This window comes from Carya illinoinensis, chromosome 10 (genome assembly GCF_018687715.1).
Source record: "Carya illinoinensis cultivar Pawnee chromosome 10, C.illinoinensisPawnee_v1, whole genome shotgun sequence".
NCBI lineage: Eukaryota > Viridiplantae > Streptophyta > Magnoliopsida > Fagales > Juglandaceae > Carya > Carya illinoinensis.
The window spans coordinates 6,430,346-6,500,881 of record NC_056761.1 but is presented as its reverse complement, the minus strand read 5'-3'; the positions used below and the strand labels follow the sequence as shown (position 1 = coordinate 6,500,881).

General features: G+C 37.2%; 4 protein-coding genes across 8 annotated transcripts; 2 read left to right on the top strand and 2 right to left on the bottom strand.

The window, feature by feature from the left end:
• Nucleotides 1-9,822: 9,822 nt before the first annotated feature.
• On the top strand, nt 9,823-14,298 carry LOC122279892 (GDSL esterase/lipase At5g45920). The gene is made up of 5 exons (XM_043090787.1): nt 9,823-10,120; nt 10,236-10,463; nt 12,917-12,984; nt 13,127-13,291; nt 13,981-14,298. Exons 1-5 carry the CDS (start codon nt 10,022-10,024, stop codon nt 14,138-14,140), a joined length of 720 nt encoding a protein of 239 aa, XP_042946721.1. The 5' UTR covers nt 9,823-10,021; the 3' UTR covers nt 14,141-14,298.
• A 30,219-nt stretch (nt 14,299-44,517) lies between these two features.
• On the bottom strand, nt 44,518-51,787 carry LOC122279672 (uncharacterized protein At4g18490). 5 transcript variants are annotated; one of them, XM_043090442.1, is made up of 15 exons: nt 51,635-51,787; nt 50,245-50,337; nt 49,662-49,788; nt 49,082-49,267; nt 48,126-48,935; nt 47,594-47,773; nt 47,386-47,523; nt 47,087-47,224; nt 46,385-46,558; nt 45,959-46,133; nt 45,662-45,729; nt 45,508-45,547; nt 45,250-45,426; nt 44,861-44,971; nt 44,518-44,767 (listed from the first exon to the last, which is right to left on the bottom strand). In XM_043090442.1, exons 2-15 carry the CDS (start codon nt 50,303-50,305, stop codon nt 44,711-44,713), a joined length of 2,442 nt encoding a protein of 813 aa, XP_042946376.1. In that variant the 5' UTR covers nt 50,306-50,337; nt 51,635-51,787; the 3' UTR covers nt 44,518-44,710. The 5 variants fall into 5 exon arrangements, with proteins under 5 accessions (XP_042946376.1, XP_042946374.1, XP_042946375.1 ...); XM_043090440.1 differs by having other exon boundaries at nt 44,518-44,971; XM_043090441.1 differs by having other exon boundaries at nt 44,518-44,971; nt 50,245-50,305; nt 51,635-51,762.
• A 10,598-nt stretch (nt 51,788-62,385) lies between these two features.
• LOC122279600 (magnesium-chelatase subunit ChlI, chloroplastic) lies at nt 62,386-64,481 on the top strand. The gene is made up of 3 exons (XM_043090313.1): nt 62,386-62,608; nt 62,843-62,958; nt 63,292-64,481. Exons 1-3 carry the CDS (start codon nt 62,506-62,508, stop codon nt 64,342-64,344), a joined length of 1,272 nt encoding a protein of 423 aa, XP_042946247.1. The 5' UTR covers nt 62,386-62,505; the 3' UTR covers nt 64,345-64,481.
• Nucleotides 64,482-65,183: 702 nt separating this feature from the next.
• On the bottom strand, nt 65,184-66,481 carry LOC122279601 (nudix hydrolase 15, mitochondrial). The gene is made up of 4 exons (XM_043090315.1): nt 66,177-66,481; nt 65,940-66,082; nt 65,651-65,770; nt 65,184-65,553 (listed from the first exon to the last, which is right to left on the bottom strand). Exons 1-4 carry the CDS (start codon nt 66,403-66,405, stop codon nt 65,338-65,340), a joined length of 708 nt encoding a protein of 235 aa, XP_042946249.1. The 5' UTR covers nt 66,406-66,481; the 3' UTR covers nt 65,184-65,337.
• Nucleotides 66,482-70,536: the final 4,055 nt, after the last annotated feature.

The window sequence follows — 70,536 nt, the reverse complement described above, 5'->3', positions numbered from 1 at the left end:
AGGTAGCCCACTTGCACGCTCTCTATCGATTGGGCTACTTTATTGAGATTTTTATAACATGCGTGTGTGGGAATTAGAGAAACTAACACAGTGGGTAATTGCAGTCATTTGGACCAACCATGTCATTCCCGCCACCAACTATTCCGGTTGAGTTGAGACGAGGCGACGATACAACCCAGGTATCCCACTTGACTCTCTCTATCACTTTTTTATTTTTTTGGTATTTTTATAACATGCATGCGTGGGAATCAAAATCTTGATCACAGTGGGTAATTGCAATCATTTGGACCAACCATGCCATTTCCCATGCATACTAATCCAGTTGAGTTCAGACGAGGCGATAATACAACACAGGTAGCCCACTTGACTCTCTCTATCAATTGGGCTACTTTATTGAGATTTTTATAACATGCGTGCATGGGAATCAGGAAAACTAACACAGTGGGTAATTGTAATCGTTTGGACCAACCATGCCATCCTCGCCGCATACTAATCCAGTTGAGTTTAGACTCGGCGACGATACAACCCAGGTAGCCCACTTGTGAAACTTTTTATGGTTCTTTGTTGTACCTCCGTATTTTCCTTACTGAATAACACAGTAAGGAAAATACAGCTCTAAGCAATGCCACCATGCGGACCAACTACGCCCTACCCACATTGCACAAGTGAGAAGAATGTTGGAGGTACAGGGGATACATATGTCTTAACATGTTAACATCATATGTATATAATATATTTGATGATCCTAACCTTTAACCCGTTCTTGTTAGAAACTTCACATGCTGACAGTTTATCCACAGATGCGGATGAGATAAATGAAGTATCAGATCATGATAATAAGGTTGACCCTCCAAAAGCTAGTATGACATTTTGTACTGATAAAGAGGTTTTGGTATATTACAAACAATATGCCAAACAAGAGGGTTTTGGTGTTATCATAAAAAGGACGAAGAGAGATGTAGATGGGAATCCCAAGTATGTCACGATTGGTTGTGCACGTGGTGGTAGGTATTATCCTAGCTACAGTAATTTATCAAAGCCACAACCAACCACAAAAACGGATTGTAAGGCTAAGATAAATGCTCGCTTTGTGAATGGTGAATGGGTGGTGACTAGTGTTGATCTGCTTCACAATCACAGTACTGTCAGCCCACAAAAATCAAGATTTTTTAGATCTCACAAATATTTGGATGAATACAGTCAGAGGATGCTAGATTTGAATGACAGAGCGCGTATTCAGATGAATAAAAATTTTCATGCACTTGTTACTGAAGCTGGGGGGTTCGAGAATTTAGAATTCCAAGAGAAGGATTGTAGGAATTATATTGACAGAGCTAGACATTTAAGAATGGGCAAAGGAGGTGGTGAAACACTGAATGACTACTTTAAGAGAATGAGGAAAATGAACAATGGCTTTGTGTTTTTCATGGATGTGGATGATGAGTTTAGAGTTAGAAATGTGTTTTGGGCTGACGCTCGGAGTCGAGGGGCATATGAGTTTTTTGGAGATGTTGTCATGTTCGATACAACGTACCTAACAAATAGGTACGGAATGCCGTTTGCTCCCTTTGTAGGTGTCAACCATCATTGCCAGTCCATACTCTTGGGGGCTGGCTTGATCTCAAGCGAGGATACCACTACGTTCGTTTGGTTGTTTGAAGTTTGGTTAGAATGCATGAATGGACGAGCACCCCAAGCAATCATCACGGACCAAAATCGGGCAATGAAGAATGTCATTGCCCTAGTATTTCCGGATACACAGCATAGATATTGTCTCTGCCATAGTATGCGTAAACTGCCGGAAAAATTGAGATCCAACTCAGAGTACGGCGTAGGGTTAAAGGCTGCTATTCAGAATGCAATCTATGATACACAAAGTACTGAAGAATTTGAGGAGAAGTGGGGGCAGCTAATTAATAGGTATGACCTTACTGAGAATGCATGGTTGCAAGGGTTGTACACAAAGAGGTCATTTTGGGTACCAGTTTACTTGAAAGATGTATTCTGGACTGTTATGAGCACTACCCAGCGATCTGAAAACATGAATGCCTTTTTCGATGGTTTTGTGCATTCCGGAATTTGTCGACCAATTTGACAATACTTTGAGGAAGAAAACCGAGACAGAGACGGCATCTGATTTCCAATCGTGTAACCAAACGATCCCATGTGTATCCCCATTCAAAATTGAGAGCCAGTTTTAATCATTGTACACAAATGTAAAATTTAAAGAGGTACAATCAGAAGTTTGGGGGATGCTTTTATGTAACCCATCACTTGTTAGCACACAGGGTAGCATTTCCACTTTCGATGTTTTCGAAAAAAATTTCACCCTTGATGGACGAACCAAAATTGTGAAATACATAGTTTACTTGAATGAGAAGGAATTCGAAGTTAAATGCACTTGTGCCCTTTTTAAGATGAGGGGGATTATCTATAGGCATGCCTTTAAAGTGTGTCAGATGAAGTACATTCATCAGCTGCCAGATAAAGGTGTTGGATAGATGGAGGAAAGACGTAAAGAGATCTTACACAGTGGTTAAGAGTAACTATGATGATTGTCGGGTCCATTCGAACACACGTCTGCATGACCTTGTTGTTAAGAGATTAATGAGATTTGCGACACGTGTACCATGGAATGATAATTATGTGAATTCATTCTTTCATGTTTTGGCTGAGTTTGAGCAGAAGACAGTAGGATTACAGCTTGAGTCCAGCCATACAAACTTGAAAGAGAATGTGGATGCCGAGAGGGGTAAGAAAATATTAAGTCCACACGTTGTGAGGGGGAAAGGGAGACCGCCAACTCGAAGAAAGGTACCGATGGTCGAAAAGGCTGCAAGGAAGCGAAAGAAGAAGCAAGTATTATATTACGGTTTGCTGAATTTATTCTGTACATATTGGATTATACATCCAATTAAATTTTACTAATATATGTTATTTGATATTTTCCAATGAAGACCTGTAGAAAAATATTTGACGAGGAATCAGAAAATGTTGACCCTAAACCAGTGTTAGAAATTGTACCTACTATTGAAGAGGTTGTTATCCTAACCCAGTGTAGTAATCTAACACAAGGTAACGACTCTTGCCAATTATCAGGTACAAATGGTGATATCCACAATCTTTCGTCATTAAGTTAAATATTTGTTCCCTGCAATACAAGAATTCCTAATAATAATTATAGTAATTATTGATCATGGGGCATATTTTTCAGGCTGACCCAAGGTTGACACATGGATTTTTGCATAGTTATTAAGTCCCCGAGCAGTTAATGTGTTAATGGCCTGCTGATAATTATTTTGGATAACTCAGCATTTTGATAAAGAGCTTGTGGTTGGAGAAGTCAACATTTTGTGAACCATTTTGACATTGTTTTGGTTACTATTTTCAGCTAACTTGCAGTATCCATGTTGCTACAAAAGGTATGTTTTTAATTTGTAGAAAAAGCGGGAGAAAGTAAGACAATCCAATAATCAAGTTTTTCTGTCATCTGAGTCCATTCCAAGGCTGATAATTTATAATTTCTGTAGAATAACACCATTATCACACTTTATGATGAAAATGTGTTTATATGTTGGGTGGTAGATTTTATTTTTGTTATTCAGCAGAGGTTTTAGGGACTAGCTGACTTATTCTACCATTGTTTTATTCTAGGTCTTACTATGCCATTCAGCAGAACTTGGGCGAATAATCCTTTGTTTAAAACGTCATTCGTGTGATAATACATGCACTTGTGCCCTTTTCTATGAATAACATATTGTGCACAAATGGTGTAATTTTGGGTGGGTAAGGAAAATAGGTGATATGATAAAGTGTTATTTCATTTGTTATATGTGTATATATATATTTAATCCAGGTGGTCTCTGGAATTTCCAGGAACTGCATTGGACATGGATCAGAATTTTCCATGAATTTTAATATCTTTCTGGTTGTGCAGTATCCGTTTTGTATGGGGGGAGAATGTGGATCACTTACAAGCTTAGTTCTACCATTGGATTGTGGGGAGTGTAACCATATTATCTCAACGTCCGACCCATATGAAGTGAAACATAACATACCAATGAGATTACAATGTTCTATTTAGAGGGGATTTAGAAGCTTGCGTTCGCATCCACAATGCTTTCTAATTATGCTAAAAGTCTACATATTTCTTAAATTTTATTATATATGTGTAGGAAGTTTATAAATGGTATTGGCTTTGCATTTAATTGGTATTGTTGTTCATCTTGCAGTGGGCAAATCGGTGCTTTTTGAACCGGATGCTGATCAGCACTTTGGATATTTGTGAATATGCTTCTTGGCCAAATTTATTTTGTAAAGGGATATCAATTCTACCACTGTAATGCATTACTCAGAGAACAATCTTGGTAAATTTGTAATTAAGTTGAATTGTATAAGGAATTGATATTTCTTGTCAGAATTGTATAGGGGGTGGGTAATTTTGTTGTAAATATTTGTGGTTAATGGAACATAGTTGATTTGAATGAATTTATGTCACATGAGGTACAAATTTTTGAATTTTAGTCCACACGTATTGCATTGTGGATATATATGAAGATGTCATTCTCAGTCACATGATGGATTTTATGCCATTATGCTAAAGACATTACATATTCTTTGTCATTTTTATGTCCAGAGTTTTTGTATGACCCATATGCATATGTGCAAGGTATCCCATCTAAGGAGGGGAGAATATGTTGTAAAAATGCCCGGTTGATGCCAATTGAGAACATGTATCGATAATGATCTTGCTACCAATGAGAGTCATTAAGTTGTATGTTTATAATATAGTACCCAGTTATTGGTACTATATATATTAGGACGCATAAGTCGTGGGTATTAAACGTACCACCCAGTTTTTTGCTTCCTTATATGTGTTAGAAATGAGCACTATGAACTAATTGTTTTATTTTTGTTCAACCCCCAACGTCAGAAAAAGAAAGTGGTCTATAAGGACGTGTTTTATTGACTTTTAATGAGCTGATGGAAGCAAGATTGTTAGTGGGACAACTAAATCTTACAAGGGCAGGAACTAGCCTAGGACATTTTCAAGTTGTTGTTAAGAGATTGTAAGTTGGTCTTTTGTGTTTGTTTTGGCTAAACTCTCTCTGGGCTGGTACCTATATGCGTGATGACTTGGGTAATTGCAGTTTTAATATGTCCGACTATGGCCAAGGTAAGACTAGTTCAATCTTTCGTATCTATTTAGAGGGGTTGGATCCATGTATCCCATAGCTGTCCATGACTTTTTTCCAAACCAAAAAATTAAAGGCCAATGCCCAAAATCAGACCAGTGTCAGTACAACAACATGTGCTGAAAATATCACATGCTTATCCACAATAAGCATATAAGATAAAACAGTGGTTAGAGACTATATCATATATGTTTGTCTACGAGTTAAGAGTTATTTACACATGCTGGCCATGCATGAAACGTAGGCATTCAGAACCAACCAAGAAATCTTACAAGAGATACAAACCAACAAATGCACAACACAAAACGTACAATCCTATTCTCTACTATCCTTCTTTCCAGGTCATCTTCTTGCTTGTTAAGCATATTCTCTCTCTCTATTAGTTTGTCCTTCTCCCAAACTTAGACTAATACAAGATATGAACCCAAAATAAATACATACGGGACGAGCTCAATAAACCAAGTTGGGATTAATAAGCATCTAAAATCTTCTAACCAAACATAGAATTTCCAAACCACTTTCAACAACAAGTTTCAAATTATTGTACAAAAACAATAACCCAAATAAATATCAGATCATTTTGTATACAATTAGGTTAATAACCCAAGAACAAAAATTGCTAAATATTACAAAATACTATTCGGTGTAGACTTTAAAAAAACGTACCTTTCACCTTGAATCCTGCAGCGGCTCACGGTTGTAAGAGATAACGGGTGAGAGACAGAAAATGGGTGAGAGAGAAGTGGTTCGAGCAAACAAAATTTGACAAAATCCAAGTAATCCAGAATTAGAAAAATTAAAAACCTACCTTTGAGGAGGAATCGCTCCAACGGCTTGGTTAGACTTTGAGTTCGAAAGGTAGAAGATCGTCGATACTGAAAGGCCTAATTTCTAGGGTTCGGGACTTTGGGGTGGGGGGTTTGGCGTTGGCGTGGGAGTGGCCCGAGCCGTCCAGGTGGAGACGATTTTCTAACAAGGGGCTGATTTCTAGGGTTCGAGACTCGGGGAGGGGGGGTTTGGCGTTAGCGTCCGAGTGGAACGACGTGTCCAGGTGGAGACGATGATTTCCTAACAAGGAGTTGATTTCTAGGGTTCCGGCCTGGAGGGGTGGTTTTGGCGTCCGCGTGAGATTCGAACAACGCCTCGAAGTGAGAAACAAGCTTCGACTGACTCTGACGCAGGTAGTTGAAATAATGAGAGGTAGAATCGTAACGCACCTGAATGAAGGTAGTCGAGAGGTCTTCGTCGAGTGAGGGAGAGGTCTTCGACTGTGAGAACTCTTGAAGAGGGAGACTGAAGCGGGAGAATGAATTGGAAAGTGAAGTATAAATTTATTTTTTAAAATTTTTATTATATTTTTTAAAGTTAAAATTAAAATTAATTTTTTTTATCATGATAAAGATACTATTTAATTGATTTAATATTAGATGTAGATAGAGATTTTATAATATTTATTATTATTTGTATAGAATTATTGGACATATTTAATATCATATTTCTTACTGATATAAATAATTAAATTTATTGGTTTTTATTGGCTTAAATTTTTAGTATCAGTAACAATTTTCACATAATACTTAAACATAAATCTTGAATTCAAATATTAATTTTACACTTTATCCCATTACCTAAACATTCACTGTTTCATCGAATTTAATAAAAAAGAAAATAAATTAATTGGCATTGCTACTCCCAACATATAAGTGTAATATTCTTATAATGAATAATCATTGTTGACGATATGTTTCGTACGCTAAAGGGCCGGACTCTCAATAGTTTGGATTTTCGCTCTTGGTGGTCTGCAATCATAGAAAAGAGATTGGCAGAGGGAGGCTCTAGGGTGGCTGGGGAAGCTTTCGATGTCTAAATTATCAACAGTCATGAGATAATATTGAAAAACAATAATTTAGCAAGCGAGTTCTCCGTAATGAATCCCCCATCTACTTGATGGCTAGGGCTCCATTTATACCATACCTTAAGGGTCAGGTGGTCATGCCCTACAGCCTGTATTGAGGGGTGTCCTCCTGGTATCCTTCCATCATGCTTTCTTTAATGCAGTGTGCCCTTTTGTGTGAAGTAATTAATGCAACGTGATTTTCTGGTAATTGTATTTAATGCAGGTGATCCCCTGTGTTGCTTAGAGTCCAGTTCCCTCCATCTAACATGCTTACTTCCTCCTTTTGCTGGTGTAGCTACTTGTACTCATTGCATAGCGTCCCATCTTCTGATTCATATCTTCATGACTGACTTACACGGGTTGCAGACCCTAACCAGGTTGCTAAGGGGCTTTACAGGCTTGACCTTGGCTTTTTGGGCCTTTTGGGGTGTGGGGACCCACTGACGTCTGATCTGGGTCGATCCTCTTGGGCCTTAGGTCTTGGGAAAAATTCTCAACAATGATATTCATCATCTTTTAGTTTATTATCCTTTTATCATTTGGCTTCAAATGTTTGGTATACTAGTCAAATGTTTATAACGATAAAAAAAAAAAAAATGCTTAATGCAATGAAATACAGTTCATTATAGTTTATATAATTTGATTTATAATATTCACATTTTAAAATTTATCTTTTATATTAAATCATTGCATATGAATGATGTAAAGAGTGTATTTTGCCCTCTTGTACATCCTTTTTATTATATCCTTGAAAGCTAAATTTAATGAGTAATATTATTTTTTTTATTTCTTCTTCTTCTTCTTCTTCTTCTTCTTCTTCTTTTTTTTTTTTTTTTTTTTTTTTTTTTTTTTTTTTTTATAATAAAAAAACTTAAGTTTGTTTGTAATATAGATGTTAATGTTGTGTTTCGAATGCCTTTGGGCTAGGCTCCTCAGCAGCTTGGGGTCTTAAATCTTGGGCTTGCATATACAAAGAAAATAACTCGAGATGGTGGTCGTGTTGGTGGTCGGGAAGTCTCGAATTCTAAAGTCATTATATCCTTAAAGGAGTGTTTAAGTAAGTAGAGAGAGTTCACAGAGTTTAACCCTTATCCCGATACTTGGGAATCATTTTTATACCTGGTCACTGGGGTTAGATGCCCATGCTCCGTGGTAGGGGGAGGAGGTGTCCTCCCATAGCCCATTCCATCGTGCTTATTTAATGTGATGTGATTTTCTGGAGGAGATACTTTTAATGCGGCGTAGTTTTTTGGGGAATGTATTTAATGCAATGTGACCCCTACCTTGTCCTGCTAGAGGATGCGTGTCGTCTGGTTCTTCTTTTTTCTTCCATTAGAAAATTGAGTATTTTCCATGATTTGTGCTTTCTTATCCACTTAAAGTTATCTGAGACTTAGTTCTTTTGATGTGGTGTGTTCCACCATTCTTTGCTCTAGGATGATTTTTTCACATTTTTTAAGTGGCAACCCGCTAAGGGTTAGGAACCCTTTAACTAGGTCGATGGATCGCTTAGTTGGTCTGGGCCTAACGATATTGGGCTCGAGCTCTAGGCCTCGGAGAAAAATCTCATAAAAATAGAATTCTTTGGTCATAAGTAAAACTTATTAATAAAATTAGAGTATTTTTTATTTTTATTTTTGAAATGACTAATATTATATTTATATTAATTATTATTATCCTTAATTATACTTAATAATAAGATACATTTTAAGTATATGAGATTAAAATAATTGTTAAAAAAGAATCACTTAAAATATAGTAAATTAGCTTATATAATGAATATTATTAGGTATAAATTTTCAATAGATAAATTTAAATCCGATTTAAAAAGAAATTATAGTGGAGTTTATTTTTTTATAAAAATAAAAAAATGAAAACTATATATTATCATGTAAACTTCAAAGAGTGAATTTTATTATTAAAAAATTAATTTTTTAATTATAAATTTCGATTATTTTTTTAAAAAAAATTACGCGATGACGGTTGGATGTAATTGGAAGCATCATTTCTTGAGAAGGACGTGATTTTGAAAGAAGCAGCATGGCTCGAAAGTTATTGTTTCAAAATTGTCCTGGTTTCGTTGGATGACCCATCGTAAAGCATGACTGGCCCACCATCTTCATAATGAAATGCCATTAGGGTATTAAAAATCTTAGGTAAAACAAACCACTCGAGCGAGAAAAGGACGACGACTCGATCGAGATAGGTAGCCTGCTTGTCTCTCTACGGCATGGGGCTATGCGACGAGAGAACTGACGTCTGTGTGACTCTTCTGAGATCTGAGGTATCCCCATGGGCTTGGCCCCCCTCCAGGTCCCTCCTCTACCGAATACCGACGTAGTACTCAGACCACACCATCGCAGATAATTTAATGTAAAAGTGAGAAGCAGAGCAGGTCATGTCAGCAACTTTCAGTGTTCGGCAATGGCAGGCCTGTCATTATGAGATACTATAAAGGCTGGTTTCGTTCTTAGGATGGATGGAATGGATGGATGGTTACCTCTGTAGTGTAGTGGGTGGCGCAACCTGTAGATCGGCCATAAAAATCTAATGCAAACCACGATGGGCTCCTCCAAGATGATGAAACCAGAGGACCATAAAGAACCAAACCTGCACCACATAAATAAAAGACTTTTAGGAACAAAAGTGGGAAACCCACAAACACATTACCCTCCTCGGTGGCCTCTCTGTTAGGATACCAGCCCTTTTCGGGTGCATTTAATTGGGTGGCGTATTTAAAAGAGGCATGCTTTATTATTTTCGCCCTTTATTTAAATACCGCAATAAACTAGAGCTCTAAAAGAGTTTCAGTTTTGGAGATTTCATATTGCATGCCACGTGAAGGTTGAGAAGTGGTAGTTCCGAAAATAATATAAAAGAAAAGTTGACTCGATCGATCGAGCAAATCCCGTGTTGAGATCTGTGAAAGATGAGGCCGAAGATTTATCTTTTCGGTGACTCGATCACTGAGGAGTCCTTTGGGGATGGAGGTTGGGGTGCATCTCTTGCCAACCATTTCTCTCGCTCGGTATAGTCTTTCATAGCCTCTATTAATAAGAGCACGAGTCTTCTAATAATGGTTAGTAGGTTGGTATGGCTTTGATTGAAGACTTTTGACAGTTTGTTCCGGTTCTGATGATCAGGTTGATGTGGTGCTAAGAGGGTACAGTGGATACAACACGAGGTGGGCCGTGAAGGTGCTGGACAAGGTTTTTCCTGCGGTGGAAGGCGGTGACGGTGGCGACCCATTAGCTGTGACGGTGTTCTTTGGCGCAAACGACGCTTGCCTGCCAGACAGATGCTCAGCCTTCCAACACGTGCCTCTCGAAGAATATAATCACAACCTCATCTCCATTGTTTCCTTTCTCAAGGTAGAACTTTCTCTCTCTCTCTCTCTCTCTCTCTCTCTCACGCGCCCTCGCGCCCAAACTCACGCATGATTGGAAAAGACGCCTTCAATGTAGGAACCAGGAATATTACAATTCTCGAGTGACATGAGAATGAGGTTTTAGGTCTAGGTATGTGTAGATGATACTATCCTTCGAAGTAGATGATCACTTGACCAGAGATGGACCGAATAAATAAAGTGGGCTTGAAATTTTTAGCTTTGGGATGTCATAGAAATGGAACGCAGCCAAGAAAGTCGTGTTGGTGCAGTCGCGGATGCTGCTGTGAATGTTTGGCACTTGACTGTAATATAGACTTGTACGATTAGACCAGACCATAGCTGGCTAATATGTGGCTGGCTCACGCTCGCCTGGCTGTCGTTCTCGAGATGGCCGCCGTCTTGGCACAAAGCCACAGATGAGGCGGAGCGATGAATATAACGTGTAAAGGACTAGTGGCCTTCCTTTCTCACGTTTATGAACCGTTGTTAGATGGTCCATACCGATGCACACTCCATACTCACTAGTCTCTAGTGTATCTGTATCACTGATATGCATGCACGTTTATGTATTGAGGAATGCTATACATCATCCCACACCACATATTTTATATATTAAAATATTATTTTTTATTTTATTTTATTCTTATTAAACTAATTAAATTATTCTATTTATTAAAATAGAATAATTTTAAGTGTGGTGTGTGAAATGTGAGGATGACAAAAAGATTTTTTCTTATGTATTTATGGTTTCAAATATGAGAGGTTGCTGCCTTGAGAGAGAGAGAGAGAGAGGGAGGGAGAGAGTTGGACTTGGCCGCAGGATAAAAAGAAAGAAAAACTCGGGAAAAAAACAGAAAGACGTGGGGAAATTTTTTTGAATGATCCTTCTTGAAGCTTGTGGATACTATTTATGAAAAATTTGCCATTGAGGTTGCTTGTTATGTGCTCCGCTGAAAATTTCCTGATTTATAAATGGCTTGTCTGATTTTCAAGATGAACTCCAGTTTGTTGAAGAACTTGAGTATTCAATAGGTGGATCTTATGATCGAGTTTTGGGTAGTATACAATCTAGGGGCCCCTTATTAAGTAATATTTTCCTTATATATCTTTGATTAGTATAATCTTAGTGTTGGATTAGTCTAATAATTATCTTTGACAAGGGATTGTAATCATGTTTTAACACCATTTGGATAAAAAGAAAAGAAAAGATAAGAGACCTTGATTTTGAGCAGAGATGGGAGGGGGGAAGGGGTATGATGAGAGCTGGGGTAAGTGATCGGGTAAACATGATTCATGAAAGAAGTTATTCTGGTGTCAGCTTAATATTGTTTTATCTTTCGGATTATAATCTACGAGTTTTTGTACAAAATATGAAGATGGAAAGCTTCTACAAGTTCTCTTCAATACTAGTTTAAAAATATATCACTCGACTTATATCAGTAAATTAATTTGCTTCGCATTTACATTGATGAGATCAAATGTGATTAAAGCCGTCTTCCTTAAACATATTTAAATTGTAGCCTGTAACGAAAGGGATGAAGGAGTTCTATCATATCCCACCTCTCATATAAGGAGAAGATGGACCTCAATTTGGCATTTGTGATGGCCGTTGACTGTTCATTTGTGTAGTAGGGCTGCAAGAATATCCGGATATGGTTTCAACCGGAAATTGTCTTGATCAAAAGTGCACTTTGCAATATAAATTTTGGGGTTTTGTTCAATGTGCTCTTGTGTTTTTCACTTGGAATAATAATGCTTATTTGACACAGTTTAGCTTAATTTTGCACTGGTCAATAAAATCTGCTAGAAAGAATGATTACTTCTTCCCTGCTCCCTGTCCAAATTCAAATGTTTACCATTCTTTCCTTTTTTTCCCCCTTCTTTTTTGGCTGCTGGAGAAACAAGCTGAGTTCAATAGTTAATGTCACTGTTTCCTACACATTTTTTTAATGCAATCAAGGGATCTGCATCTGTTAGTATCTAATTCTCCGTTGCTGATTAGATTACTAATTACCGAGGAAAGTTGCTTCCTTAATCATATGTACTCAACAGATATGTTGGTTTATACTGTCTGTAGATGTCAATTATGTTCAACATGCATGGCAACTGAAGGCATAAATTCATAGAAGGTAGCATGTAGTAGGAACCTCTTCCCATGTACTACAAAATCTTTGGCTTGTATTTACTTCAATTGGTAAAAGCTTCACCATCTTTTGGTGCAACAAGGACATGCACTTGAACTTTCTAATAATATGTTTCCAATGTCTACTTCTGGTCCGTTTTATTTGTTCACTTATGGTTCAACATCAATGAATTGAAGTTGTCCTTCCTTCCCATTGAATCTTGCTAAGTAACTATTAATTTAAATTTCCTTAAATTTCCCATTGTAGGCTCTCTATTTACATTTTAATTATTTTTTATTTCTAATGGTTTCAGAAGCAATGGCCAAGGACTCAAATTCTTCTCATAACCCCTCCTCCAATTGATGAAGATGGGCGCCTACGGTATGGGTTAACATAAAAGATCTTCAGTTTCTTGATGCCTTTTAATTCTATTTATGTTGATGCTTAATCTTAGGTAACTTGAGATAATGATGTTATCTTAAGATAAGGAACTGTTCAATTTTTAAAAACCATTATTATGCAGATATCCTTACACTGAGAATCCGTCGGGTCAGCCTGAGAGAACAAATGAAGCTGCTGGTGCTTATGCGAAAACATGTGTTGCTGTTGCTAGAGAATGTGAGATACCAGCGGTAGACCTCTGGACTAAAATGCAGCAGTTTCCTGACTGGGAAAAAGCTTGTCTGAGGTACTACATGATGCCTTTTTGTATGCATGGATGCACGTGCTTCACATAATTGATGCTAACTCCTGCATTAATCCAGAAGATTAGCTTCATCTGACTATCTGATTTGCTATTATAAACCATTATTAGAATTCTTTTCGCAAGTTAGGGTAGAGGTCCACTCTCCACACTGCTAACATGTCAGAAGGAAAAAATTGAAGAAAGGTCAATTTTTAATTTCTCTGGTAAATTAGCCCCAGCCATATCAACTAGTGGAATGTGTCTTTCATACCGACTTGCAAGTAAAAGGACTCATCCCATTATTGTAACTGGCAGTTGGAATGGAGTACTCTTTTCCATATACTAAAAATTAACCATGGCACTTCTACTTTCAGTAGAACATACTGTGTATTTAGTTACTGATAACTTGTGTTAGTGAACATTTCAATACAAGTCTTTACATGGCTGCAGTGATCATTCTTCTGGTAGAGTGATTTTAGTACATTGATATGTCATGTGCAAGAATTTGGTGCCATGGACCTCTTTTGCCTAAATGGATTATTTGACTGACATTACTTGGCAAGGTAAGGCTTTTCAGCTGTATCGTGCAGGAGCGATCAAGCACACCCTATTTTGCTGAATGTATGGTTTTCACGCCAACAATGTTGGGATGCGAAAATCACGGCTAATGAAATGTTTTGGATAAAATGCAGGGATGGTTTGCACCTCACTCAAAATGGAAACAAGATTGTGTTTGAGGAAGTGATCACGAAACTGAGAGATGAAGGCTTGAGTCTCGAAATTTTGCCAGTTGATCTCCCACTGCTAACTGATATTGACCCTAACGACCCCCTCAAGGCTTTCCAGAAGTAACATAGATATCGTACATTATCATTATGTTCTGTGGGATCTTTTGCTACAATATTGTCACAGGGTCATGTTGTCAGTCAACTTGAGAACCTCGTAACTTAATTTGTGTCTATAAATTAGCTCTGGCTGATCTAAAAGCATCTCTTTTGGCCGGTGGAATACACTCGTGTCGTGAATTAAAATAAACGCGAACTTCATTCCCTCCCCAAAGCATATATAAACGTGAAATTCTTTCCTTCTGGCACCCAATCCAGTTGACGAATTCGAATGATCTTTCATTAGGCAATAAAAGGATTTCAGCACGAGGAGTTAAGAGGACGATAAGGTGTTCTCCTTGTCCCAACCGGCTTTGCTAAAGAAAATGTGCTTTTGGATAACAACTTTCACTTCCCAAGGTCTTCTTACCTTAGACGAAGCACGCACGCACGTGGTCAGAGTTGCATCCCATGTTTCGCCTGCTTCAAGGCAGAAGTGAAAAGAACATCAACGGTCCTTGTCAGCCAAATATCGTGTCTGAATCGCAACATGAACTTTCGGAGTAATACGCAGCAATTAAATTCTTCAAAATTCCGAGAGGGAAAAGTACTACTCAAGATAGACGTTGATAATAAGTAGTGGATGATGCCACAAAAGAAAGCCAGATCAATATATATCTATAGACTAGTGGCTTCTTGGCAGAAAACGTTATGATTTCGTATATTGTTGTAACCCAAATAGTTAGGCATCTAGAATATTGTATGATCCAAGACCAACCTTCAACTCAAGAACTTATGTAGTATTACACAAGTATACCGTGGCGATGGGTCACTCGGAACTGGCTTGAGGATTGAACCCTATTTTGGTCACTGAGTCTCTCCACTCCATATTTTGGGTGAGAACTGCTATCACCTACTGGCATAAAGAGATTCTATAAAAATAAATTTAAAAACTAATAAGGTTTCATATGATACGTTAGATCTATTTTTATTGTAAAAAACATTACAAACTAACGTATCATTAGTCTGTAAGTTGACTTTTATATAAATTTTTATGATTAAAATATTTTTTTTATTTAAGATAAGTAACAGTTTATTAAGCCCACACATATTATTGAGAATGTGAACAGTAAAGACCCATTATAATTGGATGGCCCAACCCAAAAATAACTCATTGACGGGCGGGCAACCCAACCCACCTAGAAGACGAGCAAACACTATCTGTGAAGCGTAGCAAGGTGTTCGCAAGCTCTCAGGCTGGCGACAATTGGTGTTCGAATTTGAAGACGGCATCAAAAGGCGATCATCCTTGAGGTGCGCAGAGAAATTGGATCCTTAAGGAATATTAAATACAATGTGAAACGAAGTACGGACTTTTAGAGATAGAGAGGAGAGCGTTAGAATGTTAAAGTGATAAGCATCCTAGCACTCGATGAAGAAATGACATGGGTCAGTCACAGTGTGCCCATATCACTGGTGAAGTGAGAATTAGTGCGGGCACCTAAGCTACACACAAACAGGAATGCACTCATCTTTCTTTTTTCCTTTTTTTATAATTATTTTATTATTATTCTCCATTATTTTATAATATATTATTAAATAATTAAAAATTATTTATTATATTTTATTTATAAATTTATTATTTAATACATCAAGAATTGTTAAGAGTACGGTGATAAAAATAATGATAAATAGATTTTTTTAATAAAAAATATATATCATAAGGCTTATATGGAAATACAACTATTTTGAGATATGCTTAATTTATTTTATTATTATTTATACACTATTAACTACTTTTTCATTAATATATACAAATTATTTCATTAATGTTATGGGTGATTTTCGTCCTAGGTCCATGAGGGTCTTCAATGCCCAAGCCAATCAAAGGGACTTCACTAGAGGACAAAATAAAGAAAAATGAGGGAGTACATGAAAGGAAAAAGAGAGGATAAAGTAGTGTCAGGAAGACAGGGGATGAGAAAAATGATGTGAGTTGAGTTGATGTGACATAAAGAATGGAAAGAAAGAGGTAAAATGAGAGGGAATAGACAACTTAGGGGACTTCTTTGCTATCTTAGGGGGGACTTTTTAAGGGACTCTTAGCCAAACTTCTTAGAGGCTTCCAGGACAGGTTTCTTCAACCTCTAGACTCGGCATCCAGTGAAAGAGTCAAAGCTAATAGAGTGATCTACAAATCAGCTGTACAGTGAGGATGAAAGACCACGAGAGAATGTAAATAAAGCTTATAGAGTAGATTCTCCTGTGACGCCCCCAAATCCCCAAGCACGGACAGGGAAAAATCGAGACGTCCGGATGATAACATCACGGGTCACCACTCTATCGACAAGTGCCAAATGTGTGTATAAGCAACAAATATGCACGAAGAAACACGCAGCAGATAGCAAAGTCATAAACTAAGTACCAGAATTTTCATTGTTTAATACAAAACTGTTCAAAACATACATAATAAAATATTACTAACTATAAATATAGTTTAAAGCCAAAAACAAGACATAAACTTCCACTTAATACTCCGGCAGAGCCGCATCCTCAGGCTCAACCTCTTCCTCATTCTCCTCGATCTCTGCACCAAAATCTAAGGTACTAAAAATAATGCCGCAGGTAAGTAAAATCCAAACACTACTAGATAAAAACATATTAACTCAAACAATATGCACGAGAGAATGCCAATGCACATAACCCGTAAAACCATATAATTTCCACGCACGCCAAAAATCCCATTTGGCCCCAAAAACATTATTTTTCAATTCACGCCAAAAGTCTCATTTCGCCTAAATCCAACTCATATCCAATAACCAATTAACCCGTATGCACTATGACCTCCTCTTGGGGTCATCCGCACACCCTGGCTCCTGTGCCACACCGCAGGTAACGACCACGCATGTGACACCTAAACGAGCGATGCCCAGTTTGGCGCCCCGCGTGTTCGTAGCCAAGCATCCTCTAGCCCTCGCCAGCAAAGGGCCACGGAGTTGGTACAAAGAGCGTTACCATCCTGACCGCTCCCGTTGTCGCCCAGCAACAACTCATGGGACATCACTCAGTATATTACACTCCTGAGTGAACAAAGGAGCTTCATCGAGATAATACTACATCTCGACTTGGGGTTGTGATACACACACACCCGAAAATCCATTTATGCCAATAAAATAGGATTTCTCAATTTAAATAAAATGCATGTGCATGCACCATGTAAATGCAACCTCAATGCACAAAACAACCAACCAATCACAAATCAACAATCCAAACAACTCCGTCCTTCATCCATCCGACCTCCGAACTCTTCAGACTCAGTCCGGAATCAACCAACTAACAAGATAAATAATTATTATAAGAGCATAATATATTTAAATCTAAAAGTAGAGTTTGAAAAATACTTACAGCGCTATACGGTATTTTTCGAAAGCTCGTGGCGTTGCAAATGGCGGAGGAAAAGCAACGTAACCGTGTATTTTACACTGTGGCCGTGGGTAATAAATTACTCACTTTCGAACGGGGACAAACCAAGACATGAAATTGATAGGGAATGACCTTGAGATGTTTATGAAACTAAAGGAAGTGAGTTGTGGTCGTGGGTGGCGGTGGAAGGCCAAAAATGGGCTGAAATGAGATGAGCTCGTGGGAGCTGCTCCGGCAATGGATCGAGGCCGGAATTGGGAGGGTTAGGTCGGCAAGAGGTAGGGGAAGAAGCTATGAAGAGGTGGTGGCCGGAGGTGGAGCAATGGCGCTGGAATCGGCCAAAATCCGTGCCGAAAGAAAGGGCTCTAAGTGGCTAACGGCGGCTCGGATAGAGCTGGAAATTGGTGGAGGTGATCACCGGTCGGAGGGGAAGATTTTGGTGGGGGTAGTGACGGCCATGCTGGCCAGACGGTGGCGGTCTGGGTTAAGGGGCTGGTCGGCGAAGGGGAGAGGGAAGAGAGAGAAATGGCGTACGCGGGAAGAAGAAAGGAAAAGAAGAAGAAGAAAAGAAAGAAAAAGGGAAAAAAGGAAAGAAAAAGACAAAAAAAATAGAGAAAAAAAAAAAGATGAGGGAAAAGAAATGAGGTCCAGTCCTCACTCCGGAAACTAAAAACTGATTCGCTGAAAACGATTTTAAAAACATAAAACGATTAAAATAAATTAAACACAGCATCAAATAAAATAAAAATCAATTTAAAATACAATAATTTAAAATAAAATAACTAATATATTAATTAAATTAAAAACAACTCCTTCAGTGAAAATACACGTAAAAGCGGGTCATCACATCCTCCCCTCCTTAAAATACATTTCGTCTTCGAAATTTGTAAGATCAAACATCAACTTGAAACAAGCCACATAAATCCACTGAGACCAAGATTAAGAAACGTACCGTCATTACTCGAACAAGTAGGAGTACTGCTACCTCATGTCAGCTACTCTTTTCCAAGAGAAATCTTGAGCTAACGGATCTCCCCATGCCACCTTAACCAAAGGTATCGTTTTGGATCTCAACTTTTGCTCTTTCCAATCCATGATCTGTAATGGAACAACATCATAAATAAAGTCCGGTTGCAACTGAATACTCTCTGAGTCGACAAAGCGCGGCTCTTGTTGTCCAAAACTCTTCTTCAAGGATGATACATGGAAGACATCATCAATATCCCCAAAATATTCTGGTAAAGCAACTCTATAAGTGACAGACCCTATCTTCTCCAAAATCTGAAAAGGGCCGACATACCTCGGATCCACTCTTCTTACCAAAACGCTTAACTCTTTTCATGGGAGAGACTTTGAGATAAACCCAATCACCTTCTTCAAAAGATAACTCTCTCCTCCTGGTGTTAGCATAGGTTTTTTGACAACTCTGAGCTGCCGCCATTTTATCCCTGATGATCCGAACTTGGCTTTGCATCTCTTGAATTATTTCGGGCCCAAATATCTTACTCTCCCGACTTCATCCCAACACAAAGGCGATCTGCACTTCCTCCCATAGAGAGCTTCATAAGGAGCCATCTGAATGGTCGCATGGAAGCTATTATTATACGCAAACTCTATGAGCGGCAAGTGATTTTTCCAACTCCCTTGAAATTCCATGACACATGCCTGCAACATATCTTCAAGGGTTTGAATGGTGCGCTCTGATTGGCCGTCCGTCTGTGGGTGATATGCAGTACTAAACTTCAACTTAGTACCCAATGTTGCCTGCAAACTTTTCCAAAACTGAGACGTGAACCTTGGGTCTCGATTCGACACAATACTCTTCGGTATACCGTGCAACCGCACTATCTCTTTCACGTACAAGCGTGTCAACTTACCCAAGGAATCAGTGTTATTGACAGGCAAGAAATGAGCACTCTTCGTTAACCGGTCAACAATCATCCAAACAGAATTCTTCCCACTAGGAGTCCTCGGCAAGCCCACTACAAAATCTATCGTGATTTCATCCCACTTCCACTCAGGAATAGGGAGGGGAGGGGTTGGAGCATACCAGCGGGTCTTTGATGCTCGGCCTTGACTTGACGGCATGTGTAGCATTTCTCGATATACAAGGCAATATCCTTCTTCATTCCATCCCACCAATAATTTTTCTTCAAGTTCCGGTACATCTTCGTACTGCCGGGATAAACTGAATAAGGAGTAGCATGAGCTTCTCCCATGATCCGCTCCTTGAATTCTGAATCTTTGGGGACCACCCTACGATCTTGGAACCGAAGTATTCCATCTTTATCCATACTATAATGTAACGGCCCTCGAGATTTTTTGACTCTTTTTTTGATATCCAACAGCTTCGGATCCTTCCTTTGAAGAGTTTTCAATTCCTCAAAATCAGCCACCCGAATATCAAGAATTGAAGATAATACCTCCACTTGCTGTAGACTTTCAATAAGGAGTCTTCTCATCCCGCAAAGCAAAGAATCCAATCCTGATGACTCGGCCTCATCTTCCAAATGCGATTTTTGGCTCAAAGCATCAGCAACCATATTTGCCTTCCCCAGATGATACTTGATCTCGTACTGGTAGTCACTGATTAGCTTTAGCCATTGCTTCTGCCTCATGTTCAGATTCTTTTGGGAAAACAAGTGTTTCAAGTTCTTGTGATCGGTGTATACTTTGCAAGCTTCCCCATACAAAAACTGTCGCCAGATCTTAAGAGCAAATACAATCGCAGCCAATTCCAAATCGTGCGTCGGATAATTCTTCTCATGATCCTTTAGCTGACGGGATGTATAAGTAACAACCCGTCTTTCCTACATAAGGACACAACCCAATCCAAATTTAGACGCATCACTGAAGACTACGAATGGCTTATGTGGTTCTGGAAGCGCTAACACTGGTGTCGTCGTCAACCTGTTCTTCAATTCTTGGAAGCTTCTCTCACACCTGTTTGACCAAACAAATTCTGCATTCTTTCTAGTTAAAGCTGTGAGAGGTCCGGATAGGCGAGCAAATCCTTCCACAAATCTTCGGTAATATCTGGTAAGTCCCAAGAAACTCCGGATCTCACGCACTGTCGTCGGATATTGCCATGACAAAATGACTTCCACCTTACTAGGATCAACAGCCACTCCGTCTCGGGAAATCACATGCCCAAGAAATCTGACTTCCTCCAACCAGAATTCACACTTGCTGAGCTTGGCATACAACTGGTGTTCTCTTAATTTTCCAAGTACTAGACGAAGATGATAAACATGCTCTTCAACATCTCGGGAATAAATCAGAATATCATCAATGAACACTACCACAAAGGAATCCAAATAAGGTCTAAATACCCGATTCATTAAATCCATGAAAGCAGCAGGAGCATTGGCTAACCCAAATGGCATCACCTTAAATTCATAATGCCCATATCTTGATCTGAAAGCAATTTTGGGCACATCCTTGTCTCTTATCCTCAACTGGTATTATCTTGACCTCAGATTAATTTTCGAGAACACAGTTGCTCCTTGAAGCTGATCAAATAAATCATCAATCCGTGGGAGAGAATATTTATTCTTGATGGTCACCTTATTTAATTCCTGATAATCAATGTACATACGGAGGGTTCCATCTTTCTTTTTAACAAACAGCACTGGCGCACCCCACGGCGAAGTACTTGGTTGAATGAACCCCTTATCTACCAGCTCTTGCAACTGAGTCTTCAACTCTTTTAATTCAGCCGATGCCATGCGGTAAGGAGCTTTATGTACAGGAGCCGCTCCAGGTTCCAAGTCTATAACAAACTCCATTTCACGAATAGGGGATAGCCTAGACAAGTCATCCACAAACACGTCGAAGAATTCTTCCACAACGGGAATATCTACCAACTTCTTTTTCTTGGACGACGTAGACACCATCTGGACTAAGAAGACATCTGCTCCCCATGCAATATCTCTTCTTGCTTGAATTGCCGATATAATTACCGGTTTTTCTTTTAGCTTACTCCCCACAAATTCCAGACAATCACCATCTGGAAGCTGAAAACTAATTACTTGACTTCTACAATTAATACTTGCAGAATATCGGTATAGCCAATCCATGCCGAGGATGATATCAAAACCCAATAGCTTAAATACAACCAAATCAGCATCCAAAAACCTTCCATCAAAATTTAAAGGGCAACCCAAAGCAACCTTGGAACACTATACCACTTCCGCATTTGGTAGAGCCACTACCAAGGACTTCGGCAAAGGTTCTGTATCCAAATTACACATCCGATCAAAAGTGGAAGATACAAACAACTGTGAAACACCCGAATCAAACAAAGTGCAAGCATAAAATTCATATAAATGGACTCTCCCTGAACCAAACACAGTAACCCATGAAATCCAAAAACAAAGAAGAAACTCAAACACACCAAAAATCAAATCCAACATTAAATTAAATTAGATCCATACCTTAATTACTCCAGCATCATGGGTCGCTGGTGCCTCATCATCCACATCTCCGGGTGTGACAGCATAAACCCGGGATTGCACTGTTTGCCTTTGATTTGTTCTTCCACCGTGTCTACCTCCACGGCTTCCTTGAACTCTAACGGGGCACTCACGAGCGAAATGTCCCACTTGGCCGCATCGGTAACAATGGGGGTCCACCACTTAGCCGACACTCACCCTCATGAGCTCTATTACAAATTCCTCAAATTGGCACCCGTCCTCCCATACGTACACCTGAGGACGCTTGTGGTTGAGTCCCGGTCCGCTGAACAAATTTTTGAGGCGAACCCGAACTACTTCTTTCACCAGAAAAACTCCGCCTCTTATGTCCTGGAGGGGAGCCCATACTCAAATTATTCTCTCGCCCCACAAGAGTGGCCACGTCTACTAAATCCTGAAAAGTGGATATCCGGTGGCTGAGTACCATTTGGCGTATATCAAGATGTAGACCCTCTTGAAAACGCTTGGCTTGCATCTCCTCCGAGGCGATGAGGCGGGGAGCAAAACGCCCAAGTTCTATAAATCTCCGGGCGTACTGTTCCACAGTCATGCTCCCTTGGACCAAGTTTGAGAACTCTCTTAATTTTTGCCGCTTTACAGAAGCAGGAAAGAAGCGATCATTAAACTCTTTCTTAAATCGCTGCTAGGTCACAACGGCAAAAGACCCCAATTCTGATTCCAGCATTACTCTCTTGGTATCCCACCACCCAGAAGCGGTGCCTTACAACAAATAACTGGCATAGAGTACTTGTTGCGCCTCAGTGCAACCACATATTTCAGAAGTTCTTTCTAAGTCTCTGACCCACTTTTCAGCTTGAAGTGGATCCTCTTCTCCAGTGAAGGGTGGAGTTCTATGCGCCAGAAAGTACTCATAGGTGCATCCAACTTGCACCCCTCCACTAGGCCCTCCAGGTAGTCGCCAAGGCCCTCATTGTTGCCAAGTCCCTCCTTGTTGTAGTCAAGGACCTCCTTGTTGTGGCCAAGTCCCTCCTTGTTGTGACCTAAAATTCTGTTGCACGAACTCAGTCATCTGCCTTATCGCTTGGGCTATAGCATCATCCCTCGGTGTATCGTCCCGAGGCTCTTGAGTAGATTTTCTTGGCCTCACCATCTTCCTGTCACAAAACAACCTTTGACCCCTTTAAGAAAATAAATAAAACCAACAACATACAACCAAAAACTAAAACCAAACCACACAACAAGAAACGAAAGAAACCAGCATACAATAACATAACTAAATAAATAAAAACAAGCAAACAAGCTCAAACAAATAAAACAAATAAAACATGTCAAATAGCAATTTTACTTAAAATAAATTTTAAAACACAACTTTAAAAACTTTCTGGTACTACACCTACGGGATATGTAGTTTTACCCAGAGTCAAACCGCTTTGATACCACATGTGACGCCCCTAAATCCCCACGCACGGACACGAGGAAATCGAGACGTCTAGATGATGACATCATGGGTCACCACTCTATTGACGAGTGCCAAGTGTATGTATAAGCAACAAATGTGCATGGAGAAACACGCAGCGGATAGCAAAGTCATAAACTAAGTACCAGAATTTTCATTATTTAATATAAAACTGTTCAAAACATACATAATAAAATATTACAAATTACAAATATAGTTTAAAGCCAAAAACAAGACATAAACTTCCACTTAATATTCCGGCGGAACTGCATCCTCGGGCTCAACCTCCTCCTCATCTTTCTCGATCTCTGCACCAAAATCTACGGTACCAAAAATGGTGCCGCAGGTAAGTAAAATCCAAACACCACTAGATAAAAATATATTAACTCAAATAACATGCATGAGAGAATGCCAATGCATATAACCCGTAAAACCATATAATTTCCACGCACGCCAAAAATCCCATTTGGCCCTAAAAACATATTATTTTTCAATTCACGTCAAAAGTCTCATTTGACCCAAATCCAACTCATATCCAATAAACAATTAACCCGTATGCATCATGACCTCCCCTAGGGCTCATCCACACACCCTGACTCCTGTGCCACACCGCAGGTAACGACCACGCATGTGACACCTAAACGAGCGATACCCAGTTCGGCGCCCCGCGCGTTCGTAGCCAAGTATCCTCTAGCCCTCGCCAGCGAAGGGCCAAGGAGTCAGTACGAAGAGCGTTGCCATCCCGCCCGTTCCCGTTGTCGCCCAACAACAAACCAGGGGACATCACTCAGTATATTACGCTCCCGAGTGAACAGAGGAGCTCCACCGAGATAATACTCCATCTCGGCTTGGGGTCGTGATACACACGCACCCGAAAATCCATTTATGCCAATAAAACAGGATTTTTCAATTTAAATAAAATGCACGTGCATGCACAATGTAAATGCAACCTCAATGCACAAAACAACCAACCAATCACAAATCAACAATCCAAGCAACTCTGTCCTCCATCCATCCGACCCCCGAATTCTTCGGACTCAGTCCAGAATCAACCAACCAACAAAATAAATAATTATTGTAAGAGCATAATATATTTAAATTTCAAAGTAGAATTTGAAAATTACTTACAGCGCTATATGGTATTTTTTGAAAGCTCGCGGCGTTACAAACGGCGGAGGAAAAGCAACGTAACAGTGTATTTTACACTGTGGCCGTGGGTAATAAATTATCCATTTTCGAACGGGGACAAACCAAGACATGAAATTGATAGGGAATGGCCTTGAGATGTTTATGAAGCTAAAGCAAGTAAGTTTTGGTCGTGGGTGGCGGTGGAAACGGCGGTGGAAGGCCAAAAATGGGCTGAACGAAGATGAGCTCGTGGGAGTTGCTCCGGCAACGGATCGAAGCCGGAATTGGGTGGGTTAGGTCGGCAAGAGGTAGGGAAAGAAGATGTGAAGAGGTGGTGGCCAGAGGTGGAGCGATGGGGCCGGAATCGGCAAAAATCCGTGCGGAAAGAAAGAGCTCTAGGTGGCTAACGGCAGCTCGGATGGAGCTGGAAATTGGTGGAGGTGATCACCAGTCGGAGAGGAAGATTTTGGTGGGGGTGGTGAAGCCACACCGGCCAGATGGCGACGGTCTGGGTGAAGGGGCTGGTCGGTGAAGGGGAGAGGGAAGAGAGAGAAACGGCGTACGTGGGAAGAAGGAAGGAAAAGAAGAAGAAGAAAAGAAAGAAAAGAAAGAAAAAGGAAAAAAAGGAAAGAAAAAGAAAAAAAAGAGAAAAGAAAAAAAAAAGATGAGGGAAAAGAAATGAGGTCCAGTCCTCATTTCGAAAATCAAAAACTAATCCGCCGAAAACAATTTTAAAAATATAAAACGACTAAAATAAATTAAACACCGCATCAAATAAAATAAAAACTAATTTAAAATACAATAATTAAAAATAAAAGAACTAATATATTAATTAAATTAAAAACAACTCCTTCAGTGAAAATATACGTAAAAGCGGGTCATCACATCTCCCTTCCCTAAACCACCGTGGATGTAGATATAGTGCTGAATCACGTAAATCTGTGTGTCTATTTTTCTCTATTTTTCCAGCACTCATATATTGTTCACCACCATGGTTATGTGCATGGACTCCGTACAGCCGTACTGGACCAGCCGAAGGCTTATTCCACCTCGTCCTAGCCTAGCTGCACTGGGCCTGCACATCGCAGACTTGGGCTGGGCCCAACGCTACTATCAGCATGTCGACCCAAGATCGAGTGAAGGCCCGAACCGACTGAGCAACTCGGCCCAAGGGTGTAAGAAACACGACATTAAAAACTATAATTCACAAATATTTTGAGATACTTTTAGCATTCGCCCGTGGCTATTTTAGATTCAGAAATGAGATGGAATAAAAGATAAAAGTTGAATAAAATATTATTAGAATATTAATTTTTAATAATATAATTAATTTTTAAAATTTAAAAAAATTGAATTGAGATTTAAAAAATATATAATTATTTATTATATTTTATGTAAGAATTTAAAAAAATTGAATCTTCTTTCTATTGCATATATGAGGTAAAAAAGATTGAACACTACTCTGAATTTTTCCCTCGACTGAAAGGGAAATTAATCTTAAATGTTCAATTTTTTATAATATTTTATTAGTTATGTTTTAAATGAGCAATGTTTTAATAAAAATAATTTATAAACGTAATTTTATTTTATAAAAACATTTTGATTTTAAAGCACGTTTATATACAATGTTATAAAAAGAGAAAAACTACTCTAGTCATAAAAACTTATATAAAAATAGAGAAATAATATTTGCAGTCGTGGTTGTGTAAGCGACATGTAGTCGCTTTAAAAAAAATAAATTAATATGGGAGCCACATGAAAAAAAACTAACTTTTTAATCGTGGATCTTACTCTTTTTTAAGACGATTGTACGGCGTTTGTAATTCTACGACTGTATGTAGCATTGCTCATAAAAATAATCTCATAAAATAATTTAATTTAATATAATTCGTTAAATTATAAAATTACTGTTATATAATATTTATATAATCTTTTTCGCAATTGGGATACTCCTCTAACAAATAATTGTGGGTATATCATTATTTTCTTAACCGAAGCATTCGGCCCGCCCTGTCAATTGTCATTGCATTCTTATCTTCGGGGAGAGAACAATTATCAACGTATGGCCTTGACATTGGGAATTGTACGAACAGTTACCAGTCATTATCAATTAATTATTTGAAAAATATTAGAGAAGTCCTGATCAAATTATTTTAATTTCTTTTATTTATTTTATTTTTATTTAATGATTAAGAAAATAATTATTAATAAAATAATGTTTTTTAATGATTAAAAATATTAAAAAAATGCTTAAAAGAAAATTGAAAAAGAAAAATTTATAATTAGCGGTAAGTCTAACGGTAAATATTGGGTGGCCCATTAGCATCGTTCTAATTATTTTCCATTATTAGTTATTTTTACTAACATTGTTATTGCTAAATTCAAATAATTCATAAAAAATTCTTAGTAAATATGTTCTAGCAGGCATTGAAAATTTGAAAACCCCCACCCCACCCAATACAAAAGAAGGATAGGCACAGAGAGAGAGAGAGAGAGAGAGAGAGAGAGAGAAGGGGGGGGGGGTGGTGTATATATATATAAAGAACTGAGAATAGAAAAATATTAAAACTTTACTTGCTAATAGTAATACATGATAAGGTGCTAAGTATTAATTAAGTACCCACAATTCAAGTGTGGCGTACGTACTCATGAGACGCATATATATCTACTAGGATAGAGGCATGCAGAGCCATCCCGGCCATTGCACATTTCCTTAAATTAGGATAGAATCTAGTGCATTGTTGGTGGTGAAGTGTGATGAATGTGATCCGGACCACCAGGAGTAATCCTATCTCCTGTTGTGTCTGTCTCTGCGTCGGTCAGTGCCCTCCTTTTCATGTTGATGCTCTGCTTCATCTTTGACAAGTTAAAGACTAATTCGCGCAAAACAGAACTGCCATTAATCCTTTTGCGCAAGGTCTTGCGCCCCATCTGTGCAGCTTCGAAGCCGCTCGCATGCGCAGATAAAAAGAGCAGAATGATCAGTACGGAAACTTTCACGACGTTCAAGTTGGCCATTCTGATATTACTCAAAGAAACTAGAAGAATATATGTGTTGCTAAAGTTGCAGGATTAGTGAGCGCGCTGGTATCATTCTACGAATAGAGGCACAAATATATAGAGATAAAATTCATGGGAAAAAAGTTTCCAAAGGTCCCAAGGCTTAATAAACAATAATGATACGGCTTTTCAAGCTGACTAGGTCCAACGATGAATCATTGTCTTCTTCCTGAGTAAAGCCTTTAGCATTTACTAACACAATCCCATTTCCACAAATTTAAACGAAGAGAGCTTGTCCATCGTCCCCACTCGAGCACCAATGTGTCACATTGTTGTTCATAGACATATTCTCCTTCCTATAAATTTTCTGTCCTCGTCTTTCCATTCGCAGTTATAGCTAGACTCGTGTCAAGGCCTTGTCGTCCACTGCTGTGTACATGTAATCAAACTATAATTGTGCAGTTTTGTCGAAAATAATATAAGCGTACTATTTTTGTTTGATAGTGTTCATTCATAAGTAAAATCCCCACGGGCGTGCACTCACTGCCCACTTTGGATCGATGATGGAGAAAATTATCTTTCACCATGTTGCTAATAAAAAAATATATAAAAGCTCGTCCCTTTGATCCATGAATTGGCGTTATGTTGCTGTTTGTTTTGTTCTTATAAATTGCATGATGGATCTCTTTTAATGGATCTCTTTTGTTTTTTCGGCCTGTGCAGAATCCTAATCGATCTCTTTTAATTCCAAAAGTGATGAGGACGTCATACGAAAGATATCCTCGACAAAGATTGATAAAATCCCAATTAGAATTTAGAGGCCGAGTCAAATGATGGGATATGTACTGTTGAACTTTCAAACTGCGAACCATTGATGCTTGGCAAATCATTCTTTGAGACTTGGCTGGTACGGTACTGTTTGGCTATAATATTTTTTTATCTCAAACATAAAATTTTTATCTCATTATTATAACTTTTTCAAATTTTCATCTAAAATATAATAAATAATTTAACTTTTTTCCTATTTTTTCAAATTCTAAAACAATAATATAATAAAATATAATATTTTAATATTTAATTTTAAAACTCAAAATTCTCATTTGAGAAATCTCAGTGGTCAAGCAGAACCCAATATCTCTTTTCCTCTTGTCTACAGGCTACAACCAAGAAAAAAAAATATTATTTGTTTGTTTCGGATGTTATGAATATAATATAAATAATTAAATATATATTTTCATATCAATTTAAATTTTTGAAATAAATGATGATGATTTTACATTGTATTAGAGTACTGGTACTTATAAGTTTCCACTTCCTTTTTTTTTTTCAAAAAAAAAATCAAAAGGGGACAATACGTCCATTTATTGAGTAAAGCCTTACTTATAGCGAAAGAATACCGACAGATGCCATCTACTTTCTCCAACTGGCACCAAAAACAATAACTTTACCACAAATGCAATTCCTATCGAATACGTAAATATGAAAGATTTACCTTATCCGTGCGAATAAGTCCTCGGAGCTTCATCGGTAGTTGTGAGGTGTTGTGCCAAACTCGATCATGTCTCTGAGTGCCAAGCTTTGCGAAGTAGTTAGTAGGGGCAGTTCCTTCTCGAAATACATGCTGAATTGAGTGCTCCCCCTTCTATAATAAGTTTCAAAATTTCCTCCCAAAATTCTTGAAGGTACCACACTCCACACTTATCATAGCTAACCCACCGAACCACCATCAAAGAGTCAGATTCAACTACCACTCACTTTATCCTTTGTTCTTGACATAACTTCAACCCATGGAGGATGGCTTTAATTTCTGCTGCAGTGTTGCTGCCGTTTCCCAGATTAACAGAGAATGCAACGATTACGTTGCCTTGCTCATCACGAAGGAGACCTCCTACACCCGAGTCCCCTGGGTTATTCAAACTATATCCATCCGTGTTTACTTGAATTTTCCTTGCTGCGGATTTGTCCATCTGATCACTCAAATTTGTTCTGGTTTCACAGGAAGCACTATAATATTCAAGGCCCTCAATGTTTCTTGATCTCCATTGCCAGCTTCCGAAATTTTGTAGTTTCTTTCATTATTCTTGTCAACCATAATAGAACCACATGCCATACTTCTTCTGGCATTTCTGTGTGACCCTCCATGCGTGATTTACACCTCCTTGACCATAGCTTCCACATTATAATAATAGGAAGGGTTCCCAATATTACCCCCATTTGAGAGGACCTGGATGCACGCCTAAACCATAGCTTCATGTTTTCTTTCCATGTGATATACTCCCAAAATGGGATGACAACAGACTGAGCACATTTTCCCCATATCTGTTGAGCGAATTCTCTGGCATATAAAACATGATTGATGTCCTCATAGCCTCCTCCAGTACAACAATAGCACTTAGACACCACTGAAATCCCAATCCTCAGTCTATCATCCACACTAAGGCTGTTGTTCCAAGCTTTCCACACCATTGTCGAAATCTTCTTTGGTAAGAACTCACACCATACCCACGCCGACTATGGTGTCTCGAGAGACTTCACTCGCTGGCAAGCCCATGTGCTACGAATTGTGAATTGCCCATCTATGGCAAGGGTCCATACTAGCAGGTCCTTCCCCTCTCGTGGATTTCCAAGTTCTTCAATGATCTCTTCTATTTTTTCCACTTCCACCAAACTCTCCAAGAAGTGAACGTCCCACTCATTAGCCAATTTACAATCACAAACCTTTAGCCCAGGGAGTTCCATGAGCTGTAAGGAGTCTGCTAAGGGACCTCCTCTAGCCCATGAGTCCAACCAAAATTATCTTCACGCACTTTCCATTTTACTTACTCCAACACATGTGGAATTTGCTTCATAACCATTTTCCAAAACTGAGTTCCTTTTGTTTTATCAAGAAGGGAAAGATGATTTTCCTTCACATATTTTCCCCTGAAGAATTGTGCCAAGATAGAGTTATCTTTAATGGTTTTCCATGAAAACTTCATGTGTAGTGATTTTTGAACCTCCTCAAGATCTCGGATACCTAGGCCACCTTCATTTGTTGGCTTACAAATTGTGTTCCAAGCACACCATTTCTTTTTGGGAGAGCCATCTGATTCTCCAAAAAAAAAAAAAAGTGCTAAGTATTCGGTTAATAGTGCCTAAGACTGACTTCAGAACCTTTAGAACATATAGTAGATAAACTGGCAAACTAGACAAGACATGTTTCAAGAGAATAAGTTTGCCTTCTGCCGATAGAAGTCTAGTTTTCTAGCCACTTACCTTGTCACGTATTTTATTAATGAGTTCCTCCAAATGGCTAAATGTAAGTCTTCAATCGACGATGTTCACCCCAAAATAATTCATTGGAAGCCAACCCTCTCCAAATCCAATGATTTGCAGGATGCTCCTTCTCCTAGTTGGCCTTATGTGCTTCGAAAAAATTATTGCTGATTTTTCTCTACTCACTAGTTGACCCGACCATTTCTCATATAGTTCTAGAACTTTAACAAGTTCTTTTATAGACCTCTTGGCTCCATTTGTAAAAATCACAATATCATCCACATATAATAAGTGAGAAATTAAAGGCGTATCTCTAGCTTGAGAGTATCTTCCAATTATCCCACTCTCGTATTTTTCCTTTAAGATTCTTGTGAAGATGTCCTCCATTAAAATAAATAAATATGGCGAGAGGGGATCCACTTGTCGAAGTCTCCTTTCTCCCTTAAAGAGTCCCTTCGTGGTTCCGTTTAGAAGGATGGAATACTACGGAGTCATAATACAATTTCTAATTAACTCACATACCTTCTCATTGAACCCAAAAGAGGCCAAGACATGCATCAAAAAATTCCAATTTACTCGGTCATACGCTTTGGACATATCCACTTTCAGCAACACATTTCCGCTATTCGTCTTTTTGTGTATGGATTGAACCATTTCTTGCATTAGGTTAATATTTTTAAAAATGATTCTATTGGAAATAAAAGCGCATTGTTTCTGTGAGATCATCCTTGGCAATAAATTTGTTAACTGACCAACAATAATCTTAAAACATATTTTATATATCATGGAACATAGACTAATTGGCCTAAACTTATCAAATCCCTTCGGCTACTGTACCTTGGGAATAAGGGCCACATATGATGCCATGTAGAACCTTGAAAGGTGTTTGCCTTTAAAAAATTCTGCAATGGCATCCTCTACATCATCCTATACAATGTCCCAGCAAGCTTTGAAAAATCTCGATCCAAATCCACGTGGACCTGGACTACTCTCCACCGAAATGCTAAAAATTGTCTGCCGAATTTCTCCCACGGACGGCCTCTTGTATATGCTTTTATTCTCTTCTTCCGTAATAACTTGGTCTTATAAGTTCCACCCTGATTCTACCATTTAGTTTCTCATTTAATTGGTCCACACGTGAGGAAAGTATATTAAGAATATAATACAAATAATTGATTGAATTCCAATATTCTATCTACATGGCCCACTACAAAACAAAAAAGATTTTTGTGACCATTATTTTGCAACCAAAAAGACTATTTTCGATGAAAAATGAGTATGGCCGTTGAAAAGGATTTATAATTGTCGATAAGTTATATACATCATAGACCATAAAATCTAGTTGTAGCGCAACGCCCGTAATGTTTTTTTTACATGCTAATTAAGAGAATGACCGCCTACGATTAGATAGAGGGAGTTTGTTTAATCCTAGAAATATTACGAAACAAAAAAGAAGAGGTTAGGAAGAAATCATATATTAGTAAAGAATAAAAGATATATACTTCCAAATGATACATCCAATATTGCAGGGGCTCTTGTTTTCCAATTTTCTTTTGTAAGAACCGAGCATCAAGTATGGCCCTAGGGGCCAAATGTGTGTTTTAACATTTGGGAAAGAAAAGAAGAGAAAATAGTAATATATACAGATCGAGGTCTGGTTGTATACAGTATCCCCACCCATTTCCTTCTTTTTCCCACTAGTTTTTGACATTTTAAAATACATAAGAAGTCAACGTTAGAGAATATCAGGGACAATCAAACTTATGAAAGTCTTTAAAATTGTAAAAAACTAAGTTTTTAACCTGAATCAATATTGCTATAGAAATTAGGAGGTAATTATGATGGTGTTGGTGATAAAGTGCTAACAACCGCCTCCAATGTGATTAAGCCACGTAGCCCACCCATCAAATATTGTCAGATGGAATCGCACGGCATCGAAACAGACATCCCTCCCTCACCTTGTCTCTCTTTCACTCCCTCGATCCCTCCCCAACTTCCTTGAATTTCCTTGGAAGCCATTTGAATAATGGATTTCTTATCACTCTGCACACAAAATACTAAAAGAATAGATTCATGACATTTTATTTATTTATTTATTTTTATATGATACCGGTAGCCTTCCATGAAGAAAATAGTGGGAGTTTCAGAATTCTTCCAGGTTGCAAAATCATTCATATATCTTTCAGCTTTAACAGCATCCTTCGACGCTAACGATTCATGTTCCACCATTTCTTATGGTGTTAGTTTCACAGACAGAGCTCCAATATTCTACTTGAAATTTTCAATCTTTGTGGTTCCAGGTATGGGGCACATGTCCTTCCCTTGGTGATGAACCAGTATTAAGAACTTGACAAATAGAAGATTAAAATTCTAAACAATTAGAAAAGCAAAGAGAAAGAAATGAAGGCTATCGTATATTGCATTAAGACTACTGAATTGAATTGAATGATACAAGCACTTTACATGTATTTATACAGATATGAGAAGAGAATAACAGAGATAACTATTAACAGAAATAACTGTCAATGTTCATTCTCTAATTTGCCCTTTTCATATTTAGCTTTTAATTCCATATATATCTTCTATCTTTGATGCTATACTCCAACAACCAGGCTAGTGGAATTTTCAATCTTAGTGGTTCCAGGTATGGGGTAGAAAAATCCGCACATCTTGGTTCCAAAAGGCAATGTGGAATGTAGGGCCATGTAACTTTGCTTTTGCCTCTCCCTCCTCACCCGACCGTTCATCTGTTGAATCAACCCAAGTGGCCTACTGCACATGCACCGTTCGGTGCTTTGTTTTATTAGGCACCTACCCCTTAATTTCTGCAGCAGATTGCTGCACCGTAAGTGGCCTGCTATCCTATAAATAGAAGAGTTTAAATGTGCAGAAAGTGGCAGTGGGGGAGAAACAAGAGAGAAAGAGAGTACGTGAGAGAGAGATAGGAATTTGTATAGTTTTTGTAAATCTCGTACAAATTCTATAAAAGAGGTTCCAGTGGATGTAGGCAATTTGCTGAACTACTTAAATATCGTCTTGTGTTATTTTTAGACGGCCGGAGTTCACAACAATTGGTATCAGAGCTCTGGTTCGAGCTGTCTGAAAATTCAAGTTGATCGAAATTACTTTTTAACAACTCCAGGGTATTCCTCGCGTTGAAACGAAAACGGAGGTTAGAGGAGTCTACACACGCTCATAGAAGATCGGCGCGTGCATCCACTCGCTCCACGTGCATCTGGAGGTTGAAGACGAGTGCCACTCACGCTCCACGAGCCTCCACTCACTCCACGCGCCAAGAGGTTGAAGAAGTGTGCCTCTCACGCACCTCACGCGCCCCCACGCGCCCTAGAGGTACTTTGCGCGTGTATCACACGGGCCAGACGCGCACCCACGTGCCCAACAGTAGTAGCTTGTGTACCACACATGCCACAGATGCCACTGTCGAGCGTGATTCTCACGCGCCAGATGATCTGAACCGTCCATTTTTCAGATTTTTGTTAGGCTAGATCTAAACCATTCGGAGGCCGATTTCAACGATCAAATAGTGCTTTCCAATTATTTGGATCATTCCAGACTCATCCGTACGGTGGGAATGTTGAAATTCTCCATCGGTACATTCGATCTGAATCGTCCATGTGTTGCAGATCATTTTGGGCTAGATCTACACCAGTTAGAGTTTCATTGCGATGATCAAATAGTGTTGACAAACTATTTGGATCATTTTGGACTCATTTGTATGGTGAGAATGTTGATATTTGCCATCGGTACATTTGATCTGAACCGTTCACGAGTTGCAGATTATTTTGGGCTAGATCTACGCCAGTTGGAGTTCCATTGCGATGATCAAATAGCGTTGACAAACTATTTGGATCATTCCAGACTCATCCGTATAGTGGGAATGTTAAGATTCACCATCGATACATTCGATTTGAACCGTCCACGTGTTGCAGATCATTTTGGGTTAGATCTACGCTAGTTGGAGTTCCATTGCGATGATCAAATAGTGTTGACAAACTATTTGGATCATTTTGGACTCATCCATACGGTGGGAATGTTAAGATTCACCATCGGTACGTTTGATCTGAACTATCCACGTATTGCAGATCATTTTGGGCTAGATTTACGCCAGTTGGAGTTCCATTGCGATGATCAAATAGTGTTGACAAACTATTTGGATTATTTTGGACTCATCTGTACGGTGGAAATGTTGAGATTCACCATCGGTACATTCGATCTAAACTGTCCATAAGTTGCAGATCATTTTGGGCTAGATCAAAGCCAGTTGGAGTTCAATCGCGATGATCAAATAGTGCTGAAAAACTATTTGGATCATTCTAGACTCATTCGTACGGTGGAAATGTTGAGATTTGTCATCGGTACTAATGATCTGGACCGTTCATACTTTAGATCAGTTGTGGGCTTGATCGCCGCCAGTTGGAGTCGTGAAGGACTCATTTGTTTTGGGCTTGATCGTAGTCAGTTGGAGTCGTGGCAGACTCATTTGTTTTGGGCTTGATCGCAGCCAGTTGGAGTCATGACGGACTCATTTGTTTTTGGGCTTGATGTCAGCCAGTTGGAGTCATGCCAGACTCATTGCTTTTGGGCTTGATGTTAGCCAGTTGGAGTCTAATGTTGCCGGACTCAGTTCGTTTGGTCTTGATTTAAGCCAGTTGGGATCGTGAAATTTGAAGAGCAAACTTCAGATCATTGGATGATGCTGATTAACTTGTTATATCAGCAGGTTTTGGCAATCATACAACTCATGGAGCAGAATGTTATTAAAAGGAGAACCGCAACGGATCTCATTGTGGCTTTCTTTGAAAAGCCAGTTGCAAATTACAAAGTGCAGATGAAGAAACAATTCAATTTTAGAAAAGGCAGAAGGTACTGTTATTGCCCAATAGTATTTGACATTGTAGTCAAAAAGTTGGGAGGTCATGAGAATGACTATGAGTAATTTTGAAAAGAAGTTGAAGTTGAAATTTCTTAATGTAAGAGATCTAATTTTGAGGAGATGACCAGAAGAGATTCTGACAAGATCTCGAGTTGTTGGTCCTGAATGTTGATAGTAAAGACAGATGCAAGTCAAGATCTGGATAACAGATGACTCGCTAGAAATTGTGGCAAAACAGGCCACAAGAGACTGTTAAAATCAGGAGAAAATTGAGAATGATGTTGTGAATATGGTGACTGAAGAAATACATGGCGTTGCATTTCTTGCAGTGCACAATGATGTTAAAGACAACTTGAAGATAGCAGTCATTTAGTAGCGTTTTCTTAAAAAGGCGTGGAAGGTCACGAATGATTCATTGGTCTTGACTCGAAGTAATGGTCGTGTGAATTAGATGAGGAAGTTAAAGGAATTCAGTTTTACTTTTCCTCTTCTAGGTTTGAAGAAATCTCTCTAAACCATGACATGAAGTAAAGGTGTGAGAGATGAGAACAAAACGTCAGATATTCCAGGGATATCTACACCTAAAGTTGATGATCACATAACTACCAAGACGATCAGACCTCCATGGTGGTTACTACCTTAAACTATATCCTGATGAATGAAGGTAGTGAACTACGATATGAAGAAAAATCTTGCAAGAATGGAGATTATGCAAGTCGAAGTTAGCAGAGACTGCACACAAGATGGGCACATCGACTGAAGATAGAATATGTTAGCAGCAGGAGGAGGGGTCAGTCGCCCAGATCAAACATGGAGACCTCAGCAACAGGTTCTCTGATATGTGTCAAGGTCCGTGCGAGACCATTGATTCCCAGTGCAGTGGGAGATGTGTTGCCCTATATAGATGTGTTGATTAAAGGCACTGTACGTAATGAACTAAAGTTATGCATCACTTTAGTTAGTCTTCTAATTTGAAGACATGAGCTGTAAAATTGTAATGATGATAAGGGATCATGCTAGAGATAGAGACTAGCATGTTGAGAACCAGTCTCCAAGTTGGAGATTGGTGTGATTGTATTTATGGAGACTGGTTTTGAAAGCTGTAAAGGCACCAGGTAGATTGTTTGCTCGATTGTGGCTTGAGCAAAATTCAGTTTGCTCAAAGTGTACATGAGTGCGGACTCATGGACTCAAGCGAAAGAAGAATCCTAGAGAGTTGAGATTGTGCAGTAAAGCACTTGTAAGTCTCTTCTAAAGAAAATTCCTTGCAAGCTCTGTGGATGTAAACGATGTTGATGCATTTGGAGAGTCATCTGGACATCCATTTGAAGACGTACACTGCTGAGTACCCTTGGGTGCATTGGAGCGTATTCGATAGTAGAAGTTTCTCATGTCAAAGAAAGATGTGCATTCATTTGAAGAATGAATTAGTTTGCAAGCAACCTAATATGGCACACTTGGGTGGAGGGAGTGATTGTTGAATCAACCCAAGTGGCTTGCTGCACATGCACTGTTCGATGCTTTGTTTTATTAGGCACCCACCCCTTAATTTCTGCGGCAGATTGCTGTACCGTAAGTGGCCTGCTCTCCTATAAATAGGAGAGTTTAAATGTGCAGAAAGTGGCAGTGGGGGAGAAACAAGAGAGAAAGAGAGTACGTGAGAGAGAGATAGAAATTTGTAGAGTTTTTATAAATTTCGTATAAATTCTATAAAAGAGACTCCAATGGACGTAAGAAATTTATTGAACTACTTAAATATCATCTTATATGATTTTTGAACGGCCGGAGTTCACAATATCATCATGTGCCGAAAATACGAAAACAAACCATGGAGGACGACTGGTGCCTGCATCGGACTGCATGGTGGCCGGCTGTAGGTGGCATCGGACTGGTGGAAAATAAGAAAGGGGCAAGTTCACAACGCCTAGTCTGAGTAGCGTGTACCGGAGAGAAGATAGATTTTAGGGATTTTAGGCAATAATCTATGTAGTCATCCTCGTGGATTTATTTTGTACAATGCAGACATGTCACTTGGCTATTGGGTGCTGCTTTAAGCTCCAAAATGGACAGTACGACTCCAAAGTAGATCTGCACAATAAGAGTAATGCTACATACAGTCACTTTTGCATATTCCCTATGCACTCCACTGATATGATTGGCTGGATTAATTTTTTTTTTAATATCCAACCAATCATATTATTGGAATAGATAAAAGAGTGCACAAAAATAACTGCACTTAAAATTTTTGGTGCAATAATATTTGAATTAAAAGAATGAGCCGAAGAGTGCGTACGCAGTTGACCATAGAACTAATCATGAGGTTGAGATGCGCGCATTACAAAAAGTGATCAATCCAGTGCCCGAATACTGCACTAGTCGACATGTTACAAGGATTTCAACCTTAAAATATTAGTCAGGCGTGCAAGGAATTAGGGATCCAGGCCAATAACTAAAAATAAATAAATAAATAAAGTGGAAGTTCGATTACGTGCTCATCTTTCATTCCCATTGTCTTAAAAATAAATATTATTCAACCAGCTTGATCTGCATGCAAATTAAGCACTAAAGCACGTTATAAAGTGATCAAGCCATTCATTTATTTAGTGGCCATCTTTTAATAGCTTGCGACTTCTGATGGGCTATTTCGATCTTTCAGTTTTCGATCTTCCGCTTAATCCATGCGCGTATGCATCTTTCGTTTATATACCTTACGTACGTACAGTTAAAAAAAAAAAAAAAAACTCAAATTAACACGACAGATTTGGAAACGTCCATTAATACTAATTATAGTACAAAAGTCATGCATGCAGCTTGTATGCATGACTTTGGTGGTTTTTATTTTCCTCCTAAGAACGGCCGGGTGTGATGGGTTTGGATTGAGATTTTATTGAAGTCTAGTATTGGAATTTTTCGGACAGCAGTATCAAATGCACAATAAATATTTTAGGCTCACTTCATATGTCTGTCGTTTTCTGATTCTCAATCTAGAAGCAGGGATCATGGTAAACCTAAATAGACAAAGTGATGATGTGGGTCAGGACCTCCTGGACTTACTCTATTGGGTTTGTTATTCTGGGTTTCGACGTTCGTATTCCTCAGCACCTTTCGAGCGATTATTTCTTTCGCCAACCGATTGGAGCTGGCAGCTTGATCCAGTAATAAGGCTAGGTTCCTCCTGATCTCTGTGGTTGGCCTCACGGAAGGGCGTGCTTCGGCACTCGGCCTGCTGGCACATACAATTAGCAGGACCATGACAATGCACATGGCCGAGCACCTAAAACTTGGCATTATGATCTAATTTAGATATGGAGCTTTACTAATTGCTTTAATGGCGGTGAATTAACTGCTGGGGAGTTCAAACTCAGAGAGATTTTCCGTATTTATAGATGATCGATCTAGATTTGCACGAAAGCATATGGCTGCCGCCAAACCAACCAGTAACTTTAGTGTCTTAGTCAGGGCAATAAATAAATGAATCATCAGAAGGATAAATCCAATAAAGTCAATGTGGTGTGTCAATGCCATGAACGATATCCACCCGGAATTGGAAGTTGATGACTCGGCTACACTTGGAACTTTACGAATGAATGAAGAAAATCTATCCGGAAAACACCGCTTTTGACAATGCTTAGTTCATAGATTATCCGTTTAAGTAATGCATTCCACCGTCAACCAGACGGCCGAACTCACATGGATAAGCACTAAATAATATCCCATAAAAAGAACAACTTTTGTGTTTGTTTTTAATGGCCAATTGATTTAGTGTTTATCGGCTTCGTATAATTGCTTGTGAGATGACTAGTGCATCAGCAGCTGATACTCCTTGGCTGTCAATCTGTCATTAGTGATGCTGCGCGTCCCTATTGCCACAGATATATATATATATATATATACAGATAATATGGATGAGTACGCACACATATTACATATTACATAAAATGAATCCTAATTAGTGCCGTGGTTAATTTCTTTCCGATCTCGATTTCATGCTTGACGTACGTATTAGGCTGGTACTATAAATTAAGGGAAATACTTTATTCGTAACGAGATTATACAAATAATTTCACAAACTGATATATGATTTAATGTGATTCGTCGTTTTATAAAATTACTTTTATTAAAAAAAGATATTTAACAAATTAAATGAAATTATGCAAATTTGTGAAATTATTTTTATGTAATTCCTTTATGGATATAGCAATATTCATTAATCGAATTGATTTAAATAAGTCTAAATAGATAATCACTTTGTAAAAAAGTGGATCGCAAAAAAAATAAAAAAAAACTATGCCTTTTTGGTACTGAGACTCACTTCCTTACAAAGGACTTATGCGGAGATTGTAAATTATTTGAGGTTTGTACCTAATATTACTTATAAATAACTAAGATTAATTATTAAGAGTGTACAGGAACCGATAGAATTGATCGGCACCAACTAGAACCGACAGCTGGAGTTAGGAGCTGGCCGAAACTAATGGAAAACCGGTTGGAGGTGGTGGGAGTTTGAAGAAACTGACGCTGGCCGGTTTGGTCTAGTTTGAACCAAGTTCAAACTGGTTCAAACTGGCGAGCCAACTGATATAATATATATTTTTATATGTTTTAAGTAAAACGATGCCGTTTCACTTAAATGAACGGCATGGTTTTATACAAATCATTTAGAAAAAAAATTTAAACTAAAATGACACGTTTTAATTTAGGTTTAATCCCCTCTCTTCTCTTATTCTTCATTGTACTCTCTCTCTCTCTCTCTCTCTCTCTCTCTCTCTCTCTCTCTCTCTCTCTCTCTCTCATTGTGATGCTGAGCCATCTCCCTTTCTCATCGCACGGTCATGACTCCGCTGACTCGCACTTCCATTTATGAGTTCCAACCATTCGTGATGCTAAAGGGACACCGATGATTGATTGGGATCACGCCAAAATCGACAACCGCCAGTTTTCTGCCCCTTTACCAACCGGTTCTATCAATGTGTAGTAGTTGTCAGTGCAGTTTCAATTTTGGACCGAAATCATACCGATACCATCATACCATCAGTTTACACCCCTATTAATCACTCAATAAGCTTAAATAAGATTAGGGTAATGTTGTGTCACTCAAGATTGATTCGGCTAAACTCAAATCCAATTGTAATATTTTTTTTTTTTTTGTTTTTCGATATGTTATATGGTATATCTTTAACTTTATAACGAAAATGTTGTAAGTATTTAAAAGTATAAGAGGAACTCATGTTCTCGATATATATGACACATGTTGTTTGGATTTTATGAATATCATGATCATTGATATCGGCATATTATATGTATAAAACATATGATTTTATTTACAAAAACTCAAAATTTGTTTGTCAAAATTTATAAATAATTTATTAGGTATGACATAAATAATCTGATTTTTCAAAATTAAGTTGCTGAACAAACTTGAATAATAAACGATCGAATTAATTGTAAACATAAAATAAAACTCGAAGATAAGCTCAAACTTGACTTGTACGTGTTATAGTAATAAAAATAGAACAAACAAAGTTTGACCGCCCAGTACTACTTGCTTAAGTACTTCGACTAGTTACACCAAATATTAGGCACTAATATCATTCTCGTAGGACTGTTTCTATGTATATGTATATATATGAATGTGTATGCAGTATGGATATATATCTATATTTATATATATGTGTGTGTATAGTAATTGTATGCATACCATACTTTAAAAGCCTTTGGCACACTACTTATATGGCATGCACCACCTCAGCCATTCATGTAAATATAGTTTAAAATAAGAAAAATGATATTTGCAGTCTTAGGGTATACAAGCGCTATATATTATTTAAAAAAAAAAAAACAAGAGTAAATCTTGGTCTCATAAAATTATTTTTTAATAATAGGCTAGCCTTGTTTTTTTTTTCAAAGAGAGCGTACAAAGTTACACATATTGTATCTTGGTCCATCTGATCAATGCTGTACGTCGCCTAAGAGAGAAATTAGGTCTCAAGTTTTCACAATAAATTCTCCCATTTTGTGAAAGCTTCTCTTCTCGTTTGTGTAATTTGAATTCTAGGGTTAATGAGTGATTAGTCTTGTAATTCATTTTGTTTTGTAGTTCTCTGTAATAAAAAAATAATAATTAATTAATTAGTGGATTTCTGATCTTTATTTTTTGGCTCCGCCTCATGATGTACGTGTGGATCTCACGTTGAGGGATCGGAGCCAAGCAAATTTTGGTATTGTCGGGAACGACTATTTTGTGTTAAGATGAACACTGTATATCTGTATAGATCATGCTTACATTAACGGTGCTTTCGGGAAACACTTGAGAGTTTAAAGACTTTTGAAAAATGATGTACGTTAAGAGCATTGATCATCTAATATATGTGATCGAGGCTTGAGACAGCATTGTTTAGATTTTAGGGCTGATCTTAACATACATACGCGCGTCTCCTCGCAGGGAATACAAAAATTAACGAAGGCTTTATGGAAAGAGTGTTGCTAGGTGCCGCCCAACAGTTTTTATTCATTTTTACATCATTAGTTTTATGACTTCTATTTTTTAAATTTATTTTTAAGGCCAAAATGATAGAAAATCTATGTAAAATAATCGAAGATACAGGACCGAGCAGCAGCCGCAACACTTATAACGTTATTCATGATCGAAGACAAGCTCACCCGAAAATCGATTTTCTTTATTCCAATTAAGCACTCATTAATGATCTGGAATCAGGGCCCCCGGGACTCGTACGTGAAGTCCTACGCGCGCTGATCTTGTCACTTGTTCTCTTGAATGCCCACCCTTCAAGGAAAAGTTGCTGGGGATCCGCCCCCACTGCTTGTGATGTGATTGCATTTCTTCTCTGCATTTTGGGATTGAGAAGACGAGGTTCAGAAACTACTGCAAGTGAGCAAAAGACCAAAATGAGGCACACCCAGGACCTAAAATTTGCCATATATTGTCTGAAAGTTGTGGAAGAACTGGTGTGGACTGTGGAGTAGTGGAGGTTCGATCTCAAAGTCATGCCAGGCTGGTATTTATAGGAATCTCTGGTGTTTTTGTCTTCATATTCTACTTCTGGCTGTCTGGTTTGGGCTTGATTTTCATTTGAAGGACAAGAAACTAAAGTTGCAATTTACAACCAAATTGTGGTGTCCATTAGGAAAATTTATGGGCAAATTATTTGGCATTTGAATCTTCCATTTAGTTCTTCCTTTTTTGATGACCAATGGAGTCGTTCACATTGTTTATCTGCCTGCACATGCGCGCGGTGGGATCTAGTCACGATTTTAGGCCGTATCTGTTCCTTGGGAGTAGGATAAAAAAAGATGTGTATTTAACAGATTTCAATTCTATATATAAAAGATTCATTCATCATGACAAAACAAATTGAATCCCCTTTTCTTTTCTTTAACTCCAACTTTCAACTTTATCTTCTTGATCTGGGAATTAATAAGGTGGCTAAAAGATAGAGAACAAATTCCTGGATCAGGTTGCCATGGTTTGCTCGGCTCTGAATACCGAGTGTTCTGCCCTTACTATCCGTTCTGACCCTTCTCATTGTTATTATCTCACAGTATCAATAGGGACCAAATTATCGTGGTTGTAAAATGAGAAATTATTTATTGTTTTTAAAGAATAGTACCATATACAAGTTTCAAACTTTTAGACGCGCAAACTCGAATAAATCTCTCTCCATCTTTTTTAAACTACAGTAATTCTTTGGAAAGACTTGCGGTGGGCTTGCACAAGACTTCATTCTATTGATAATAAGTGTACCAAGAACTCCATTTAAGATTCAGTTAATTCCTATATAAGTTTTTGTAAGAATATGGGGTGATCACACAAAAACAGAAAGTAAAACCCCTACACCATACTTCTGCCCATGGTGATGGTTTCTAATAGGATGTATAAATTTGGAAAGCACAAAGGCAACTTTTGAGGAGTTTTTTCGGTCAAGTCACCATTGCATTTGTAAAAGGGACCATGATGACTGATGACAATTTTGTATTATTTTAATTTTTCCTATAACAAATATATAACGTATGGATGATAAGTAAAACAATTCAATTAATTTTAAAAAAATAAAACAAAAAATAATTTAAAAATATGTGAAGTATTTATTGTAGAATGATGAGTAACATCTCTCATAATTTTCTGGATCAAGACAGATTACAGGCCCTTCTTAATGGTCCTTTTCAAGATATTTGACGCGGCCAGTCACTTTGTGTGTATTTCAATCTATATTACCTGCATTTAGGGGGCTTCTAATAGGTAACAAGTTCCTAATTGTCACTATGAAATGTGGCCGTCACAGTGCACTTGCTATTTTGGATTTCTTCACTCTTTTCTTTCCGGTAAAGTACGTAGTCCCTTTTCATCTCATTAAAGGGCGCCCTTACTCTTTTTGTAGCTTAATTAGGCAGGCGAGTAGGCAACTCAAGCCTAAGCCTCGTAGAGCCGACGTTGGGTTAGAGATGGGCATCTTTTTGTCTTGCATCTCTTCTTTTATTAAACCTCTTGATGAGAAAGAGAAAAAAGGCCCAAATCTTGATCCTCAACGTCTTGCCCCCTGCCCTAAATGCAATTGAGCCTGCGGCCTAGGCCGTCTGGCTACGATGGTGGCTCCCCGGATTAAACTAAAGGAAAGTAACAAACCCCCAGAGAGAGAGAGAGGAGAGAGAGGATATATCTTGTTATATTTACATCATCATTGCCATTTTTTTTTTTTAATCGAAATGGAATTAGCTCATGCATGAGCAAGCGAGGATTCGTCTTTGAGCTAAAGAGTGACTATTTGGAACTAGAAATCGAAAACAACAAACCTAACTGGACCCATGAAATAGAACCATTGCATTGAGAGCTTTTTGCCTGAGCCTGACACTTGCATAACTCAACTGATTATTTAACATTGCCAAACGAAACTCTAAATGAAACAATCAGCTGAGTAGCAAAATTAAGGCGAGTCAGATAAAAAGAATGCATTACGCGCCTTTTACCATTCAAACTGTTGCTCCTAGTAATCACGTTTGAAGCTCCTTGGAAATCAGTCGAGCAGCAAAGTTCTGAATCTTACGGATGTTCTTAATTGTCAAGGATACGCAATTTTGATTTTCTAACAGAACATAAACCAAACTGGGGGAGAAGCAAGTTAAGACAACTTGGAAGGATATCTTCTCTTCATGGATTGGATGGTTAAGCATCAGCAAATTATTGTTGTTCACAATAGCTCGAACCAATATCTCCTTGGCTTCCTCGTGCTTTTTTTTCAGCATGTTACAAATCTACAACGTAAAAAAGTTAAACAATTAATATATAATTTCAATGGAGTCTAATTATTCTGGATTTCTTTTATTTGACATTTACTTAGGTCTCGGGCAAAAGCATTCCTCTACAATTTACACCTGCAGTCTTTTCTCAAGTGTTTCGCTTTCAGGTTTCACAGTTTTCAAGTCACTCACAAGTTTGAGCCTTCGGTAAATTTCATGGTTTGATTAGCTTTTATCATGTAAACGATATAGAAATTGCTTGATAGCTAATAAATAAATCCTGATTTACTCACATCATCAAGCTCCTTTGCATATGCCTCGGCCTTCTCAACATTTCCATCATTCTCCATAACTAAAGGGATTTCCAGTTCCATCATGTTCGCCACTCTATGACTTTCAAGTCCAGAGGTTGGGTGGTCATAAACAACATGCTTGGCAGTACTCTCTCCCTGAATCCCATGAATGCAAACCTGGATGGCATGCAAAAGAAATAGATTGCTTCATCTTCTATCTTTCTATTTGTGAGATTGACAAACTTAATTCGTATCTACCTGTTCTTCAAGAATTCTTTCTGCAGGTACTTTAAAATTGCTGCAGGTAATTTGTTATGAAGATAAGATATGTCACAAACATAATTACTAAGTTTTCAGGCCCAAGAAAGACAGTTAAAGCTAAAACAAATCGTAGTCAACATAACAACAAGACCTGCTTTCACTAGGTGACTCAGAGAGGCGTTTTAGAGGCTTTAGGGACACTGAATCTGAATTTGAACCCTGAAAAATAGCTTGTTGATAGTATCAGTGATGACATTTCACGAAAATCTTCATATAAATTACCGAAGGTCCAATTTGTATATGTTAAAGAATATAAATTATAAAAATCCATCTCTTCCCATCAGCTTAAACTTTTAAGACAAGTAGTAGTTTTACAGTATAAACAATTTTGTTATATCATTTTAAATATATCTCTATGAATTATGAGGAATGACTGTATCATATAAACCTCAAATGTTTTCCGCTTCAAGGAAAGGTTTTGAGACATTTGTTTCTCATTACTGTCAACAGCATGCTCAGTCTTCAATTCTGTATTGCTTTGTACTTCCCTGTTCTCCTCTAACTTTCCCAAGGAAGTAACTTCTCTTTTAGAATTTGATAGAACTTGTTTTGCTTCTAGAGTCCTACATGGAAGACATGAAATCATGTAAAGATGAATCATCAAGTTTTCAGAGATAGAAGCACTTAGAAAGATTTAAGGCTGATTTGAGAATACTTCACTACTATTCATTATTTTATCATTACTTTTCACTTACTTTTTATTATTTTATACTACTATTCAATACTTTTTCATTGCTTTTTCACTACTATTTACAGAGAATCTGAGATCACCTCACTATCCAAACTCAACCTTAGAGCTATATTGGCATCATACCTCGAAGTTTTCATGTGAGAAAGATCAGGCATCTTCTTGCCAGCTTTTATAGGGCAAACTTTATTTCTTTCAGCTGAAATGATCTTTGAGTTCCTCAACGACTCCATGCTTGAAACCACAAGTTTTGGATTAACTCGTGCCGGGACACTACATTCAGTTGTCTTCTCAGTTAAGCTGGATGGATTCAGAAATTCCCTTAGGGTTGAAAAGATTGAATTAAGAATATAATATTTCGCTAGCAAGTCTCATGGAAAAATTACAAGCCAAATTATGTCTGAGGAATTTATCACACTAGAATTTTGTCAGATAAAGATTAAATACTCATGAAACATCCAGAAAAACAAACCAATATATAGTAATGGGTTTCAAAGAAATTGACCAGTTCAATATAGTGAAAGATACTGAAGTATAAGTAGAACACATTCTAAAAACAGTATAATTTCTGGAGAAGTCATTATCCAAAATGACTAGAGAAACATGTGCATTAACTGAGAGGAAACTTGGTTTGAAGAGTGATGCTTTTAAATGGGGAAAGGTATAAGCATTTAAGAAAAATATGTGAATATGCACATATATGCATCCTCATTAAGTTTCATTCCTAATCAGTTTTCCCTAATTAGTGAACTTTTTGATGCTTTACCACAAAGTCAAACATATAATATGAAGGAAAGAAATTACAATCATTAAAGTATAGATGCTGACCTCAAAGTATGATGATCTTTAATATTCTTTTCGCTTCCTATCAAAACAGGTTCTCCTTCTGTTACTTCTTTATCATGTGGTTGTGAATTCTCAATCAGCTTGCCCACATTTGGTATACTATCGGAATTTAAGCCCTCCCTGTTGAAGGTTGTGAAGGACACATTGAGCCCGATAAGGGAGTCTTTTTTTTCAACTTACTTGATTTAATCCTATTTCTAGAGGGACAAAAAATTCAACATAATGCTAAAGTGCAGAAGTTTTTACTAAAAAAAATGAGCTCCCTGAAACGGAGGCCTCACCGGATTTTAATAATATTTTTAACATTCTTTTCACTTCGAAGAAAAACAGGCTGGCCTTTTGTTACTTCTCTAGCAACTGAAATTGTACCGACAGCCAATTTGCTTGCAGTCTGGGCATCATTGACATTGAAGTCGTCCCTGTTGCAGAGCATGTGACCCATTCTATCATTTGAAGAGCAACCACTGCACCTATTAGAGAATGACTCACCTTTTTTCACCAATGGGACATAGATGCATGGCCCCAACTCTTTTTCTGCCAAATGTGGGAAACTTTGTACCAGATGACTGATGCAATTGAGATCCAGTTTCCTCTGGCCTTGTATAAAACTTCGAGTGAATACTTCCTTCTTTTTCTTTTTCCAGCTTCCTTGTATTAACTACAGGTTCCCTGCGAAAAGCAAACATAACATGTACTAACATTGAACATCAAAAGAAAGATGGGGTGTCAAAGATTATCATCAGAGATTATGAACCTGATGGCCGCTACCAGAGTAGAAATTGTTCAACGAAATGCATGAAAAAAGTGAAACTCTGTGAATAGGTGCATCAGCTTATAAAACCAAAAATAGCCTCCTCATGTTTTGAGTTGCAGTTTAGTTACATGGTATGTTTTCTGATAATTGTTCAATTATAGTTAAATCCATGTAAAAATATAAAGGTTGAATCTCATGATTATCAGTTTCTAATCTTCACTGTTTGTTCAAAAAATTAACATCCATCAAGTTATTGAACTCTCTTACCCGCACAATGGGGCCAAATGAAGCCCGGAAGTCGAACTCTGGTTCTGCCAAATGCCCTTGGTGTCATGTGGGTTCTTTCTCGAGACATTTGTCAAAAAATTATCTTTCATATCTAAATCATTTTCAGCTGGTTCAGTGTCATCCATATGCTTAATTGGTGCAAGGCCATCTGACTTATTCCTTTCCCCATCATCTCTATCAGATCCAGTAATGAACACTGGACTTGAAATCTTATATGGTGACTTTTCATGATCAGATCTAACGCTACCTGTCATTTCATCAACATCAATTTGCTCTCCACTTGCAGCATTTTCTTCTTTTGCGCCCGGAGGACAAACTTTTGCATCTGCCTCTAAAGCATCAGAAATAGTATCTTGATTTGGATAATTTGCACGTACAGATTGGATTGGTAAATCAGGTTTGACCTGCTGAGGATAAGGATCTGCAAATGTTGACTTCTTAGACAAGCAGTTTTCTTGATCAGTGTCTTCTGTACTCCTAAGTATTGTTTGCAACGTAGAAGTTCCTAGCCCATGTGACACAGGCAAATTTTCAAAAGCTGGATGATCATTACTAGAATTAAGATCCCCTTGAACAACTATTGAGGTCTCAACCTTTGAAGTGACCACACTCTTGCAAGCTGGAAGTTTCATGCTTAAGCTATCATCACATGCAGCATTATCTTCACTCAGTTTCAATTTAGAATCTTGACACTGACTTAGCTCTGAAGCAACTCCTTTTCTTTCTGACATCTTTTGAGTATTCTTATCTTCTTTCAGTATGTTCGACTCAAAATTGAAACCACCCAACCTAAATTGAAACAAGATATGAATGGTAAGCAATTCTGAAATTCAAATTAGAAGTTCACTCGTATTCCTGATCTAGAATCCAGACACAGAAAAAAACTAGGCCAGAATAAAGAGGGCTAAAATGTCTTGAAAGATATATCCACTTACTCATTAAAATCAAAACAGAAATCAAAGCCTTTTTTTCCTTGAATATTTCCACTGGTAGATTCTGCTTCAGAGCTTTCTTTGGGTTTTGCAGTTTTTTTGGGTGGGCATGAGAAATCAAGGTCTGAAATGTCCACTTTGAATGATGACAACTTGTCAAAATCACCATCCAGATTGAAATCCATATCCCTGAAGTATATAAAGAAAAAATGCTTATAAGTATTATGCAGCAGTTACAGCCTTGAACTATTATCATTAATTTATTTATGGGTTTAAGGAACAAGTACATTAGTCTCCAGAAGTCTATCGCTAGTTGAAAAATAATTTGCTACACATAAAACACTAAAGTCAGCATATACACTAAGGGCGGACGTGCATGATAGTGCACATGAAACCTAAGAAAGCAGAAGTCATGAGAAGATACTGTCAACAAAACTTGGAAGAGTTCAAATATAAATTAAGATTCAGGAACAAAATCAATGCTTATCAAACAAATAGGGTTATACAGCAAATATATCAGCATTAGACTTGATATTTTACTCCTTGACCAATTGCAATAACTTAAAGTTTTTGCACTACTCACAAATTCTCAAAGTTGAATGTCTTTTTTTTGCCTTTGGCCACGGTATCAAAGCTAAAATCCATAGCATCATCTTCTGTCACTGACATTGATTTCCAGGAGGTGAGGAACTCCTTTCCTATTTCCTCATCTGTTTATAGAGGAGCATAGGACTTCATTGAGTTATTCATGCCAATATAATTAAAAAAGAAAAGAAAAAGAAAAAAAAAACTACTGGTGTGTTGAAGTGAAACACTTAACAAATCTGAGGACTTGAGTAACCAAGATACAGGATTGGTCACTTCGATTATGGTCTTCTAGTACTCTTTAGTACCATAAATCCTGTTTATGCTTACCTAGATTTTCGAGCCTACTCTGAAAACATTTTATGACACTTTCTTAGCCACTGGAACCCTCTACATGCTATATTATGTCTAAACAGTGCCAACTATCTTTAAACCTGTTAATTCATTGCAAAGAGAAGATATGCACAGAATGGAACTCTTACTTTTTAAGTTTCCTATGCTAGTATAGATGGACAAGGGACTAGAATTGTTTAAGTTGAAAATCTCCATATATATTGTGAGTGAAGGGCAGTGAAGAATACCTAGCAGTGAACTCTTCTCTTTTGAATCAATGGAGGACATTCCCTTCTGTGCTTCTGCCATCTGAAAAGATAGGTAAATCTTATGACCGACTTCTGCAAACCACGGGAAACTGTCATATATGCATTCCAATTGGAAAGAGGCACTTTGAATGAAGAACTACAGTACCGTCTGACCTAACTAACAGTTCTAAAATAATAAGAGGACCAAAGATGAGAGATTAATATCATAAAACCGTAATAAATTTCATCTATATTTAAGATTCCGCAACAAACCTTCCCACACTTCAATAAAAGAAATATTACCTGGAAACAAAAACGAAGCAACAAGCTATCCTAAAGTAATTAGCGGGACAAAAAATCTTCAATACATAGAAGGGCAGAAAATCATTACGAAAAAGCTGGCACATAGAAGAAATCTTAATTCTAATCATCATTTTTTGTCTTATCTATTGGAATTATACCAGAAGCTCAAAAACGAGAAAGATGAGGTTCTATGCCAATAAAGATATAGTTCAACGAGTTCACAAATTTAAAGACGTAGAAACCAAACCATCCTCAGAACAAACAAAATGGATTCACTATTGTCCACATTTCATTCTCAAAGCATTCCTGTGAAATAATTTGAACGTTATGCAACACTTCTAGATTTTCCTTAAGATTTGTGAAGTAGAAAAAATGAATTGAAAGGAATCAAATCCAAACTGTGATGCTTTATCCATCGGCCACTTAGAGTACGACGAGTTCCCAAAATGACCAATGAATCAATTTTATTTTAAACCAACAAGAAATATAATTGAAAATTACAAAGAATTTTAAGGATCTGGCCTGATGTTAATCATGTTTTCAAAGTGAAATGTGAAAGATAATTCACGACGGAAAAAAAAAAAAATCTAATGTTTAAGCAGTGGAGTTAGTTTCCAGAGAAGTTTTGATTCGAAGGAACCGGAGTGACACTGAAAGGCTGTAATGAACTGTTATTTACGAATGAAATAGATTTCACCACAGAATACTTAACGACAAATTCGTTGAATAAAAGGAGAATAACCTAAAACAACCAGACTTGAATCTATTGCCAAAATTTCACGATATTGCGCCAATAGAAGTATGAATTTCAAAATCACTTTCGTTCACAACTCTAATCGATCTGTGAACTCACCAGAAGTTAAGTGAAACATATCAATAGAACTAAACGAACGGCAACAAATTCAATTTTCGATTTTCTCATATCAGAATAATAGCGCATCACTTATAAATCGAAAAAGCCTAGGTAATAAACTACAAGATATGGAATCTAGTATTACGCCAGTTATATCCGTAGCTTCCGCATTCACACAGAGAGAGAGAGAGAGAGAGAGAGAGAGAGAGAGAGAGAGAGAGAGAGAGGCAGTGCCTGGTTTTTCCGTGGGAGAAAATGAGAACGATCTCTGTTTGAGTCGAAGGAAAATGTGCAATGGGAGCTTTTAGGCAGAGAAGGACTGAAAGCTTCGGTACGAATGAGCTGTGTGTTTATAGTTTTGAAGTTCGAGGCGGGGATTTGTTTATGTATTTATTTATGGAAAAGAAAAAGTCTGGATTCAGTCGGCTAGGGTAAGCGCCGGGTAAGTACAGCTGATGTGGCAAAAAAATTAGAATTTGTACGTAAAGAATGCGAACTATCCTTCCCTCCCTCAGTTTCTATCTTCCTCTTTGCCGAGTTTCCATACCTCCCTCTCTCGAAGCCCAAGTCCACTCGAAGCGCCTCCCTCCCTTGAAACTGCCACCCATCCTCTCTCAGTGTCAGGATGAGCCCACATGGAGCCGACTTGAAAACTTTCTTCCCTCAGTTTTGTCTCCCACTGAAGCCTCCCTCCCTTCATCTTCATCTTCTTCTTCCCACGAAGCCTCCCTTTTTGGTCGCCATTAACCCTTCCTCAAGTATAGATCTCGAACCCTAACCCTAGCCCGCCCCTTCCCCTTCATCCCGAAACCCTAACCCTAGAAGAAGGTGATCAAGGACTGGCAATTGAAGGCAATCATTTTTTCAAAGTGAAAAAAAAAATTGATTTTTCATATATCTTACATTTATTTGTTTGGTATTTTATAATTGTAAATTGCTTAATTTAGAATCTATTTCCTTTCAAATGCTTAATTTAGAAGCATTTGGTTGGGTACATAGTTTCTTGGTTGCTTGAATTGTAATGGAAAACTACGGAGTGATCGTAGAATCAATTACAGAGAAAACAAATCAAAACATACAGGTTCTGCATTCAGCAAGGCTTCCTTCTAAGCCTTCACCCCCAAAAGACCAAGGTAACTAGATGAAATAAATTTCATTCTACCTAGGTTTGTTGAGATAGATATTGTAGAAAGTATTATCAATTGATGTTACTTGGTGGAACTTCATTGATTGAAGGTACTAACATTTGCATATTAAAGCAAAAAGGGAACTATGATGGACCGATGGTTAGGGACATGTTTACACAGATTCAGTAAACATGTTTCTGTAAACATAGAAATATGTTTATAAACAATTTCAATGATTTTACTTTACACAAATTTAAATTTCTGTGATGGTTAGGGACACTATACGGTTGACTTTGGATTGCACATAAAATGGTACTGCTGATATATTCCTAACACCGTGCTCTTCATGCTCAAGTGTTTGCTATTATTAACCATTGTAAGCTAGTCTCCCATTGGCATTCTTAGTTTTAATTTGATAGATTCAGTTTAATGTGTTGATTTTTTATACCTCTTGGAGAGGCTATGCCAAAGTTTGTGAAGATGCAAAGGTTACATTTTCTTTCCTTTTTATTTTGAATCTAACAAATTCACTTATCTTTCTTACTTTTTTGGAAAAACCAAGTAGGATCATATAGTGTTACCTCAATCATCTTACTACTGCAGAGAAGATGAAAATATAGAGTTGAATCTGGACAGTGAGTATGGGAAGCCTCTATTTGAGAAAGCAAACCAAGAAAGACAATCTTTTTGTTTTTGCACAAACTTTCTGTTCATTTATTCCAATTTTATTTGGGATAGACCTTTTCATTTATAATTCTTATATTGCATACATATGCATGATAGTGTGGTGCCTATACATATTAAATCTTTAAATTGATATTGTATTTTTGTATTATTGTGATTTATCCCTTAAATATATTTAGGTGAAAAAATATTGTACTTTGAACCTGAAGTTGGCAGTATCTATATTTGGAATTGAATATTCTTGTTTGATAACTGATTGATTGTTGGTTTGTTTGTCTCAGGAGACACATTCATGTGGAACAAAAGAGTAGATTGTGAGCTTGTCACAGGTTCTAGAAGGAAGAACCAAGAAAGAAAGTGCAAGAATGTAAATGATTTGAGACTAGTGTTAGAAGTTAGTTGCTATTTGTGTCTAAGTTGTTTGATATATGTTGGTGATGTTACAACTTAGTCTGAATGTGTAGTTTAAGTTGGTCAGAATTTTTGGCGTGTTAGTGGAACAAATTCAGACATATGTGCCACTAGTGGTTAAAGCAATTGCTTTAGCCATTAATGTAAGATTATTATTATGGCATATCATGTGTTGTTTAATTTAAGTTAAACCTCCTATTTGCAATTGTAGTTTTGACCCGTCTCTTGCAAATAATTGCTCAACAAAGTGGTTATTCCAGGCTCCAGCACGTCCACAATACACCTTATTGCAATCACAAAGCATTTAGATAAAATACCAAAAGTCAAAAAATGACATTTTCATTACTTAGACCTGTATTCCAACTTAAGGATAAGAGTACCACTCAGAGTTCTTCAAGAAAAAAATAATGGATACAAAACTTGGGGACTAACTCCAGCATAACTAAATGTACCTATATGTTTTGATCATACAAAACCATAGGACTCTTTAACATTTTATCTTAGTGCCAAACGGCACAAACTATAATAAGAGATACTAATTAACAGTACATGGGTTTTCTTCCCCTTTTCCCATGCTAACAAACTGCATCCCAATAAATTGTACAACAACCATTTTTATATGGTTTAATAAATGTTACAAAGATAAGCACACATCAGGTATAAACACACTAGGATTACAAAGATAAGCCTACATAATATGATCCTTCTCTAATTCTAAAATGGAAGAAATTAAAAGAGTAAGCTCCAACTCATTTAGTATGTATCTGCATGAAGAAACCAAAAGTTAGTGAGCTGTCGAGCAGATTGAGATCCAAATGGGTGCTAAATGAATGGGAAAAAACCTCTGTTTTTAGGGGCCAAAACCTAGCTAAGTTGCAAGAAATTGACAATTTTAAATTCTTGAAAGAAAGAACACCCAGCAATGATTACTCTAAAGGTTTCTTCCCACAAATAATTAGCCAAAACAGGTGTTGCCATGATTTCTTCTTCCAAGCATTCAACAAACTGGGTTTGAAGGGGCTGGGCATGATCATTTGCATATATGAAGAATAATATCTACAGATTTTTCTTTTGTTTTTCTCGGGCAAACATTGAATCTATATTCATGCATTCAATATTCAACATATACAATGTTTCAAGAGAAGCAAAGCACGGTTTTGGGTTCAAAATAATGGTTAGTCCCAACAATAAAGAATCATCCATGAAGCATGAAATTTTATGCATGCTGAAGCCAAAAACATGATTTAAGATTTCAGTTTACATATGTATATATGTATATATAGGTCATTTGTATAAAGTATGAGCTGATGATCACTAGATTATATATGCATGTTTATTGAGTATATATGAACTAGCTATATAGCTTGTCATGGTTAACCAAATTAATTGGATACTTCTATATATTCTATAATTTTACTGGGTTTGAAGGGGCCGGGCACGATCATTTGAATAAAGAATAATATTTACAGATTTTTCTTTTGTTTTTCTAAGGCAAACATTGAATCTATATTCATGCATTTAATATTCAACATGCACAATGCTTCAAACCTTCCCCAGTTTAAACAATACCTTACAACATGAGAACAACACAAACATTCATCAAAAAACAATTGTGAGAAACCGAAACCCATTTTTAGACATGTTGGAATCTGCATTTGCTTATGTTGCTAAGACTTAGGAATTTCTTTAACCATTCGTGCAGGCTGAACTCAGTGGCATGTGGAGAGCTTCAAAAATAGCTTGAAAATAGAGCTTCAAAACATAGCTTCACACATCCAATACATTCAAAACACAATCCAAACGGTGATTTCTTACCACACGGTGAAGAAGAAGACCCACACGGTAAAGTTGAAGACCCACACGGTAACGTATTGTGAAGAAGAATATGAAGACACACACGGTGATTTCTTACCAGTTTGCTTCCAAACGACGACGCCGTAGACTGCGATGCAAAGATCTAGTTTTTTCCACTTTGTTTCAACAATCAAAGCACAATGTGAAGTAAGAAGAAATAAAATCCAGTTTTTTTCACTTTTCCACACAGCTCGTAATGGTATTTTGTTTCTTCGTGAAGTAGAAACTTGAAGAAGAAGCTAATATTTCATCTTTCCCGCATTTCTGCCGAGTTTTTTTTTTAATTCATTTTTATAACGGCTGACGTGGCAATCAGCTGACTGCCCAACGTTTGCAAGTGTCAACTGCCCCTAGCAGAAGTGTATTGAAAAACACCATTCCCGCCTACAAAAGTCATCGGCAAAACCATCAATTGCATTGATTTTTTAAAGTAATAATTAAGGAATTATTTTTAAATAAATTTGTAATTTTTTTATATATTTTTAAAAAATATTTAAAATGTTTAGAAAAATTTATTATTGTTATAAACTAAAAGAGAAATTCTCTTGCAAGAGAGAAAATATTGCAAGAGAAAGAGTTGTTATTCAAATACAAAACTTGATGATATACAAGTGAATAAAACCCATATATATAGGAGTACAAGGAGTAGGTATGGTTCAATAGTCTTAATTGTAGGCTAAAGATAGGTCTTAATTGATGGCTTCAATGGTCTTAATTAATGGTTTCAATGGTCTTAATTAATGGCTTCAATGGTCTTCATTAATGGCTATGTATGGCCATACAAATAAGTTCATACATAACACTCCCCCTTTGGATGACCATACATAAAGAATATGCCTCGTTAAAACCTTGCCAAGGAAAAATCCAGTGGGAAAAAACCAATGACAAAGGAAAGAGAGTACAATATTAATGTATATCGCCAAGTGCTTTAAGATTGTCTCATTAAAACCTTGCAAAGGAAAACCCAGTGGGATAAAACCTTAGCGAAAAAAAAAGAGTACAATCAGTAAAAGTCTTCAAGACATTACTTCCCCTGAAAAGTGCATGATAACAGGTCTTCAAGTCTCTGCATTCCAATATTCTACACAATCTTCTTAAATGTTGCAGTTGGTAATGCTTTTGTGAATAAATCTGCCAGATTATCACTTGATCGTGTCTGCTTGACGTTAATTTCACCTTTCTTCTGAAGTTCATGAGTATAAAAGAATTTAGGTGAAATATATTTGATTCTATCACCTTTGATATATCCTCCTCTAATTTGAGTAATACAACCAACATTATTTTCGTATAAAATTATTGGACTATCATTAATCACTGGAAGACCACACTTTTCTTGAATATGTTGGATCACTGATCTTAGCCAAATGCATTCTCGACTTGCCTCATGAATTGCAATGATCTATGAGTGATTTGAAGAGGTAGCAGATAGTGTTTGCTTGACAAATCTCCATGATATAGCAAAATTTCCATAAGTAAATACATATCCAGTTTGAGATCTACCTCTGTGTGAATCTGAAAGATAACCTGCATCCATATATCCAACTAATTGTGGATTTGAATCATGTTGATAAAATAATCCCATATCAACCATACCTCAGAGGTATCGAAGGACATGTTTAATGTCATTTCAATGTCTTCGAGTTGATGCGGAACTATATCTTGCAAGTAAATTAATTGAAAATACAATATCAGGCTGAGTGCAATTTGCAAGATACATTAAGGCTCCAATTGCACTGAGATAAGGTATTTCAGGATCAAGAATTTCTTCATTGTCTTCACAAGGACGAAATGGATCCTTCTGCACATCAAGTAATTGAACAACCATTGGAGTACTCAGGGGATGAGTTTTGTCCATGTAAAAGTGTTTCAAGACTTTCTCTGTATAATTTGACTGATGAATGAGAATTCCATTTTGCAAATGCTCGAGCTGCAGGCCGAGACAAAATTTCGTTTTGCCAAGATCCTTCATTTCAAATTCATTCTTTAAATATGTAGCGGTTCTTCTGATCTCTTCAGGAGTTCCAACAAGATTTAGATCATCAACATAAACCGCAATAATAACAAATCCGGAGTCTGATTTCTTTATAAAACACATGGGCATATTGGATTATTCTCAAATCCTTTTTTCAATAGATATTCGCTTAGGCATTTATACCACATGTGTTCGGATTGCTTTAACTCATATAAAGATCTTTGAAATTTAATAGAATACATATTTCTGGATGTACTCAGATTAGAAGTTTCAGGCATTTTTTATCCTTTAAGGATTTTCATATATATATATATATCATGATCTAATGATCTATATAAATATGCAGTGACCACATCCATCAACTGCATATCCAATCTTTTTGTAACTACCAAACTAATAAAAAATCTAAATGTGATTGCATCTATAACAGGAGAGTATGTTTCCTCATAATCAATCCCCGGTTTCTGCAGGAAACCTTGTGGAACAAATCGTACTTTATATCGCACAATTTCATTGTTTTCATTACGTTTACGTATAAATACTCATTTATATCCAACAGGCATTACACCCTTTGGTGTTTGTACAATTGGTCCAAAGACCTCTCACTTTGCTAGCGAGTTTAATTCAACTTCAATAGCTGATTTCCATTTTGGCCAGTCATTTCTACGTCGACATTCTTCGACAGTTCTTAACTCAATTTTTTCATTACTTCTGGTAATGTCAAGGGCCATTTTATATGAAAATATGTTGTTGACAACAGTTTTATTTCTATTCAAAATTTCTCCAGTACTCATGAAATGTATCGAGATCTCGTTATTTTCAGATATCTGTCTCTCTTCAAGGGAAGACATTTCATTAAATACCTCTTCAAGAGGTTCTTTTTCAGGAGATTTAGTCTCTTCAGGAGCATCAATTACTCTTATGGCCTGTGTTGGTATGGACTCTTCAGGAGTACCAAATTCATTTTGTATTTTTCTCTTCTGAGAAATTTTTTCTTTAGCACCAATAGACCGTCTACGCTTCAGGCGTATCTTAGACTCACCTATTGCTGTTTTAGCAATTTGTCCTTCAGGAACTGCAATTCTTGCTGGAACATTAACAGTAGGAATATATGATTTTACCACACCTTTAATGTCAGTAAATACATCGGGTAATTGATTTGCAATACTTTACAAATGAATAATCTTTTGAATATCTAATTTACATTCATTTGTACGAGGATCAAATTGGAAAAGTGCTTTATTTTTTCAAGTAATTTCTTGTCGTACTTCAGGCACCGACTTTTCATTACCAAATGTTGAAAAAATGGATTCGTCAAAATGACAATCCTCAAAACGTGCCTTAAACATATCCCCTGTAAAAGACTCAAGGTATCTAATAATAGATAGAGAATCAAACCCAACATATATCCCAAGTCTGCGTTGAGGGCCCATCTTTGTACATTGTGGAGGTGCAATTGGAACATATACCGTACATCTAAAAATACGAAAATGAGAAATATTTGGTTGCTGACCAAATGCAAGTTGTAATGGTGAATATTTGTGATATGCTGATGGCCTAACTCGAATCAACAATGCTGCATGAAGTATAGAATGTCCCCAGGCAGAAATAGGAAGTTTTGATTTTATGAGTAAAGGTCTAGCGATTAGCTGAAACCTTTTTATTAATGATTCAGCTAAACCATTTTGAGTGTGTGTGTGAGCAACTAGATGTTCAACATCTATTCCTATTGACATGCAATAGTTATCAAAAGCTTGAGATGTAAATTCACCTGCATTATCCAATTGAATAGTTTTAATTGGATAGTCAGAGAATTGTGCTCGTAGTTTAATTATTTGGGCAAAAAGTTTAGCAAATGCAATATTTCTAGTGAAAAGTAGACAAACATTTGACCATCGATTTGATGCATCAATTAAAACCATAAAGTATCTTAACGGTCCACTTGATGGTTGAATAGGCCCACATATATCCCCATGAATCATTTGTAAAAATGATGGAGATTCAAAAACAAATTTTGAGATAGATGGTTTGATAATCAATTTACCCTGAGAACATGCAGAGCATTGATATTCATTGGGTAAAATAATCTTCTAATTCTTTAGAGGATGCCCATACGAATTATCAATTATTCGTCTCATCATTATTGATCCCGGATGTCCAAGACGATCATGCCAAGCCATAAATACTTTGGGGTCAATGCACTTCTGGTGCATGTGATTCGATTGTTCTCATTTCTGTATAATACAATCCAGATGAGAGGGCAGACAATTTTTCTAATACGAGCTTTTGGCTCGAAATTGTTTTAGTAATGAAAAGATGTTCTTTATTGTCTTCGTTAGTGGTTTCAATATGACAACCATTACGACGTATATCTTTAAAACTCAGTAAATTTCTTCTGGATTGTGAAGAAAATAGAGTATCATCAATACAAAATTTGGTGCCATTAGGCAACACAATATAAGCTCTTCCGGAGCCTTCAATTAGATTCGATGAACCAGAAATGGTATGAACATAGGCTTTACTCAATGTTAGATTTTGAAAATATTTTTTATCCTTAAGAATTGTGTGAGTTGTAGCATTGTCAGCCAGACATACATGTCTATTATTCATCTCAGAGATAAAAAATTTATCAGTAAGACTCATGATTCTACAAAATATATAAAACTTTCATTACTACAAAACATTGCAAAATATATATAAAAGAATATTTTATGATAAGATAAAGGAAATACATTAATTAAAAAGGAACACTTCCATCACCAATCAAATTATCAACTCTACCACTAGAATCCTCAAAGAAATCAGAAACATCAAGACTTGTAATATCTTCTCCATCTATAAATACTAAAGCATATGATGGTTCAGCAAAATTTGTATCAAACTTTTTTATTTTTTCTTTTATAGAAGCTTGGTATAGTCAACCAAGTGTTTAGCTGTACGACAGGTACGAGACCAATGTCCAGTCATATCACATCTATGGCATCCATTTTCATCTTTCTTTAAAAATTTGTTTTGAGGACCTTTGCCCTTCTCTGAGTTGAACCACTTCTGGTGGTACGGTGTATATCTATTATTATCCCTTTTAGTGTGGTCACTTTTAAGATTTCCACTTCTATAGTTTTTCCTACCACGTTCACGCCCTCGGTTTCTTTGAAAAGATGCACCATTCACTTCTGGGAATGATGTAAATCTAGTACCATTCACTTCAGAAAATGATATAGAACCAGTAGGACGTGACTGATGATTTCTTAACAAAAGCTCATTATTTTGCTCAGCTAATAGAAGACAAGATATAAGTTCAGAATATTTTTTGAACTTTTGCTCTCGATACTTTTGCTGCAGGAGCACATTCGATGCATGAGAAGTAGTATATGTCTTCTCTAACAAGTCATCATTAGTGACTTTTTCACCACATAATTTCAATAGTGAGCTAATTTTAAAGAGTGCAGAGTTATACTCACTAACACTCTTGAAGTCTTGCAATCTCAGGTGCATCCAATCATGACGAGCTTTTAGGAGGATTACAGTTTTTTGGTGTTCATATCTATCCCTTAAATCATTCCACAAAATAAGTGGATCTTTCACCATTAGATACTCAGTTTTTAATTTTTCATGAAGATGGTGTCAAAGGAAAATCATTGCCTTAGCATGGTCTTGCAGGGACTCTTGATTTCATTCTTTAATTGTATCTCCTAGGTTCATCGCATCCAGATGGATCTCAACATCAAGGATTCAAGATAAATAATTTTTTCCAGAAATGTCAAGAGCAACGAATTCTAATTTTGTAAGATTTGACATTTTTTGGAGTAGAAGACTACTAGTTTCAAAATCTTCAGAACCTTCGTGTTGATAACATGTTATAAAACTAAAAGAGAAATGATATTGCACGAGAAAGAGTTGTTATTCAAATGCAAAACTTGATTATATACAAGTGAATGAAACCCATATATATAGGAGTACAAAGGAGTGAAACCCATATATATATAAGAGTACAAAGGAGTAGGTATGGTTCAATGGTCTTAATTGTAGGCTAAAGATAGGTTTTAATTGATGGCTTCAATGATCTTAATTAATGGCTTTAATGGTCTTCATTAATGGCTTCAATGGTTTTCATTAATGGTTATGTATGACCATACATATAAGTTCATACATAACAGTCGTGAGGATTCTCTCTGAGTATAACATCACCTTTTTAAAATTACAATTTTATAATACCATCCTTTTGGGGTAGGTAGTAGGACCCCATACCACACCGTCCTGCCCCCGTACGCTAGATGCCGGTCGTTAGGCTACTTATCTTGCATCTGGCCCCCTAGTAGGGGCGAGCACAGGTAGGGCCCAATCCCACCCTACATTTCTCCCGCCTCGCCTCTATTTGTATGAATAATATTGATATAAATATATATATATATATATATATATATAAATATATACTTATATTTTATAAATTGTGTATATATAAATATATATTATAATTGAAAAATTCTAAATATAAGTTTCCGCACCACACTACACTTTTTTTATGCTTTTTTTATTTATCAAATGTTTAGTATATGAATAATGAATAAAATAATTTAATTAGTGTAAAAAAAATAAATTCAAAAAAATTTTAAAAAATAAAAAAATTGTATAACATAGCGTGTGTGGACTTATAAGTAAAAAGGACGGTGCTATAGGCACCGTTGGTGGCCACCGTTAGGCAAAGACAAATTTTTTTTTAGTATTTTTTAAATCATTTTTTAATATTTTTAGACATTTTAAAAAATTATAATAATATTAAAAAAATTAATTATTAAAAAAAATTAAAAAAAAAAAAATACCAGCGGTGACCCTATTATTTTTCATGTAAAAAAGCTCCTTACAATCTGTTAGATTTTTTCACACTCAGCGTTAAGACTTGTTCACATTGAAGAGGCAACGACAGGAGATGCGGTTCCATAGAAATCAATCATCTTATCCGCAACATAACGGACCAATAAGAGAGCACGTCAAGCTGTGAAGGTCAAGAAACTCATACGCTGCGAAACAGACTGCTCCCATTAACAATAACGATTGCCATGGCCTCAGTACTGGGGACTTCCTCGAAGGCAATCTTGGCTTCTCGGCTCCTCTATTCTCCCACCTCCAAGCCTTCTGCTCCCTCTCTCACTTTAACTCCAGGTACATTACTGAATAAAGAAACTAAATCCCACTTCATTCTTTTTTCAGTTTCTGAACCAGTTTTGGGCGTACTATATCGTATTGAGAACCTATGCGACAGACCAGTTCTTCTATGGTTCTTCTGCGCTCTAATCTTTCAGATTTTGTTGATTTTTAGGTGTTTTCCATCATGCTAAGAAATGGGATTTAGTTTTTTAGTGCACTGTGTTGATTTTGGTAATTGTGGGTTTTCAGGGCAGAGTAATGGAAAAAAGTTTTATGGAGGGATTGGGATTCATGGTAAGAGGGGGAGGTCTCAATTCCATGTTGCAGTTACAAATGTTGCCACTGACGTAAGCTCCGTTGAGCAGGTACTTCATGTGTTCTTGATTTATGCTATTTGGATATAAAACTTTGGTTTATTGATATCTTTTCCGTATGTGCATATGTTAGCTGATCAGTTGCTCAAACGAGTCAAATTTTACTCTGCGTTCTTGTTTAGTGTTTGGATAAGATTTGAGGTCCTTGCGCACTCTAGATGTGGGCTTTATGGTTAATGAATATCACTTTTCAATTTGTGAAAAGGGGGAGATTAATAATGCCTGAGGAAGTAATCGTTTCTTAAAAGAGAATGCTTGTGGAAAAATTTTAGTGATTTGGTTGTGAATTTTATGGGATTAAGGAGTGTACTAAATGATTTTCAGGCCCAGAAGCTTGCTGCGAAAGAAAGCCAACGGCCGGTATATCCTTTTCCTGCCATTGTTGGACAGGATGAGATGAAACTATGCCTGCTGCTAAATGTCATTGATCCTAAGATCGGAGGTGTCATGATCATGGGCGATAGGGGAACGGGGAAATCCACTACTGTTAGATCCTTGGTTGATTTGCTTCCAGAAATCAAGGTAGTAGCTGGTGACTCATATAATTCAGATCCAGAAGATCCAGAATCCATGGGCATGGAAGTCAGAGAAAGCATTATGAAAGGAGAGAAACTACCAGTTGTATTGGCCAAAATCAACATGGTTGATTTGCCTCTGGGTGCTACCGAAGATAGGGTCTGCGGGACAATTGACATAGAGAAAGCCCTTACTGAGGGTGTCAAGGCATTTGAGCCTGGTCTTCTGGCTAAAGCTAATAGGGGGATTCTCTATGTTGATGAAGTTAATCTTTTGGATGACCACTTGGTGGATGTTTTGTTGGATTCTGCTGCCTCAGGTTGGAACACCGTGGAGAGAGAGGGTATTTCAATTTCACATCCTGCTCGGTTTATTCTCATTGGCTCAGGCAATCCGGAAGAAGGGGAGCTCAGGCCACAGTTGCTTGATCGTTTTGGAATGCATGCACAAGTGGGGACTGTCAGGGATGCAGAGCTGAGGGTCAAGATTGTGGAGGAGAGAGCTCGGTTTGACAGAAACCCCAAGGAATTCAGGGAATCTTACAAGGCGGAGCAAGAAAAGCTTCAACAGCAAATTACCTCAGCTAGAAGTTCTCTCCTTTCCGTTCAGATTGATCATGATTTCAAGGTGAAAATATCTAAGGTTTGTTCAGAGCTGAATGTTGATGGGTTGAGAGGAGACATTGTAACAAATAGAGCTGCAAAAGCCCTTGCTGCTCTCAAGGGAAGAGATAAAGTAAGCTCGGAGGATATTGCTACTGTGATTCCTAACTGCTTAAGACACCGCCTTCGGAAGGATCCCTTAGAGTCTATCGACTCAGGTTTACTTGTCATTGAAAAATTCTATGAGGTGTTTGGCTGAGGGAGCTATCTATAAGTTTTGTTCAACAGATTATTGCTTTATTTAATATTTTGCGGGCATTTCCATTTTCCTTCCCCACTAGCAAAACTCAGAACTATTTCCATGATATCAAACTTTACAGCAGTAGTATTGGGGAACGTGGAGTTGAACAGTTCATATGTGTAGTGTTCTGTCAATGGTTTTGCCAAAATCCATTCAAGGACACGTTCTTCCTCTAGGCATATACGTTCTTTTATAAACGAGCTTGTGACACTGATTAATATGCACACATCAACCACCAAACCAATTCACGTTGAGGTTTCTCTTCTGAGCTTACGGAGTTTGCCAACAATTACCAGGTCAAGGAACCCTGTAGTAAGTGAGATCTCGATTAGTCAGCTTAAATATGTAAAAATTCTTTCGTTTATTTGCTAGCATCTGCAGTCAACATGGATTTTGAGGTTTTTGACATATCTGGAAACACTTCCCCAAAAAAATAAAAGATTATCTCACGAAGTTAGTATCACAATGATCTAACGAATACTGGGCATCCACTGTTCGTAATATATGGTCTACTTCGGTGCAAACAATTCTTAGGGACCACACCCCGTTGATAAAAAGCGGATAATGATTGGATCTGTGCAATGTTACACAGGTTCGGGGTTTAACTTGGTAAAATGAGTGTTGCATTTCTACTGTTTAACCGAAATAAAAAGGCATGTTGCATTTGTTGCGTTTCGACGGTGTCTGCTGCCGATATATATATATATATATGAAAAAATCTAGTTGGAGACCGGCAGTGAGAGCATCTAGTACACAACAGGCCGGCAGTAATGTAGCAGGAGGAAAAAGAAAGGAGCTGGAGAGAATATAACTATTTCATTTTCTTGTCTAAAAGTTCATTTATTTCACAAAAGATCATTCCGGTAACTTAAACAACGCAGGTTGTTGATTATTTGAAGTACACGGGGGAGAGTGAAATGGAAAAGACCCATCAAAATTGCTTTGGATCTATCAAGTAGCGTTGCTGTCAGCAGCTCTGTTCCAGAAGTTAGGTCTCCGCTCACGAAACGCCGGTGGACGCTGGAAGACGATTGATGCAGCCTCAATCAAGATTCCGGCAGTTAAAGCCCATATCACATACTTGTTATTCTCTGACTCGTAATCGAAGTAATGTAATAGATACTGGTCTCCCATCCATTCTCTCTCCTCCGCTCTCCTATTCTCATCCTATTGCCATGAAAACAAATGTCAAGAAGAAACTTCGTTGAGACTAATTTCCTCAAAGAAGTCCAGACTGAATTGAGAATTGAGACAAGAGTAAAACCTTGAGGAACATTTCTAAGGGAGCATCGAATATTGTTTCAACTTCCGCAGCGTTTGGAATTGGACAGAATGCTTTCTTATCAGATAGTATGCCAATCACAGGAACTACTGCCACACCATTCTGCGCAAAGGAAATCAGTTCTAGTTAGAAACAGGTATAGAGTGCAGAAAATTTCTGCTAAAAAAAATTCCCAACACAAATGGAAAAAGCCTCTTTCATAATTCCAGTGATGACCAAATTGCAAAGCAAAGCTACATAGACGAGTGATGACCAAAAGCATGACATGTACCTTAGTCACAAATGGTTCGAGATCGGTAACAACATTGACAAGCGAAGGGTCCAGGCCGATCTCCTCCTTAGCCTCCCTCAGCGCCGTCTCAACATCATCAGCATCGTCTTCCTCCCTCTTCCCGCCAGGCAAGGAAACTTCACCTGCAACCAAAACACAAAATCCACTTTCTTTTTCTAGCATAGAACCCCAAAACACATTCAAAACTAAACTGCAAACTTAGTTAAGGCCTAGGACCAGAATGGGAAGAGAGGGTCGAAGCTCGCTTGGTTAGAATGACACGAAGATCGCCCTTGGGACCTTCGAAGAGACAGACCAGAACTGCGGCTCGCTTGGTCTTGTTCGATCCGATCCTTTGTTGTGACGAATTCGTAGCATCCGCTGGCGGACGAGGATTGCGAATACCAGAAATTTGAGCCAACGTTTGGAGCCTTTGTAGCGCTCCGACGAGGTTGTTTGAGCCCATTTTTCGGCGTTCTCGTCTATTTTTTCTCTTCTTTAAATGGTTGTAACAAATCAATGCGCCGAACGACTGAGTTCCATTTCACAAAAGATTTTAATTTATATCTATTTATAATAAAAATAATTTTATAACCTAACCGATTAGTTTATATTTTATAATTTTAGTTTTGTATAATTTTTTTTATAATCAGAATATTTCTCTTTTTTTTGTTTCTTTTCTAAGAAAGATGACGGTACTCTAATTTTATTTATAAATCCTTATTTATAATGAAAAAAAACCATAATTACAACATGATACTTAAGGTTACAAGTAAGAAAAAAATGCTCTAAAAAAATCCAGAGCATTTCCCTTCTTCAATCAAAGATATATTCATGAACTCGTCATTTTAGAATAATTATGAATAATTTGAACGAAGCTCTTTTATTAGATTAATAGATTTTAAAATGATGGAGAGAAAGATTCAAATATAAATATTATAAAGTTTAAAAATTATATAATTTTTATTTTAAAATTTATAAAAGTAATATGGAATTTTGTATTTGAATAATGATTTGATGAAAAAAAAAAAATGCAAGTTAGACCCCTCAAGTATACCGCTCTAAGTTACTTTTAGTGTATTTTGTTATTATTTTTTTTAAATGATTAAGTAAATTATTACTAGTGTATATGTATTTGTATTTTTTTTGTAATATTTAAAAACTAAACTAAACTAAAACAAGAACCAAAATGTACTAGGGGTACACTTAGAAAGTAGGAGTGGCAAATCATTTTTTCAGATTATGTTTGTATTATGTCAAGTCATGAACATTCGGTAATATAACTTAAACTGAACTCGACCCATTTAACTAAACGTGTCAAATTTTTAAACACAAATTCAATCAATTTAGATAACAGGCCGTATCATGCCACCTACTTAATAATTAATTAAAAATAAGTCAACATGACACAATTTATTAAAACTCCTTTCATTTAAATAGGTTGAACTAACACACATAACTCATTTAACATTATTAACATAAATTTATATAAAAGTTAAAAATCTAAATTTATTAGTTGGCATAATATCTTTAAAAAAAATAAGACTACCTACCTAAAAAATATCAATATTTTTCGAATTTTAAAGTATAATAAAATCAATATTACAAGAAAAATATTAGTAAGCCGCCTGAGTTTACCCCTTCATTTTGACTGTTCATGTATTTAATTTTTTTTAATTTCTCTTTCTACTTAATAATTAAAAAAATGACTTTTAATTTATAGGTATATATTTTTTAAAAAAATATTTATATATATTAAAAAAATAAAAAAAGGAAAAATAAAATAAATAAAAAGTCAAATATGTGATAGGTGGCATGGCTAGCGGCCATTGCTGGGGACCACATTTTATTAATTATTTTAGCGCACAAACATGCCTTAAATTCCTTTGCTGTTATCAAAGAGGGTTAGCCCCATACTTGCTAGGCACGAGGGATGCCAACGTCAGTTAGTTTTAGGGCAGATGGTATTTATCCCTATTACATCACCTTTATCGCCGCTCCAACAGCGGATTATTGCCGTCCTAACAGCGATTCAAAGTTCATCTGTCTAACTATCGGATGTGGGCATGTGGCTATATCATCCACCATCCGTATTTACTACTCACTGTACTTAGTAATGGGAAAAGAAACTTTCCATTATCATGGAAAATATTGTTAATTGTATTTAAGAAATTATGAAATTTAAAATCTAACATCTAAATTAAAAATAAAAATAAAAAAATTCGATATAATCCGGCTGGATAATTACTCTTTAAAGAGAGTACTAAGTTTGATATTGTTTTGTTTTGTAGTAATTTAAAATTATTTGAAGGCTTTTGTGGAGACATTAATTTCCGAGGATTCAAACCAATTCATGCAAATAGCCTGGCTTTAGCTGGTGTGAGTGCTGTTCCTTGTCTCGGGATTCTCCCCCACAAGACAAATTGTTTTATATATATATATATATATATATATTTATATCTTTAAGAATATTTTTTTATCAAAAAATAAAGTTTACAACATCAATAAAAAAAAAAAAAAAATTACTTCCTTAATCATTAAAAAAACATATTATCCATAAAAATGTTCGGCACTCATCATCAGAATGTCAAACATCTCTCTCTTTGTCTACAAATAACAAAAAAATCAGATGCCATAATCCTTCCCTAACAATCAGAAACTTTATTAATATGCCTCATAAAAATTGGAAAGAAAATGGGTGGTCCCATCCCTAGAGCATTAACATTGATTTTATCAAAAGTAAATATGTCTTTATATTTTGATGAATTTATTTAAAATAAGGACGTATTAGATTAAGCAAAAGAGTCTTTGAAAGATTTGAGTTATAGTATTTGTTACTCTTTCTTTAAATTTGAAAGTATACTATTCCTATTTCAAACTAATATTTTATTCTAATTTTAATAGATAATGGTTTTATTTTATTTTATTCTAAATTGGTTGGGAATCAATTATTTAAGTACCAAATTAAATTATTAATATACATATAGTTACTATAATTATAAAATATGAAAAAATAAATAAAAAAAATTATTATTAAAAAAATAATATTATATTATTATTTTGATGAATCTAATGACTAATCTAACTTGAAAGTATAGATAAAAAGGTTTCAAGTTTATAAAAAATTTATACTTTTCATCAAATTTTAAAAATAAATTTGATGAATCCAATATAATGCTCAAACGACCAAACATTAGACAAGCCACACAAGCACTACTTGCTATCCAAGAAGTCCAAAACAGAAGTCTGGAAAAGATCTACATACAAGGTGACTCCTATAAGGGTCTTGCTACACGTAATTAAAGAATACTTAACAAAAATGTACAACACGTGAGAGCAATTGACAAGATTTATAGCAGCCATGAAGTCAAAAGTAAACGGAAAAGTAAAAAACGAAAAGTAAAAGTAATTGGAAATAAAAGAAATGAAAAAAAATTTTTTTAAAAAAAAAAAGAAAAGGAAAAAATAAAAAGAACGTACAAACGAAAATATAAAAAATTTTAACGAATTGAAATTTCAGATTTCACAGGAAATCGAGAAACCATTCAGACCACTACGAGCGAGCGAAACCATTCAGTGTAGTGAAAAGATCCCAAACTCTCCAACTTGTTCTCAAGTCGTGAGCTCACCGTCGAAGGTTCCTAAGGCAGTTGATGTACATAGCTTCGTTGACAAGGCCTCAACAAAAATTACCCTAGAAAAAGGTCTTACACATGCATGGACATCCGAAATTGGGCCACATATGGGGTTGAGCCTAGTTTTAGATGACTTCTCTAGGAGTCTAGTGCAGATACTAAGAAGATTGCAGGAGTGGCATGGGTCAATTGGAAGATGGCTCATATATTTTCATTTGACTAAGCCGTGGCTCAGCCCTAATAGCCCATTGACACTGTTATTGACATGCCATGATAGCCCCATAGGTCATGCCTTGACAGTCCCACGGGCCCTGCCTTGATACTATCGCTGACATGCCTTGATAGCCCAATGGGCAATCAGCATGGCTAGCACCATTAGCATGCCCAATAGCCCATTAGCACACCCCTAATCATGGCAAGCCCCTGACAGCTCCGCAGGCATGCCATAGTCCTCGCCATGGCACGCACTTGACAGCACCACCATCATGCCATGGCCCTTGTCATGACACGCACTTGACAACATCGCTAGCATGCCATGACCCATTGCTATGGCACACTCATGTCAGCTGCACATACATGTCGTAGGCCCCAAGACAGTCACATGGCTAGCTTGCTTGCATGCCTTGGCTCCTGACACGCAGCAGGCGTCCATGGAGACTACTAGCCGCTCGCAGACCATGCATGTAGGCATGCGCACTCCCTTGAACGTGCACCTGCGCGCATACACCACTTAGAGAGGATAGTGGCGTGCCCTTGCCACATCCAGCGCACGGTTCCAGCCCGTGTCTTGCAAGCAAGGTTAGTGGCATGCCCACCAAGCATGCCATCCAGCGCATGGCACGAGCCCGTGACTTGCAGCCCCAGCGCCCAGACCATCAGCTTGGGCCATGCATGCCTATTGCCTAGGTCACCAGTCTGGGCCATGCAAGACCACCGCCCAAGTCACTCGACTGGGCTTCACA

Excerpts from the sequence above, each read along its gene's own strand:
- LOC122279892 (XM_043090787.1), top strand. The coding sequence starts at position 10,022 with ATGAGGCCGAAGATTTATCTTTTCGGTGACTCGATCACTGAGGAGTCC. Across the intron at positions 10,121-10,235 it reads CCAACCATTTCTCTCGCTCG|GTTGATGTGGTGCTAAGAGG; the intron begins GTATAGTCTTTC and ends TCTGATGATCAG. Across the intron at positions 12,985-13,126 it reads GATGAAGATGGGCGCCTACG|ATATCCTTACACTGAGAATC; the intron begins GTATGGGTTAAC and ends ATTATTATGCAG.
- LOC122279672 (XM_043090440.1), bottom strand. The coding sequence starts at position 50,305 with ATGGCAGAAGCACAGAAGGGAATGTCCTCCATTGATTCAAAAGAGAAG. Across the intron at positions 48,936-49,081 it reads TTCTGTTTTGATTTTAATGA|GTTGGGTGGTTTCAATTTTG; the intron begins GTAAGTGGATAT and ends GTTTCAATTTAG. Across the intron at positions 46,559-47,086 it reads AAAGATCATCATACTTTGAG|CTTAACTGAGAAGACAACTG; the intron begins GTCAGCATCTAT and ends GAATCCATCCAG.
- LOC122279600 (XM_043090313.1), top strand. The coding sequence starts at position 62,506 with ATGGCCTCAGTACTGGGGACTTCCTCGAAGGCAATCTTGGCTTCTCGG. Across the intron at positions 62,609-62,842 it reads CTCTCTCACTTTAACTCCAG|GGCAGAGTAATGGAAAAAAG; the intron begins GTACATTACTGA and ends GTGGGTTTTCAG. Across the intron at positions 62,959-63,291 it reads ACGTAAGCTCCGTTGAGCAG|GCCCAGAAGCTTGCTGCGAA; the intron begins GTACTTCATGTG and ends AATGATTTTCAG.
- LOC122279601 (XM_043090315.1), bottom strand. The coding sequence starts at position 66,405 with ATGGGCTCAAACAACCTCGTCGGAGCGCTACAAAGGCTCCAAACGTTG. Across the intron at positions 66,083-66,176 it reads GACCCTCTCTTCCCATTCTG|GTGAAGTTTCCTTGCCTGGC; the intron begins GTCCTAGGCCTT and ends TTTTGGTTGCAG. Across the intron at positions 65,771-65,939 it reads TCGAACCATTTGTGACTAAG|AATGGTGTGGCAGTAGTTCC; the intron begins GTACATGTCATG and ends TCCTTTGCGCAG.